General features: G+C 37.3%; 2 protein-coding genes and 1 long non-coding RNA gene across 4 annotated transcripts in view; 1 reads left to right on the top strand and 2 right to left on the bottom strand.

Moving 5' to 3' along the window:
- The window catches only part of LOC106878945 (uncharacterized), a 72,364-nt gene extending 63,294 nt beyond the window's left edge, over nucleotides 1-9,070 (bottom strand). Inside the window, exon 1 of one of the 2 annotated variants that reach the window (XM_052968708.2) lies at nucleotides 8,908-9,070. In XM_052968708.2, coding sequence (XP_052824668.1) covers nucleotides 8,908-8,976 — 69 coding nt within the window. In that variant the 5' untranslated portion in view covers nucleotides 8,977-9,070. The remainder of the gene's footprint in view (nucleotides 1-8,907) is intronic. The other variant, XM_052968707.2, reaches the window with a different exon arrangement.
- A 21,102-nt stretch (nucleotides 9,071-30,172) lies between these two features.
- On the bottom strand, nucleotides 30,173-58,985 carry LOC106879143 (myeloid differentiation primary response protein MyD88). The gene is made up of 6 exons (XM_014928579.3): nucleotides 58,506-58,985; nucleotides 42,814-42,876; nucleotides 38,995-39,063; nucleotides 37,057-37,243; nucleotides 34,120-34,211; nucleotides 30,173-32,442 (listed from the first exon to the last, which is right to left on the bottom strand). Exons 1-6 carry the CDS (start codon nucleotides 58,870-58,872, stop codon nucleotides 32,183-32,185), a joined length of 1,038 nt encoding a protein of 345 aa, XP_014784065.1. The 5' UTR covers nucleotides 58,873-58,985; the 3' UTR covers nucleotides 30,173-32,182.
- A 119-nt stretch (nucleotides 58,986-59,104) lies between these two features.
- On the top strand, nucleotides 59,105-69,382 carry LOC149135266 (uncharacterized). Its single transcript, XR_016242323.1, has 3 exons — nucleotides 59,105-60,584; nucleotides 66,538-66,695; nucleotides 67,833-69,382. It is a non-coding gene; the product is annotated as an uncharacterized LOC149135266 (long non-coding RNA).
- Nucleotides 69,383-72,089: the final 2,707 nt, after the last annotated feature.

The following is a 72,089-nucleotide window of genomic DNA, read 5'->3' as shown; positions in this document are numbered from 1 at the left end:
AATGTAGATAATTACTTATCTCTTAAATATAGAACTGAATAAATAAGTAGACCCATTTACTGGGTCTACTGTAGAATAAATATGTAAATATATTTTGGAACCCTGTAAATACATTTAAACAGAGTCAAAGAAAAAGAAGATATAGGAGTGGTATTAAGATAGAATTTGTTAGGAGAGGGAGATAGAAAATAGTGTTTTGGGTCAGTAGAGGAACATAATAGTTCTATGTATGTTGGTAGTTTATCACTTAATTTTAAAACTATACAGGCTCATATTAGCATGCACATGCGTGTGCCTGTAGTATCTAGTGGATGTGCATGTGTGTGTGGGCCCCTGTATATCCTCATGTGCAGAAGGAAGATGTTGGGAGATAAAAGTGTGAGGAAAACTTTAAGGTATAAAATAAAGAAATAAAATTTTTTAAATTTATATAAAAATTATAAAGGTAGTTAAAAAGTTTTTTTTTATAAATACATAGAAGAGCTGCAAGTGGGGGTAGAGGAATGGTTGGGGAATGACACAAGGGAGGGAGGCACTGTTATTTGTACTTTGAGAATGTGTTGCATAGTCTATGTCCGCAATTAAAAATTAGATCATTTTGTTTGTTCAAACAATTGGTGAGTTGCCTAATAGAAAATACTTCAGCAATGATAGATTGCATTTGTTGTTATAGCCGTTATACAGTTTTACGTGGGTAAGTATGGATCATTTAAAATTATATGTGAATCAGCTGAGATAATGTTTTAGGTTGTGAATTAGCTGAGATAAAGAAGTGCTGTTAGTTCTTGCTTGGGATTTGAAGCTAGAATAATGGTTGCCTACTCTGGCTTTGAAGGTGGTGCTGCACGAGCTAATGTAAACACAATTGGAATTCTCAAATAAATGTATCTATCTGAGTGGCTGTGTGGTAAGAAGTTTGCTTCCCAGCCACAAGGTTCCAGGTTCAATCACACTGCATGCACCTTTGGCAAGTGTCTTCTACTATAGCTTCAGGCCAACCAAAGCATTGTGAGTTGATTTGGTGGATGGAAACTGAAAGAAGCATATCGTATATGTGTGCATGTGTGTGTGTGTGTGTGTGTGTGTGTGTGTGTGTGTGTTTGTTGCCCCACCATTGCTTCACAACCGATGTCAGTGTGTTTACATCCCTGTAACTTAGCAGCTCAACAAAAGAGACCATTAGAATAAGTACTAGGCTTACAAAGAATAAGTCCTGCAGTTGAGAAATCATTCAAGGCAGTGCTCCAGCATGTCTGCAATTAAATGACTGAAACAAGCCAAAGAATAAAAGAATATGTGCACAAATAGGCTCCCTTGACCTTGACTTTCCATTCTTTGAAGGAGAATTCTTCCCAGCATATATATATATGGCACAGAAAAAGATGTAGAACCAAACCAATGCTCTCAGACCCATAATATCACAAATAAATACATCTGTACATTTAATCACCAAACAAATAAACAGAGAATACATACAAGAGAAATATAAAATAAGGAATATTTGCAGATTTTAGAAGAAAACAATACAGTAGTTAACATCTCTACCTTAGATGTAGAAAGTTTGTTCACTAATGTCTCACTGGCAGAAATGATAGAAATCATAATGGAGAATGTATATAAACACTCAAAAACAAAACCAGCTATTTATGATAGACACAGGTGTGACTCTATGATAAGAAGCTTACTTTCTAACCACTGCAGTCCCATTGTTGGCACCTTCTACTATAGCCTTGGGCTAACCAAAGCTTTGTGAGTAGATTTGGTAGACGGAAATTGAAAGAAGCCTGCTGTGTATATATGTGTGTCTGTGTTTGTCCCCCACCACTGCTCAACAACCAGTGTTGGTTTGTTTACATCCCCCATAACATAGCAGTTTGGCAAAAAAATAACTGATAGAATAAGTACCAGGCTAAAAATAAAAATAAGTATTGGGGTCAATTTATTTGACTAAAACCTATTCAAGACAATACCTCAGAATGGGCATCGTCTAATGACTGAAACAAGTAAGAGATAAAAGATAAAAGAAAATGATGTGTATAACTGAAATATTTCTTCACTGTCCATATTGTAATTTGTACAAACAGATGGAGTAGCCATGGGTTCCCCTTATGACCTGCATTTGCAGCATCTGCTGATTTACAAACAAGAACAGAATACTACCATAGCATAAACATGTAATATACTTCAGATACATAGATTATAAACTAATTGTAATGGATACACTTAAGGAAGTGGAGAGACTAAAAGAAGACTTAGAAAACAACTCCGAACTAAAGTTTAACATCCAAAATAATACAAATGAGATCTTGTTTGTAGACTTAAATATTGAGATTGGAAAAACAGATACATTATGTCAGTATACACCAAATAATGAAACAAATGCATATGGATACAGTGGATACCCACAAACTATAAGATATCTGAAGTAAAATCATTCCTTTGAAGAGAAACATATTCTCAGTCATAAACACTGCACTAAAGGAAGAAATCTACAAAATAACACAATGGATATTCCAACAAACTAGTAGACTCATCTATAGAAATATACAGAAACAAGTGCAACAAATACATCAAAGATATATACACAGATCACACATAAAATTTATTATTTGAATTAACTGCATAATAACTTTCGAACAGATGAAGCCATAATCAAAAACTTAATAAAATGGGACACAAAAGACATCACACCCAACCATAAAATTAGGCCAATGATATACTGCAAAAGTACCAAGATCAAAAATCTCCTTATCAATAACACACCATAAGTGTGTATGCCTCAGAACAAACTACTAATGACCAATGTAATCTACAATTTGATTGTGAAACTGAAATTGTGAACGTCAGGATTCCAGCTGACATACTGGACAGACTAGTACAACACTACCATGTTGGCTTTGAACACGAGAATATTGTACTAGTATTTCAGTGCATTTACAACATGTAGCAATCTTTGGTATACAAACATGCTACCAAAGTTAGAAAAATACTTGAGGATAATACTAGATGATAATACCCAATAAAATTCTTCACAAAAAACAGGACATTAATCATGGAAGTTATACACAATACCAAAATAAATGCACAAACAATACACATACATTAAATCAATACATGGCTACTGACATGAAAGCCTAATGGCCAAAAGATTTAGGTGGAAAATCTTACATAAATGCAACAAAACAAAAAAAAAAATCCTTTGGCGGAAAAGCTTAGAAAAATTTGACTAGGATATAAGAAGTTAAAGTAGATACCAAATGTATTTAAGGTCTTACACATTAGACTGTAAAGGTTTGCAAATGTTCAGAAACGTTATTGTTCCAGACTAGCTGTAGAAGACTAATATGAAGATATGAAAGCTCTTTAATAAAAATGATAAAACTGGAAAATAATCATAACTTTTATAAAACACAGGGTCAATGAAATAAGTACCAGTTGAGTACAGGATCAATATAATCAACTTGCCCCCCCCCCCCGCTGAAAGTTTCTAACTTTCTGCCAAAAATATATATATATACATATATATATATATATATATATAGAGAGAGAGAGAGAGGGGCTAACTCGGCTTATATATAATACATTATGACATTTAATGTCCATCTTCCATGCTGACATAAGTAAGAATATATATGTATGAATATATATGTTTGTATGTGTTAATATATGTGTATATGTATGTCAGCATGTCGTGGAGGCGCAATGGCTCAGTGCTTAGGGCAGTAGACTTGTGGTCATAGGATCGCGGTTTCAATTCCCAGACCGGGCGTTGTGAGTGTTTATTGAGCAAAAACACCTAAAGCTCCACGAGGCATCCGGCAGGGGATGGTGGCGAACCTTGCTGTACTCTTTCACCACAACTTTCTCTCACTCGCACTGAATATCCCCGAGAACTACGTTAAGGGTACACGTGTCTGTGGAGTGCTCATCCACTTGCACGTTAATTTCACGAGCAGGCTGTTCCACTGATTGGATCAAATGGAACCCTCGACGTCGTAAGCGACGGAGTGCCAACAACAACAACGCATGTGAGCATGTGCATTTCATTATGTATACCCTTGCCACAGCATTCCACAAAGATTTGACAGGACCCAGTGAGTTAGAGGGCTGTGGCAAACACTAATGTCTGCTTCCATATGGTTTTGGGTGCTCTTATTAGTACCATCCACTTTATAGAGTGTGTTGAGTGCTTTTTATGCAGTACCAGCACTAGTGAGATCACCAAGTAACTTGCAAGACAAGGCCCTCTCAACTGAGGGAGAGTGTTGTATTAAGGGAGGTGGTTTTATGCTGGATGATGAGAGATTAAAGTATGATGGAGAGTGGACAGTAACAGGTATCTTGCTGTAGAGGAGATACATGGCTACCTCAGCTGGAAAAGAGAGAAATTAATGGTAAAGGTATGTCAGGGCATTCCCTCAAGTTACAGGAGGGTATGCACTCCTGTATATAAGAGAAGTGGTACAGAGGATTGTGCAGAATAACAGGTAGGTAAGTAGGTTCACTAGAATGTGAAAGGAAAGTGGCGGATGGATGGAGATAGGTAAATGTAGGGAACAGTGAACATGTGTAGAAGCTTAATCAACTGTGATAATGAGTTGGGGTAAACAGGTGGAGGACTGAGCTAGGGAATTTATAGGTCATAGCACAGATGATGTAAAATGTGTGGAAGTTGGGAATAGCTGCATGAGATATCAGTTATATAAAATTGACAAGTTTGAAAAGATTGCAAAAATAATGCAAACTGTTATTTATATTTCCTTTAAAACTTTAGCATTCAGATTACTTCGTCAAATGTAATGCTTATTTATTCACATTCTTTTGAATTAATCTCAAAGAATTAGGGTTTCAATACTGTAACAGTTTATTTCTAGAATAACATTGTAGGCAAGGTATGAAAAGCTGGATCTAGCCAGTATAAGCATAAAACAGGTAAAATATATTGCACAGAATGTGGCCAGTTTAAATGCTAAAGGGTTAATATTGGTTTCAAATTTTAGCACAAGGCCAGCAATTTTGGGGAAGAGGCTAAGTCATTTGACCCCAATGCTCAACTGGTACCTATTTTATCGAATCTGAATGAAGAAAACCAGAGTCATCCTCTGCACAATTTGAAAATATTTCCTTTAATGTTGATATGAAACAATATATATACCTATGTGTGTGTATATGTAAGCATATGTCTTTGCATGCTTGTATATTTATGTATATGATACATGCATATGTATGCATGTATGTATGGTTCAAGAGGTCCATGATTTTGAGAAGTGTGGAACCACTTCTTAGACACTATTTTTCCCAGGTCGACTCTGACCCAGAATAATACCACCTATTAGGTCCCAGCTATGGGTTAACTATGAGCAATGGGATGTAGAAATACTTGGGTAGAAATATTTGGGTTGTGGAGGTGCAATGGCCCAGTGGTTAGGGCAGCAGACTCGCAGTCATAGGATCGCTGTTTTGACTCCCAGACCGGGCGTTGTGAGTGTTTATTGAGCGAAAACACCTAAAACTCCATGAGGCTCTGGCAGGGGATGGTGGCGAACCCTGCTGTACTTTTTCACCACAACTTTCTCTCACTCTTCCTTCCTGTTTCTGTTGTGCCTGTAATTCAAAGGGTCAGCCTTGTAACACTGTGTCACGCTGAATATCCCCAAGAACTACGTTAAGGGTACACGTGTCTGTGGAGTGCTCAGCCACTTGCACGTTAATTTCACGAGCAGGCTGTTCTGTTGATCGGATCAACTGGAACCTTCGACGTCGTAAGTGACGGAGTGCCAAAGGAAGGAAGGAATATTTGGGTAGAAATACTTGGGATGTAGAAATACTTGGCAGTGAGGGACCCCTGGTCTTCATTAAGGCATCTCTCTTGAAGAAGGCTTACACTTGTCTCAGGACTTCTAGGTATTGCTGGTGAGAGTTATGGTGTTGTACACGAGCATAGCTGATATTTAGCTGTCAGCAATGGTCATGCTTGCCATATATACATACACACACATGCATGTATACATGTATGTATGTATGTATGTATGTAAGTATGTAAAAACAAATAGTAAATGAGTATATGCATATATACGCACAGGTATGTGCATACCGACATCCACCTGTATGTATAGGTGCATATCTGGGTACAGGACATTGCAAACAAAACAGAGACGAGAAAACACACAAGCCACATAGAGAACATTCTACTTCATCAGCTACCTCCATTTTAACACCAGCGTTTCGAAGAGCTAGGCAGGACGCATCGTTAAAACAGCTCTTCCCATGGACTGCAAATTAAATTTGTATACACAAATTAAATCTTGCCATGGAGGAATGTCATGGCGGACAAAAAACAAGACAGGAAAACAAACAGAAAAGGCTTTACGGCCAGACGAGAAAAATTGTTTGTGTATGAACGCTGTGAGGCACGAACTTGAAAGTAGGGATGAAGTGGTTCGCTTGTTTGCTCGGCGACAGCCAAGGAAGAAAAGGATTATTGACCGGAAGCATGTGACCATGCCGGTGTAAGGGGAAGAGTGAGAGTGGCAGAGGGAGAAACAAAGGGAGGAAGTAGAAGAATAGGTGAGCAACGAGAGGAAAAGAGAAAGAGAGGAAGTACGAGGGGGAAAAAAGATACGTAGTAGTAACAGAGGAAGAACGAGAGGGGTAAAGCGAGATACGTAGTAGTAAAGAGGAAGAACGAGGGGAAGAGTGAGGGGAAGAGCGAGGGGAAGAGCGAGGGGAAGAGCGAGGGGAAGAGCGAGGGGAAGATGTATGAATGTATGTAAGTATGTATGTATGTACATGCCTGTGTATGTATGTATACATGTATATAAGTATGTATGTGTACATGTGTGCGTGTGTCATCTTAAAACACATGTCAAGGTGACACTAGAGTTTTAAGAGGGAAGAAAGTAGTACAATATGTTGTTATACTTGGCAGCAAGTCAACAGCCACCATATATGCATGTATATATGTTTATACGCATGTATGTACGAATGTTTCCATGTATGTAAGCCTGATCTCGAACCACTGAGCCATTCCTCCTTTACATATACATATACGTAATTATCATCATACATGTACATACATACATATATATATACGTGTGTGTGTGTGTATGTATATATATATATATATATATATATATATGTATATATATGTATACATACATATATATGTTTGTGTGTGTGTGTGTATGTGTGTGTGTATGTGTGTATATATAAAGAGCAGCCTGCTGGGAGAATCATTAGCACGCCGGGTGAAATGCCAAGTGGTATTTCATCTGCTGTTACATTCTGAGTTCAAATTCCACTGAGGTTGACTTTGCCTTTCATCCTTTCGGGGTCAATTCAATAAGTACTAGCTATGCACTGAGGTCAATATAATCAACTCAATCCCTTTGTCTGTCATTGTTTGTCCCCTCTATGTTTAGTCCCCTGGGGGCAATAAAGAAATGTATATATGTATAGAGTGTTAGGTGTGCATATATATATATGTATATATATATCATTTAGCATCCGCTTTCCATGCTGGCATGGGTTAGATGGTTTGACTAGAACTGGTAAGCCAGAGAGCTGTATCAGGTTCCCGTCTGATTTGGCTTGATTTCTACAGCTGGATGCCCTTCCTAATGTCAACCACTCCAAGAATGCAGTGGGTACCTTTTACCTCTAATGGCATGGGTGCCTTCTATGTGTTACCGACATGGGCGCCTTTTACGTGTCACCAGCATCGGTGCCTTTTACGTGTCACCAGTACCAGCTATGACTACGATTCCACTTGGCTTGACGGGTCTTCTCAAGTACAGCCACGTGTGTGTGTGTGTGTGTGCATGTGCATATGTGTGTGTTTTTACAATGAGCTTCTTTTAGTTTCCATCTATCCGATCAACTCACAAGACACTGGTTGGCCCAGCGCTATAGTAAAAGCACTTGCTCAAGGTGCCACTCAGTGGGACTGAAGTGGGAACATCTTATCATGTAGCCATGTCTATGTATATATGTATGTATGTATGTACATACAAATGCATGCATTTATGTATTTCTGTATGTATAACTCTGTATGTGCGTGTATATATATATATATATATATATATATATATATATACACATATATACATATATGTATATATACCTGTATGTATACATATATACATATGTATATATATATATACATATATACATATATGTATACATACGTATACATGTACATACATATACATGTACGTAAGCCCAGTACTCATTCTATCGGTCTCTTTTGCCGAACCACTAAGTTACGGGGACATTAACACACTACCATTGGTTGTCAAGCGATGGTGGGGGGACAAACACAGACACACACATACATATATATATATATATATATACATATATACGACAGACTTCCTTCAGTTTTCCGTCTACCAAATCCACTCACAAGGCATTGGTCGGCCTGAGACTATAGTAGAAGACGTTTGCCCAAGGTGCCACGCAGTGGGAATGAACTCAGATCCATGTGGTTGGTAAGCAAGCTACTTACCACACAGCTACTCCTACTTACACACATACATATGTATATACATGCATACATACATACATACATACATACATACATACATACATACATACATACATACATACATATATACATACATGCATATATATGATAATGGATTCTGTTGTCATGAACGACAAATGAGTGTTCGGTAAAATATTATTATTATTATTATTATCATTATTATTATTATTATTATTATTATTATTATTATTATTATTATTGTCATTATTATATATACATATACTAAATATCCATATGTTAATGTATGAAACTGTCTAATGTCACAAATATATTAGAATGAATTATTTGAAGTCAATGAAAGATAAATAAAAATCAATTGGATGCAACTAAGAATGATAGTGAAATAAAATAATTCTTCTAACCTTCGGTAATAAACAGACTAGAAGAGCCAAACAGGTTTGGTACATTAACCATGTTGCTTCTTTGGTCATGTTTTTTTTGTGGTGGCAATTTTTTCTTGCAACTGGCTAAAGAAATACTAGAAGCATTTGAAGTAATTGTAATAGTAATAAGGAGTTTTGCTGTAACCCACATTTTTAAGGAGATCTTATAATGATAATGATAATAATGAGAATAATAATAATAATAATAATAATAATAATAATAATAATAATAACAACAACAACAACAATAAAGTTAAATTAAATAATGATAGGAAGGAGAGAAGAGGATGAGGAGTGTAATAATAATAATAATGAAATGATGATAATAATAACAATAACAATAATAATAGCAAAAAGGCTACTTTTCTATTTATGCCACTCTGTATTTCTCTATGATGATAGTAAAAAGCAAAAACAGGAAGTTACGTTCAATTGCCCTCTTGTCTTTGGGATGTGAACTCGGTCATTTAATACATTTCTGCACCACCTACTTACGCATATATATATACATACATATATACATACATACATATATACATACATACATACATGCATACATATATATATATATATATATATATATATATATATATATATATATATATATATATATATACATACACACACACATACATATATATTTTTTAAATTACATACATGTATGTACACATCTGTACATGTTATACCGGTAAACATAGTTACACACTCACTCAACATATGCACAAATATATATATATATATAAAAATTCAATAATAGGATGAATTCTTTTACAAGAATTTATCAAGTAGCTAGCGTGAAAAAAACCTCATAAGGGAAAAACTCCATCATTTATTCCCGAAATATATATTTATATTTATATAAGGGCATTACTATATAATAACGCCTCACGCCATGAGGGACTCCAAGGTCAGACTACTATAAAAAACACATTTTTACCGAATGCAAGGTAAAAATGCGTTTTTTATAGTAGTCTGACCTTGGAGTCCCTCATGGTGTGAGGCGTTATTATATAGTAATGCCCTTATATATATATATATATATATATATATATATATATATATATATATATATATATATATATATATATATATATATATGTATGTATATATATATATAAATATATATATATATATATATATATATATATATATATGTATATATATATACATATATATATATATATATATATATATATATATATATATATATATATATATATATACATATACATATATGTATCTCTCTCTCTTTCTCTGTGTATATATATATATATATATATATATATATATATAAGAGAGAGAGAGAAAGAGAATTCATGTATAAACATCAAAAAATATATCTACAGTAATTAAGAGCTTAGTTAATAACAGGTCATTAAACCCTAACATGTAGTAAGTCTAAGTAGGACCAACTGGTATATGGGTAAGTCAGTGATTATTATAATCTTTAAGAGCAATATCATCATCATCATCATCATCGTTTAACGTCTGCCTTCCATGCTAGCATGGGTTGGACGATTTGACTGAGGACTGGTGAAACCGGATGGCAACACCAGGCTCCAATCTAATTTGGCAGAGTTTCTACAGCTGGATGCCCTTCCTAACGCCAACCACTCAGAGAGTGTAGTGGGTGCCTTTACGTGTCACCCGCACGAAAACGGCCACGCTCGAAATGGTGTCTTTTATGTGCCACCCGCACAAGAGCCAGTCCAGGGGCACTGGCAACGATCTCGCTCGAAAACCCTACAAAGGCCAGTCAGGTGGTATATGTATATATATATATATATATGTGTCTGTACGTATTGTCGTCGTCGTTTAACGTCCGCTTTCCATGCTAGCATGGGTTGGACGATTTGACTGAGGACTGGTGAAACCAGATGGCTACACCAGGCTCCAATCTGATTTGACAGTGTTTCTACAGCTGGATGCCCTTCCTAAAGCCAACCACTCAGAGAGTGTAGTGGGTGCTTTTACGTGTCACCCACACGAAGGCCAGTCAGGCAGTACTGGCAAAGGCCACGCTCATCTCGCTCGAGAAACCTCATGTGTCACCCGCACAAGAGCCAACCCAGGGGCACCAGCAACGATCCCGCTCGAAAAATCCCAGAACCCCACAAAAGAGCCAGTTCAGTGGCACCGGCAACGATCTCGCTCGAAGAAATTTCATGTGTCACCAGCACAAGAGCCAGTCCAGAGGCACTGGCAACGATCTCGCTCAAAAAACCTCATGTGTCACCCGCACAAGAGACAGCCCAGGGGCACCGGCAACGATCCCGCTCGGAAGATTTCATGTGTCGCCTGCACATGAGCCAATCCAGGGGCACTGGCAACGATCCTGCTCAAAAGACTTCATGTGTTGCCCGCACATGGGCCAGTCCAGGGGCACTGGCAACGATCCCGTCTCGCTCAAGGCATTTCATGTGTCGCCCGCACACGAGCCAGCCCAGGGGCACCGGCAACGATCTCGCTCGAAAAACCTCATGTGTCACCCGCACAAGAGCCGACCCAGGGGCACCGGCGACGATCTCGCTCGAAAGATTTCATGTGTCGCCCACACACGAGCCAGTCCAGGGGCACTGGCAACGATCCCGCTCAAAACATTTCATGTGTCACCCGCACAAGAGCCAGTCCAGGGTCACTGGCAACGATCTCGCTCGAAGGATTTCGTGTGTTGCTCGCACATGAGCCAGTCCAGGGGCACCGGCAACGATCCTGCTTGAAAAACCTCATGTGTCACCCGCACAAGAACCGGCCCAGGGGCGTCGCCCGCACATGAGCCAGTCCAGGGGCACTGGCAACGAACCCGCTCAAACATTTCATGTGTCACCCGCACAAGAGTCAGTCCAGGGGCACCAGCAATGATCTCGCTCGAAAGATTCATGTGTCACCCGCACATGAGCCAGTCCAGTGGCACCGGCAACGATCTCACTCGAAAAACCTCATGTGTCACTCGCACAAGAGCCAGTCCATGGGCACTGGCAACGATCTCACACGAAAGATATCATGTGTCGCCCGCACATGAGCCAGTCCAGGGGCACTGGCAATGATCCCGCTCGAAATATTTCATGTGTCGCCCACACATGAGCCAGTCCGGGGGCACTGGCAAACGATCCCGCTCAGAAAAGCCTCATGTGTCACCCGCACATGAGCCAGTCCGGGGGCACTGGCAAACGATCCCGCTCGGAAAAGCCTCATGTGTCACCCGCACAAGAGCCAGTCCAGGGGCACTGGCAACGATCCCGCTTGAAAGATTTCATGTGTCTCCCGCACATGAGCCAGTCCGGGGGCACCGGCAACGACCTCGCTCGAAAAACCTCATGTGTCACACGCAAGCCGGCCCAGGGGCACTGGCATCGATCCCGCTAGAAAGATTTCATGTGTCTCCCGCACATGAGCCAGTCTATGGGCACTGGCAACGATCCCGCTCGAAAGATTTCATGTGTCACCCGCACATGAGCCAGTCCAGGGGCACTGGCAACGATCCCGCTCGAAAGATTTCATGTGTTGCCCGCACATGAGCCAGTCCAGGGGCACTGGCAACGATGTCGCTCGAAAGATATCATGTGTCGCCCGCACATGAGCCAGTCCGGGGGCACTGCCAATGATCCCGCTCGAAAGATTTCATGTGTCGCCCACACATGAGCCAGTCCAGGGGCACTGGCAACGATCCCACTCGAAAGATTCATGTGTTGCCCGCACATGAGCCAGTCCAGGGGCACTAGCAATGATCCCGCTCGAAAGATTTCATGTGTCACCCGCACATGAGCCAGTCCAGGGGCACCGGCAACGATCTCGCTCGAAAAAGCCTCATGTGTCACCCACACAAGAGCCAGTCCAGGGGCACTGGCAATGATCCCGCTCGAAAGATTTCATGTGTCGCCCGCACATGAGCCAGTCCGGGGGCACCGGCAACGACCTCGCTCGAAAAACCTCATGTGTCACCCGCAAGCCGGCCCAGGGGCACCGGCAACGATCTCGCTGTCACCCGCAAGCTGGCCCAGGGGCACCGGCAACGATCTCACTCGAAAGATTTCATGTGTCGCCCGCACATGAGCCAGTCTAGGGGCACCGGCAACGATCTCGCTTGAAAAACCTCATGTGTCACTCGCACAAGAGCCAGTCCATGGGCATTGGCAACGATCTCGCATGAAAAGATATCATGTGTCGCCCGCACATGAGCCAGTCCAGGGGCACTGGCAACGATCCCGCTCGAAAGATTTCATGTGTCGCCCGCACATGTACCAGTCCGGGGGCACTGGCAAACGATTCCGCTCGAAACATTTCATGTGTCACCCGCACAAGAGCCAGTCCAGGGGCGCTGGCAACAATCTATTTCTATTTCACTTGCCTCAACAGGTCTTCGCAGTGGGGTTTAGTATCGAATTTTAATTTAACTCGATTTCGATTTCACTTGCCTCAACAGGTCTTCACAAGTGGAATTTAGTGTCCAATGAAGGAAGGAAGGTACGCATAAGTGGGCTGGCTGGGCCTTAGATTTAGGTCTCACTTGACTTGCCGGGTCTTCTCGCGCACAGTATATTTCCAAAGGTCTCGGTCAGAAGTCATCGCCTCGGTGAGGCCCAATGTTCGAAGATCGTGCCTTACCACCTCATCCCAGGTCTTCCTGGGCCTACCTCTTCCACAGGATCCCTCAACCGTTAAGGTGTGGCACTTTTTCACACAGCTATCCTCATCCATTCTCGCTACATGACCATACCAGCGCAGTCGTCTCTCTTGCACACTACAACTGATGCTTCGTAAGTTCAACTTTTCTCTCAAGGTACTGATACTCTGTCTAGTATGCACACTGACATTACACATCCATCGGATCATACTGGCTTCATTCCTTGCGAGCCTACGCATGTCCTCAGCAGTCACGGCCCATGTTTCACTGCCATGAAGCATGGCTGTTCGTACACATGCGTCATACAATCTGCCTTTTACTCTGAGAGAGAGACCCTTTGTCGCCAGCAGAGGTAAGAGCTCTCTGAACTTTGCCCAGGCTATTCTAATTCTAGCAGCTACGCTTTCAGCGCACCCACCTCCACTGCTAATTTGGTCCCCAAGATAGCGAAAGCTATCAACCACTTCTAGTTTTTCTCCCTGGAATGTGGCAGAAGTTGTTTTCTGCACATTTCCAGTATTTATAGCTCCAGAACATCTGCTGCAAACAAAAACTAACTTCCTAGTTAACCTTCCTTTGATATTGCTGCACCTCTTATGTGTCCATAGCTTGCACTGGGTGCATCTTATAGAGTTACTTCCCACTCCTTTTCTACAGATTGAGCAGGGCCATCTACCTGAAGGGGTTTGTGTTTTGTCTGCCTTCCTACTTATGAGGACTTTGGTTTTAGCTAGGTTGACTCTAAGGCCCTTTGATTCTAGTCCTTGCTTCCATACCTGAAACTTCTCCTCTAATTGTGATAGTGACTCAGCAATTAGTGCAAGGTCATCAGCATAGAGGAGCTCCCAGGGGCATCCTGTCTTGAATTCCTCTGTTATAGCCTGGAGAACTATGATAAATAATAGGGGGCTGAGGACGGAACCTTGGTGGACCCCTACCTCTACCCGGAATTCATTGCTGTACTCATTTCCCACCCTCACCTTACTGGCCGCATCTCTGTACATGGCTCGCACAGCTCTCACTAGCCATTCTTCTATCCCAAGTTTCCTCATTGACCACCAGATAAGGGATCGGGGGACCCTGTCAAAGGCTTTCTCCATGTCAACGAAAGCCAGGTACAGAGGTTTATCCTTGGCTAGGTATTTCTCCTGAAGCTGTCTTACCAGAAATATAGCATCAGTGGTGCTTTTCCCAGGCACAAAACCAAACTGCATCTCATCTAAGCTGACTCGCTCCCTAAGCAGTTGAGCTATGACCCTCTCCGTGACTTTCATTACCTGATCTAAAAGCTTGATACCTCTGTAATTATTTGTATCTAAAGCGTCACCTTTACCTTTGTAGCAGTTGATTATGGTGCTGCTACACCAGTCATTGGGTATGACTCCTTCGTGTATCACCTGGTTCGTAATACAGGTGACTAGGCTATAGCCGACACTGCCAGATATTTTGAGCATCTCTGCAGTGATTCCTGATGGGCCGGGGGCTTTCCCTGTATTCATACTCTTAATTGCTTTATCTACCATGGTACTGTCAACTCGAATAGCTGGTCCCTCTGTTGGGTCAACATATGGCAGACTCTCTTTCTCCCATTCATTCTCTTTATTAAGCAATCTATCGTAGTGGCTTAGTTAGCATAAAAGAAGAATAGCATTAAATTCATATACTTTATTGTGCTCAATGGCTGTTTCATTAAGATAAACATCATTAAATGTTTAGTTACATAATTGTGATACATAATATATTAATTTAAACTAATTAACTATGTATCCCAATTATGTAATTATACATTTAATGATGTTCATCTTAATGAAACAGCTGTTGAGCCCAATGAATTATAAACTATATGTAAAATTTATATTTCTCTCCTTTTATGCTAAATAATTATGTATATATACATGCATACATATATACATACCCACAAATCAATGATAAAATGGCTCCTTGTGCATCCGATTGGGCCAAATGCTCACCCATCAATTTCAGCCAAGTTTAAAGAATATATACTTAAACTGTTTAATACTACATATAATATTTGTAAAGTATGTTTATGACATATTTCAATTTCTAAAGCGAATATGTATGTACTATTATGATATATTATTATACAGTTATTATTATACTACAAGTCTTCCGTAGTAGCTTTCTCTCTGTAACTTAACAAAGCCTGTCTGGTTTCATGATGATGAAACCAGACAGGCTTTGTTAAGTTACAGAGAGAAAGGAAGACTTGTAGTATAATAATAACTGAAAAATAATATATCATAATAGTACATACATATTTGCTTTAGAAATTGAAATATGTCATAAACATACTTTAACTAACCTAAATTCACTTATGCCTAAACACTGCTTGACACTGAAACTGCGGTAATTTTTTCTGACCTGATGTTTTAATGGTACAGCTCAATCAATGTTATTAATAGTGCTTTAGTTAAAGCCATGGTTTTAATTAAGTCTGTCCAGAGTTGCCTCTCTTTGGTATTTCCCATTGATAATGGCTAAAGAGCAAGAAACACATCTGGGGTTCTGACAGGAGGCAGCACTGGACAGATGCAGAGATTTTCCACCTTCTTACCATTAGAGAGAATTTTTTTTGTCCACAGTAAATTCAGTGAATTTGACTGCAATAAAGTTGAAATAAGTCACAAATATATTTTAACTAACCTAAATTTTGATATATATATATGAGGGGTTCTGAAAAGTTCCTGGCTTTGGGTGCATAAAAAATACAGAGGGTCAGTTAATTATGATTTTATTCAACATATTCCCCTCTCAGATTCACACACTTATTGCAGCAGTCCTTCAATTTTTCTAAGCCGTGTAAAAGAACTTGGAAGTTTGGGCCTCCAACCAGGCCTTTCGCAATACTCTTAAAACCAGAGACTTTTCACAGAACAGTACACTGTATGTGTGTGTGTGTGTGTGTGTGTGTGTGTGTGTGTGTGTGTGTATACAGGGTGTGGTGAATGAATTGTCATCTAAATTACACAAAAATGAAAATAACACTGACGTTTCATTTTATTATGTTGTCAAGAAAGTTCTTGCGGTTTTTAACCTTTAAATTCAGATGCACATATCTTGGCTCAAACAAAACTTTATTAATCGAAATAATAACCATCAGAATCAACACACTTTTGCCAACGCAAAACAAGTTTATTTATACCAGTAGCGTAAAAATCCTGCGTTCTGGTGGTGATGAAGTCGTTGAAGGCGTGTTTGGCTTCGTCTTGGTTTTTGAAACATTTCTCACACAGGAAGTTGTCGAGATGCTTGAAAAAGTGGAAGTTGGTAGGTGAGAGGTCTGGTGAGTATGGCGGATGAGGCAGAGTTTCGTATCCCAATTCATTCAACTTCTGCAGGGTCAGTTGTGCAACGTGTGGCTGAGCGTTGTCATGGAGAAGAATTGGTCCTTTTCTATTGACAAATGCTGGCTGTTGTTGTCAGAGTTTCTTATGCATTTCATCCATTTGCTGACAGTACTTCTCCGCCATAATCGTTTCGCCTGGATGGATGTGACTGGCTGCAGACCACCAAACAGTCATCATGACCTTCTTTTGGTGCAACCTTGGCTTCGGGAAGTGTCGTGGAGCTTCGTCGGCGTCCAACTTCTGAGCTGAGCGTCGCCAGTTGTTGTAAAGATTCCACTTTTCATCGCAAGTCACAATCCGGTCGAGAAATGGATCGTTCTTGTTGCGTAGAAGGAAAGACGACACTTCAGATTGGGGGGGGGGGGGTGACATTCAATTCATGCGGCACCCATGTCTCAAGTATTTTTGTTTATCCAATCCCTTTCAAGTGGTTGGAAATTGTCGTATACGTTATGTTTAATTCAGATGCAAACTCTCAAACAGTTGTGCGTGGATTGGCTTCGATTAAGGCTCTTAGTTGATCGTTGTCAACATCCGATGGCCGACCACTACGCTTATCATCTTCAAGACTCTCGTCACCACTACGAAATTTCTTGAACCACCTTTGTGCTGTACATTCATTAGTGATTCCTGGGTCAAACACATCATTGATATCGTGAGCTGTTTCAGCAGCTTTTCGACCTAGCTTGAACTAGAATAAAAAGATTGTGCGAATTTGCTTTTTGTCCATGTTGTATTCAATGTTCCGGAAAAAATGGCCTAATGATTCAAAATGAAAAATAGTAACACGATTAGATAGAGTGAAAAACGAGCTTTAAAATGATATATAAAGTCAAAGTAATTTAATGGAACTTAATTTGAAAACACATCATTTAAAACCAAAATTTAAAATTCTACAAGAACTTTCTTGACAACCTAATAACAGATATGTTTACCAAAATTACATAAAAATATCTTGAAATACTAAAGAGTAAATTTATTCAATATAATCGCATTTGTCATCAACCACGGCCTCCAGACAACTCTGGAATCTCCTGCAACTCTTCTGGACAGTCTCCTTGTTTAAGTTGATGAATGCTGCCATAATCCTTGCTGTCAGTTCATCTTTGGTGTTACATGAAGTTTTCTTGGTCTTTCACTCAACTGCACCCCACACATAATACGCAGTCTGGTGAGTTAGGTGGCCAGATGTTATGGGTGATGTGGTTGCAGAAATTGTCTGACAGCCATGAGTGGGTTCTCCTGGTTGTGTGGCATGATGCAGAGTCCTGTTGCCAGACACAGGGTCTTCCAGCAGCCATCCCCTTGATTCAAGGCAGCACTACCTTCTTCAGACACTTGATGTAGGCCTCCATGTTGAGTCTGAGGCTGTGCGGGAAGATGAATGGTGGCAAAATGTCACCATCATTAGTGATCACTCCAAACATCATGATGTTGACTGGATGTTTGATTTTTATCACCCTCAGTACATGTCCTCAGATTGCACTGTCCTCAGATTGCACTGTCCTCAGATTGCACTGTCTTCAGATTGCACTGTCTTCAGATTGCACTGTCCTCAGATTGCACTGTCCTCAGATTGACACCTAAAACTTTGAAATATATGTTTTCTTTTCTGCTCTAGGCACAAGGCCTGAAATTTTGGGGGAGGGGGCCAGTCAATTAGATCAACCCCAGTACATAATTTATCGACCCTGAAAGTATGAAAGGCAAAATCGACCTTGGTGGAATTTGAACTCAGAACATAAAGACAGGCGAAATACCGCTAAGCATTTCGCCCGGTGTGCTAATATTTCTGCCAGCTCGCTGCCTCTGAAATGTATGTATTGGAGCTTCTGGTGCAAATACCAAGCAGTACAGCATATTATTTCCAAATTTCTGGCTGAGTGAATTGCATCATGGTGCTGTTTTTCTCACAGACGGTGTCCAACTGACTATACTGACTCTACTATGTAGTTGATAAAATCAAAAACAAACAATGCACATGCACAAAATTAAAAGTATAAAATGATGGAAATTTTCCCACTGCACCCTGCATATATATATATATATATATATATATATATATATATATATATATATATTTAAGAATTTAAGGAATGGAGAAAACGCATGTTATAATTGCATACTTTATTCCTACATATGTTTCAAAGGATTACAACCTGTGTGATCCATAGGGATCTTTGATATTAAAATTGTAACCTTCTCATCAGGGAAAGCATGGGAATCATCTTAAACGTAAGACATTATGACCGATTATGAAAACAATAGTTGGATAAGGTTATGACTTGATTCATTTGTAAGTATATATATATGTGTGAATATGTGTACATATCTACGTATATGTAAGCATATATAATTGTGTATGTATTTGTATAAACACATATGTATGCGTTATTAGGTTCTGTATGTAAGTACATATTTCTATATGTATGTGTGTATATATGTATGTATGCGTGTATGTGTGTTTATGTATGTATATGTATGTGTGTGTATGTGTATATATGTGTATGTGTGTGTGTGTGTACACATATATATCTATATATGTATACATGCACATATATATGGATATGAGGATGTATGTATATGGGTATGTGTATGTATGTATATATGAAAACACTTGAGTTCTTTTTCTTTTATCTTTTCACGGTGGTGCACCAGCATGACCGCAGCCACTTGGCTGAAACACATAAATAAATAAATATATATATATATGTATGTATATGTATATGTATTTGTATGTATACATGTATGTATATGTATATGCATATCTGTTTATTTTATTAGGTAATAGGCGTAGATGTATAGTTATGTGTATGTGTATGAGTCTATTTCTATTTATACATGTGTGTATATATAAATGGATACATATGTGTATGTGGGGACATGCACACACATATGTGTATATTTGTATATGCGTGGGTACGTATGTGCATATGTATAAATGTGGACGTATGAGTGTATATATATATGTGTGTGTGTATATATATATATATATATATATATATATATATATACAGGTGCACATATGTATGTATATGTATATATGTATATATATATATATATATGTGTGTGTGTATCAATATGCATGTATGTGTGTGTTTGTGTATATGTATTTATGTATGCATGTACGTTCTCACACGTTTATAGGTATGTGTTGTCCAAACCACTATCCGGCAGCGTCCCATTCTCTAACGGTTTTTTCAAATGAATCAAGTCATAACCTTATCCATCTATTGTTTTCACAATTATATATGCTTACATATACGTAGATATGTACACATATTCACACATATATATATACTTACAAATGAATCAAGTCATAACCTTATCCAACTATTGTTTTCATAATCGGTCATAATGTCTTACGTTTAAGATGATTCCCATGCTTTCCCTGATGAGAAGGTTACAATTTTAATATCAAAGATCCCTATGGATCACACAGGTTGTAATCCTTTGAAACATATGTAGGAATAAAGTATGCAATTATAACATGCGTTTTCTCCATTCCTTAAATTCTTAAATATACTCAAATACCCAAAATTTCAAGGAGTTCCTGCCTTAAAAACAGGAACTAAACCACAGTTATTTTGTGTTCTTTGCTACATTGGTTTCTATTAACCCATTTATTCTATCAGAAGAATTTTTATTCATTAAGATAGAAGAAATACACATAATTATATATATATTCAGAGAGAGAGAATAGGTGAAAGCAACATAAGCTTACTATAGACAACACAGAGTAGTGCTCAAATAGATGGGAACTTATACTCCAACCTCTTCATCCAGGGCCAGCACTCTGGCCTTGAAAGTTGGCCATAAGAAAAATGTTTATCGAGCTGTTATGTTGATAGTAAGGTAGATAAACACAGTTAGGCTTGAAACATGTATTTAAATGGAGCACAAAATACAAATTATGAAATAAAAAGAAAAGAAACCCAAATAGAAGAGAAGAATTAAGTAGAGTCTTAGCTTTTCTCTTCTCTTTTGTTTCCTGTTTTCTTTACTTGGTAATCTGTATTTTGTGTTCTGTGTAAGTGTGTCACAAGCCTGTGTTTAACTACCTTTCTCCTCTCTCTCTCTCTCTCTCTCTCTCTCTATACATATATATATATATACATACGACAGCTTTCGTCCTAATTTTGGGACTGCCATGTTGGCTTGGCGATAACTATTAATTTCCAGTACCGCTGCCGTAGTCTCCTTTAGAGAGACTTAGAAATATTAATAACTCTCTCTCTCTCTCTCTCTCTCTCTCTCTCTCTATATATATATATATATATATATATATATATATATATATATATATATATATATATATGTATGTATGTATGTATGTATGTATGCACGCACACACACACACACACACACACACACACACTAAAATGGTGGAAGTTATTTTCTTTCGATTCTTCACTATTGCACAATAGGAATCTTGAGAGCATATTGTCAAATGGAACAACCCTAAGAACATATTACCAAATGGAAAAAAATACTTCTTAGTCAACTATCTGATGTCGCTAAAGCACCAATCCAGCAAGTCGTTGATGAAGGTCTACTAATAAATACAAACAATTCCACACACAAAAATCTTGCAGGATGTGAAATACATATCACAAATACAAAAGCTGCTGGTTGGAACAATATTCTAATTGAGGTTTGGAAAACTGGTGCCCTCACAGAACATCTGCAATAGTTTGCTTAGTAACATTTGTAAGCTTAAGACATAGTAATTCCATCAGTGCTAACAATCCTATCAACTGGATGTGGCATATACATTTACTTGTTATTTAATTGGTAAATGTGCATGCACTTCAGTTGAAAAAGTTTAAGGGCTATGGTGAAGGCAAAGGTTGGCCATTTTGAATTGCAAATATATGTAAAATACAGTCAATAAATATAACAATCAGCCTGTAAATGTTCATTAAACTAAAACCTAATACTTGTTATTTTATGATAAAATGACTGATAATTGTGCTGCACCCAGTATTTCAGAGTCACTGTAAACTGAATACAATCTATTATAAACCTTTGTAGGATTTCCAGATGAAGCCCTACCTAATGTGTGTCTCTGCTATACTGTTCAAAAATGTATTATAAAATACAGACCTTGGAATAAGCTTGCGCATGTAAAAAGAACTTATGAACTTCTTGGTTAATTAATTAACCCACTGGATTTCTCATTCAGTTAACTTTACTCATTAACTAAAGAAGCTCATCATCATCATCACCATCATGATCAACAGAAAGAAATACATGAGAACATTGACAAAGCATCAACATCCTCCGATATCTAGGATCACGAAGATATTATTGAGGATGATTAAAAAGCATCAAGAAAATGTTGGAGAGGAGCGATCGTCAAGGAAGAGGGGCAGGTCAGGGGAAGTAAATTAACACTTAACATCGAAAGCTTTGACAGCACAAAAGCAAGCAAAGCAATCAAAAAGATGTGGTCAAACACACAAGTAGCCAACAAGCCAATAATAACAATGATGATAATGGTGACGATAACAACAACTGCTATAGTAAATAACAACAGCAGAGGAAAAAGAGACTGCCACAACCACACCGTAAGACATACTAACAATGACCACAACAAAAGCAGAAACAACATGGTACAGATGTATCACTCAACTACAGCATTATCTGAATGGAGAACTAGAATATGATGACTTTCAAACACACAAGGTTGAAATCTTTACAGGTGGTGAGAGCTTTGATGAACCTGCCATATTAAAGACACACATGCAAACAAACAGACTTCCTGAGGCAACTATTCAAAGAGTGAATAAATTCTTTACATAAGATTCCCCACATGATGCTGGAGATTTAAAAAATTGTCCTGAATAAGAGGATATTAGAGGACTCTTTGAAGGACTCCGAAAAAGAATTATCTCTTGACCAAGAAAGTACCCTTCTTCCACCTATATTTTTTTTTCACTTTATTCTTTATATGGCCATGTAAGGAGGATAAGAAGAAAGTGAACAAAAAAAAATAGGTGAAAGAAGGGTGCTTTTCTGGTCAAGAGATAATTCTTTTTAGGAGCCCTTCAAAGAGTCCTCCAATATCCTCATATTCAGGACAATTCTTTAAATTGTCCTTCTTATCCTTCTTACATGGCCATACTAAGAATAAACTGTAAAAATTCACAAGGCCTGGGGTTTGCATGGATGAAAGGGCACCTGCTCAATGGCCTCAGGTCATTAAATCTGGAAAAGGTAACCATCAGCAAGATCAGGTTTTCTAAAATGCATTCACTCATTCAGGGCTGGCCCTAGGGTTGCTGGTGTCCTGGGAAAGCTCAACTTCAGCGTGTACAAGCTGACGGTTGTGGAAATTTCCTTGTCTTTGTCATGCTCTCCTTGGTGCCCCTTAGAACATGCTACCGCAGGTGACTGCTTGAGTTGCCAGTACCTTGAGCTGGCCCTGCACTCATTTTTCTTCTGGTTGACAACACTGATTTATACTTTTCACAGTCAGCTTCAATAAATGGTATGAGCAGAGCTGTTTCAGAAAGTTCTGAATTTTGAAGAAAGCATGATCTTTCAAATCAGTGACATGGACATAAACAGCAGGGAAGGTAATGAGGAGGATTTTCAGACAAGTGGCTATGTACTCCCCAGTTGGAGCTAGTCTTTTTTTGTTATATACTGCTTTGACATGTGCAAGAACATCCCACTCATTAGTTTCATTAAATGTTTAATTTGACATTTTGGATGCCTACAGAAACTGCAAGGACATAGCCCTGCAAACCTGCTCAGGCAGTTCCAAAAGTCTGATAGATATTACCTGAATTTTTTCTGATGCGCAATATGGGTTTCAGTAAACTGCAGAGGGTCATTCAGGCCATACTTAGCATTTTTGTCCAGTAAACCAATAGGCTTAGTGAAAGTTGCTCACAGTTTCAAGCATCTGACTCCCGGATTCACAAATTCATAATCTGTTTGGCCAATTTACATGAGACCAATGTACAATGACCTGAATTCTGGAAGCTAAACATGTTTTTCCCTGGGATGAAGAGATTTCAAGGATTAGATCAACATATTACTCAAGTGGGAATTGATATTAGGTAGTGGATCAGTTAAACAATAAATAAATAAGGTTTAGACATCCATATGTATGCGCACAAGGAAGATACATATTGCTGGTTGATAGACTATGAAGATGCATGTTTAAAGCACAAAATTGAAGTAACTAATTGGTGGACTCTTCTGTCATAAATAGCTGATGAAGGTTTTACAATTTCTTGCTGAACAACCTGCACAGTTATTTGTTTATAGTAATCTAGTATTTGTTCAGTACATAAGCTCACTTCCTTCACAGCAAATTGCCTTTATATTGCTTGTCTAGGTATAGGATGTACCACTCGTCAGATGTCAAAGTGACCAGAGAACAATGTGAGATGAAGTGTTTTGCTCAAGAACACAGTGCACCACACTGTCTAGAAATCGAAACTAAGATCTTGTGATCATGGCCTTATACCTAATTACAGATTAAAGAAAAAAAAATATAGACAGTTCTATCTGCTGGGAAGAATTACCAGAATAAAAAAAATCATCCAAGACATCAACAATTACAGGAGCCTTACAGTAATTCTGCTTAATTGCTGCAGTAGAATTCTAAGTCAGCAGTAATTCTATAGATGCTCATTTTTCTTTTCTTGAATTCTTTAGGGAGATAGTAATTTCACATTTGTCACATTCTGTCCTTGAGGCATTTCCATGTAAAAAAAATTGTAGTAATACTGCATTGATATGAAAAACAAAAGAAAATAGTAATAATGATGAGCCGCTTATTGACAAAAGCATTAGTGATAAACTAAAGGGAATATACAGGAAGAGAAAAAGAACAATAAAAAATGCCTTATAAAACATGTTTGTCATATTTCAACATTTTTCTCTTCTTATATAAAGAAATTTGTTATGTACACCACGTCACTTATTACATCTTTTCAATGAAGATCTAAAGTTATATATGATTGGTGATTGTTGCATTTTTGTTCATTTCTGTTGTTTCTGGCTGAAGCAAAGTTGTACAGAGGCAAGAGTTGGCTTCGAATTATGAAAAATAGTGAACTGAGTTGACAGGCAAAAAGAAAACTGCTTTAAGTGATTGGTTGGCTAAAATAACTTGAGCAGTTAGTAGTATTATGTGCTAAACACAGAGAATTTTTTACAGTGATTATTGTAAAAAAAAATGTGCTTGACTGTCAAAATTTCATAAAACATATTTTGTTGTTCCAAACAACAAAAATGCCTGTGGTTTTGAGTCATCATTTGTATGCTGATTTGTAGCTGTTAAAACAGAAACAAGGCTGTTTTGTTTAAATTTCAAGGTTACCAATTTTAGGAAATTAAAAGGTTGTTTGTAGATCCATATAACAACAATAACTGTTTATGTATAATTTATCCTAAACACCAACAACAAATAAAAAAAAGAGATCTCTTCTAACCTGATTAGTAGTGGGGGCTAGAGGCTTCATTGAAAGAAAAATGACAACGCTATTCAAGAGAAGATTTGCGTTTTCAAACTCGGAACTTAGAAAACTGATAAGGAGGATACAGGAGGCGGTCGAAAAAGCCAGCTTCTATATATGGCTGAAGCGGGAAGATCGAATATGGCTTGAAAGTCATAACAAGTCTAGGTGAGACAGGCTGACACTGAAGTGGCTTCGCGCCCTCCATTGTCAGTTAAAGTTCAGACAGTGTCATGTGACAACTTGCTGGAGCCTAGCAGCGGGAAGTTTAGACAGTGTCATGTGACAACTTGCTGGTGCTGCCTACTGGACCCTAGCAGCGGGAAATTTAGACAGTGTCACGTGACAACTAGCTGGGGCTGCCTGCTGGAGCCTAGCAGCAGATATAAAAAGGGGAACTTGACACGACGATCAGTCGGACGCTGACACTCGTTGATGCTGCATCGAAGAGGCCAGGGAATAGAAGAAAGAAGACATGCACCCAACACCAGAGCTGAAGACACCTCCGAAAGGAGGGGCCCCGCCACGTCAAAACGGTAGAGGAGTAGGGGCCGAAACCGGACGTGGTTCCTCCTGATGATGTCTTCAGCTAACTGGATCCTAATCCACCAAGGGAAGGTATGTCAGAAGAAAGTAATTCAACAACGCGGGTTAATGAACCGTAAGACGTGTGGCCAGAACCTCCTGGAAAATAACCATAGCGAGGGACATTCCACAGTTGAATTAGAACAGTCACAAACAGTGAAAGAAGACATGCACCCAACACCAGAGCTGAAGACACCTCCGAAAGGGGGTGGCCCCGCCACGTCAAAACGGTAGAGGAGTAGGGGCCGAAACCGGACGTGGTTCCTCTTGATGATGTCTTCAGCTAACTGGATCCTATAAAGGAGCTGTTGTGGTAGCAGACCACGAAACATGGTTGAAATTCCTCGGTTTGTAAGTACAGATTAAAATAGGACAGAATTCAGTTGTACAAAATACTAAAGTGAAAATAACAGATATTATTTTCAATGTCAATTTAGATAAAGCTTACGTAAATGTGTTACATAGATGTGTTTCTGTAAATGTGGAGGGAACCTGTGGAAGGGGTAGACTCAGGAAGATGTGAGACAAGGTGATGAAATATGATCTCCAGTTGTTGAGTTTCACAGAGGTTATGACACGTGACTGAGATTTCTGGTGAGTTACTGTGCTTGAGAAGACACATCAAGCTAAGTGCCAGTGACATGTAAAAGGCAACTGTGCCCGTGACATGAAAACAAGCATCCAGTACATTCTATAAAGTATTGATGTTAGCAAGGGCATCCAGCTGTAGAAACCAAGCTAAAACAGACAACTGTTCCAGTCAAACCATCCAACCAATGCCAGCATGGAAACTGGACGGTAAATGATGATGAGGATGATGTGTTTGTGGGAATGTATATCAATAGGTTATTTAGATAATTTATTTTGTAGAAATGTGTTAAGAATAATGTACAACAATGTAATAACTTGTGTTGTAGAGCTCAATCAAAAGACTGCTTGCCAAATTAAAGTGAAAGACAGTACACTGGCTTAGCCATAACTACTAGCGTGAGAAAGAGATGCTGAGCAAATGAGCCAAAATGAATTTTTATTCTCTGGATATAGTAAAAAAAAATGGCTCAACAGGCTATTAGTTGCTGGTTGATTAAAACAACATGCATTACAATAGCGAATCTAATAAAATAGTCAAGTGTTTTGTTTATCTAGCAAAACGAAAGGAGAAAAATTGCTTACAGGCCTTTAGTTTCAGATTAGCTTAAATTACACATGTGACAATGGTAAAACTAAAGTGTCATCTGCACAAGACCACTACAGAAGGGATGGTAATATAATGAATTCATATAGACAAACTTTTATATGGTTTATGTATCTAACCAATTACAGCCATCCTTCATGAGTATGTAACATACTGCCACCAATTGCTCTAGGTGCCAATGTAGTGTGTGTTTATTTTCTGGAATTTATGTAAGCTTCATGTATTGGGTCATCCCATAAATAATGAGGTTTTTTCAATTACATGAACTAAAAGGTCAGAGGGGGATGGGATAAACTACCTGCATCAACTTGCTATAAAAGCAGGTAGTAATTTTACTTTGTACTTATTCTTAGTGCAAGTTTTGAAGAGTGCAGTTCGATTTTAACAGTTATTTTTTCAAAGATATAATGGAAGTGACAAAGGTGCATATTCGGCATATTTTACTTTATGAGTTCAAATGAAACAGAAAATGTGAAGAATATTAATGCAGTATATGAGGATCAGACAATAAGTGTAAGCTAGTGTTAGCAGTGGTTCCAGAAATTTCAAGCCAGAAACTACAGCATAGAAGATGAACCTCATCCTGAAAGATCTGTAGTGAGCTCAATGAGGACGTCCTGCAAACCCTGGTAGAACAAAATCCCATCGTAACTGTTAAGGAACTAGCAGAGAAGCATGCCATCAGAAAAGTCAGTAAATTGGGTCAATGGGTTCCTCACAAACTTTCCAATTCTAATCGCGCACAGAAAGTGAATGTGTGCTCTTTATTGTCACGTCTCATGAATGAACCTTTTTTGGACCGCATAGTGACTGGTGACAAGAAATGGAATCTCTATAAAAATGTCAAGTGCCGAAGACAGTGGGTAGGAGAAACACCAGCACTCCAGGCTAAACAAGGTCTTCACCCACATAAGGTGCTGGTATCTGTTTGGTGAGATATGAAAGGTTTAGTCCACTTTGAACTTTTAAACCCAAATCAAATTATAACAAAGATCTACTGTGGGCAGCTTGAGCAGCTTAAGTCAGCACTAGAAGAAAAACGACCATCTTTAGTTTCAAGATGAAAGGTGTTCTTCTATCAGGATAATGCCCAGCCACATACAGCAAGGATGACATTCCAAAGGCTGGAGCAGTTTGAATAGGAAACAATGCCCCACCTGCCATATTCACCAGACATTGCCCCATCTGATTATTATTTATTCTGCAGTCTTCAAAATCATTTGGACAGAAAAAATATGAATTCTGTAGACGAGGTCAGAACAGTACTGGAGGAGTATTTTTCATCACAGGAACCTTGTAAGTCTTCCAGATAGATGGAAGAGTATTGTAGAAAACAAAGGAAAATATATTTTAGATTAAAAAAGTATTTTGGAAAACAAAAGTACTAAAAAACTGCATTATTTATGGGATGACCCAATATATAAGTACATAGTTATTTTAATAAATTACTGCTTAAATCATGTTGAAGATTTCTAAAAAGAATGAAATAGTGCTGTACATGATTACACCCCCAACCGATATTGTAATAACTTATTAATAGATTAAAAAAAAATTCTGTGAAGTCTATGTATCTTCTTCATATTCTTTAATTTCAAATTTAAAATTCTAATCCCACCTAGTTTTGAGGGAATGGTTATCTCGCTTGTGTTAATGGCCATAAACAAAGGGTGCTGAATCAATGTCATGAAAGTATCAAAGAAAAGGCATTTCAGTATATGGTCCATCTCCTTGCACTCTGAGTTCAAGTCAACCACGGTCAACTTTGTATTCTATTTTTCAAGAGTTGATAAATAAAGTACTTGTTTGGTACTTAGTACTGGTATGACCTCACCCCCATCATATTCTTTCCTGCTAACTGTCACATCCTGGTTGATTTGTTAGGTCAAGAGTGGAAGGCTCAAAAGGCTGTGTTGCTGCTTATCACTGTATGAGTGATGAGCAAAACAATTAGTGAAAGCATGATATATGCTGCCCAGTCATCTTCTATTGATGACTGTAACATAAGTTTGATAAAGATGCATCAGTATTATACTTAGGTTGATTCAACCAAGTATTCTTCCTCATTCTCATTATCAAAATGTGTGATTTTCTTCTTTCAAGCTGACATCAATTAGATGAGTCTGTCATTCATTTTGATCTTTCATAATCCACATATATCAATTCTGTACCAACTCAAAAAAAATCCTCTTATAAGAAAAGCAAAACAAGCGTCGTAGTATAATTAGATATAAAGTCATATGCACAAACCAGCGTTTAAAATTCTACTGAATAAAAGAAATGATTTAAAATTTTGGCCCAAGGCCAGTAATTTCAGAAGGGCTCAGTGGTTAGAGTGTTGAGCTCAGAATCATGAGTTAGTGAGTTTGATTCCCAGACCGAGTTGTGTGTTCTGTTCTTGAACAATACACTTTATTTCACATTGCTCCAGTTCACTCAGCTGCAGAAATGAGTTGCGATGTCACTGGTGGCAAGCTGTAATCAGCGCTTTTGCCTTTCTCTTGGATGACATTGGTGGCATGGAGAAGGAACGTTGGTATGCATGAGCAACTGCTGGACTTACATAAACAATCTTACTTGGATTTGCACCTCGGAAGGTAACTTTCTAGGTGTAATCCCATGGTCACTGATGACCAAAGTGGGGCTTTACCAAAGTCAATTACATCGACCCCAGTACTCAACCGGCACTTATATATTATTAACCCTCAAATGATGAAAAGCAAAGTCAACCTTGGCATAATTTGGACTCAGAACATGAAGACAGATGAGAATAAGAGAAATAATACTAATAATAACAGTATTTTCTGAAATACATTTTATTTAGCCTTTTATATATATATATATATATATATATATTCCAAAACAGTTTATACATGTACATTTAAAACATTTTCAACTCCTTCACATTTTCACTGGCATCATTGCATACCCCAAACATGTCAAAGTAACATGAATGCAAATGAAAATATAAAAAGATAAAAAGACTTTCGATATTCTATTTCTTTTTTTTTTTTTTCTTGTTTTAGTCCCTGAATTGCAGTCATCATGCTGGGGCATTGCCTAGAAGAGTTTAGTCAGTACCTATTTTAAATCTGTATTTATTCCCTTGGCCTCTTAACAGACTACTAGACTATCAGGACAGAGATAAACGCAAACTCAATACACAGACACGCACACACATAATAAACTTTTGCACGGTTTCTGTCTAAGAAGCTCCCTTAAAAAAATTTGGATGGCTCAGAGCGACAGTAAAAGAAACTATTCAAAGGTGCAAAGCAGTGGGACTGAACCTGAAACCATGTGGTTGTAAAGCGAACTTCTTAACACACAGCTATGCCTAAGTTCTGTTGTGTCCTTTCCAATATATATATTTCAAAAGAACATGACAGAACCTCAGGGACAGATTTATCACCCACTGCAATCAGTAAAGTCTCCAATTGGTTCTTCAAGGCCCTAATCACTGAAGATCAAGTCTGAACAGGATTGGCTCTGTATGATGGCTCCAATAATTTGAAATCCCACCTGCATACTTAGTCTCATTAACAGCCTACTGAATTTTTATTTCTTCTAATGGCCTTCTAATAGTCTTTTTTCTTCTAATTACCTAATTTGCAGTATGAACTTCCATAATTTTGTTTTTGTTGAACTTTGAGAATGACTATATTACCCATGTTAGAGATTTAAAAAAAAAAAAGGTTTTATTATTATGCATATATAAGATAAAATCTGCATGCTAATTGTAAATGCCCAAAATCACAATCATACAAATAGGGTCCTTTGTTTGCATTCCTCTGCAATAACATGTCCTTCTATTGAGCTATTTATGTTCAAAGGACTTGTGGGGAAGATAACCTTACTTGGAAACCGGTGAGGGGATGGTGACAAGAAAAATATCTGGATGTAGAAAAAACCCCTGCTTAAACAACTTTAATCTAACCCATGCAAACATGAAAAAAATGGACATTAAAATGATGGTATTGGTGGTGATGTTGGTGATGGTGTTGGTGGTATAAAGATGATGATGCTACCAACTCCTACATCAAAATTTTGCCCTATCGTTCCTTCCTTGAACATTGATCCTCTAGAATTCACTACCTTCCCATGTTTTTTCTGTAGATGTCAGCTTGCAACCGTTTCAGACATATCTTAACAACAACAATCTCAAAAGTTTTGGAAGGTCTGCCATGGCTATAGGTACAGCTCCTTCCTTCAGACCCAAACCATTAAAAAGAATAAAAATTTTTAAAAAGGTACAGTAAATTGTTTCTGGTATTTTTACTGTATTATTTTATCAACTATAAGATACTCAGACAAACATGTAACACTGGCAGTATAGACCATTCTAGTAAATATGTGTCCCACCTTCATTCAATGTTTCCTATGATACTTACACATTTGTTGTGTTAACCCTTTAGCATTTAAACTGATTGTACCCTGCCAAAATAATCTACCTGTTTTATGTTCAAACTAGTCAGATCCAGCCTTTCACACCTACCCTACAAAGTCATTCTAAAAATAAACATCACATCATCAGAATCTCAAAGCTACAAGATAACCCCTGATTAATTCAAAACAATGTGATTAAATAAGTATTTCATTTGACAGAGTAATCTGAATGTTAAAGGGTCAAGTTTTTGTTTTTTGTCTTCAGTTATTAAAAAAAAATTGTTTCATTAAAAAGATGGCTCATGACCAAGAGATCACAGTTGGTAAAAATCCCCTGTGGTCCCTTGGTTAGGACCATCTGCTACAACAGTTGAATGATGGTGATATATAAAAATAAAATTTATAAAGTGATGTAGGTGTTTTTCAGTAATAAACTTCAAAAATAGATTTCATACAATTACATGTCTATATTTCTTAGATGGTTTATTACAGTTGAAACTCTTAAATTTCTAACCTATTATATATCTACAAGAGTAAACCACTGATGACAATCAGAGATTTAATGAATTAAAAAGGAGTACTTTTAAAAAATAAAAAACAGGAAATATTCCACATAGAGTCTTCAGGATGTTGATTCATTTTTACTTTGAATGGAAAGGGACCGACATAACGGTAGCTTGAGAGTCAGCTCATTCAATTCACTGTCATTAGAACTGTAATCAGAAAAGTCAAAAGGTGCTTTGATAGCAGAAGCCAGTCGTTTCCAAGCCCATTCGTGCATATCTCCCTTGGTGAAATCACATGGAGTAATTTGATGTAAAATCTTTGGATACTTAGTACAGTATTCAATGATGAGTGGGATGAGCTTCTTTTGACGAGAACCTAAACAAATACAAAGGAAAATAAATAGTAATGTTAGTATAACTTGTATGGCAAAGATTTTGACAGCATGTAGCAATACAAAATGGGGGCGTTAAAGATGTTTTTTCCTAATTAAAGATTCAGTATACCTACACCCCCACCCCCCATATATATACACACACATATATATGAGGGGGTGCTAAAAAGTTCCTGGTTTTGGGTAAAAGAAAATACAGGATGATCAGTTAATTATGATTTTATTCAACATATTCCCCTCTCAAATTCACACATTTACTGTCACGGTCCTTCAGTTTTTCTAAGCCCTGTAAAAGAACTTGGAAGGTTGGGCCTCCAACCAGGCCTTTTGCAATACCCTTAAAACCAGGAACTTTTCAGTACCCACTCATAATTATATAATCATTTTCATTTTATATAATCATCACCACTTCAGATCTATTTCTTTTCATGGTATGGATTGGATGGGTCTCACAGTATTTCACTGCATGTCCTTTACTATCAAGTACATAGAGTAGCAGAGATTAATCCATAGTCTTAGTTGATGTCATTTTTATCTGTTAAACATGGTCTCAATGGCTGGCCTTCCTACACCCTATCACTTAAACTCTTTAACATTTAAACCAGTCATATCCAACCCAAATATTATGCCAGTTTTATGTTCAAACCAGTCATACACACACACACACACACACACACACAATGAGCTTCTTTCAGTTTCTGTCTACCAAATCCATTTATGCTTTGATCAACCCAGGGTTATAAAAGGTGCTATGCAATGGGACTGAACCTGGAATTATGTCATTGGGAAGCAAACTTTTTGCCACAAGGTCATGTCCACTTTTCATGCTGACATGGGTGGGACAATTCAACAGGATTCAATGGATCAGTTACCATTTTTTCCCTCTAACTTTTCATTTTTGGCATGGTTTCCATGGCTGGATGTCCTTCCTAACACCTACTACTTTACAGAGTATACTGGATGTTTTTTTGTGGCACCAGTACTACAGAGGTTGCCATGTCATCAGAAAGACTAAAGAGCACTCTCGTTCAGCATTATTACTGACTGGATTGATTAGTAAATATTTACTGTGCACTGGGTATTTTTGTGAGCACCAGCACTGTTGGAGTTGCTTTGCAGCTTGCAGAACAAAAGAAAATATTCCATGATGGAAAGGAACAGATTTATTGTGAGAAGGTGGTAACGGAAAGAAGGCTGTGTTCCCTTTATTAAGACACTATAGTGTCATTTGAGGAAGATTTTTCGGCTTTTTTATCAAGCACAGAGTGGGTCTTTCATTAGCTTGTTTCACATGTATTCAGCTCAATGAGAAGGCCCCTGCCTAGTTACTAAACTAGAAATAGCAGCCAAATTGCCCTCAAATCACACTAAAGAATCTAAAATGAAGATATATATGTTGAACAATACAATCCATGTTACATAAACAAAATGATACAATGGTCAAGGCTGGAATGCCTTTGATCATGTGTCAGTTAATCTGGGTTACCCAGGGCTAAACAACAACTCTAGTATGGTAGTTTGTTTCAACAAAATTCAGTTTCCCTATGTTGTTCTTTCATCTATTTTCTTAGCTTTTTATTATTCATATTCCCTCTAACATTTCTGTAGAATTCCTAAATGAATAAGTTATGAACTGTTTAATATAAATAATAAAACCTTACCTGGGGATAAGCTGTGTGCAAACTTTATTTGAAAATCACATTCATTGCTTTTGAGGAAATTGGTTGAAAGAATGGCTACAATTCTTTTGCATCTATGGAAAAAGTGAAACAATCATAGTTTATCTAAGCTACATTGACAAGTTTTGTACGTTTGTTTGTTTGTATGTACATATACATTTATGTATGTATGTATGTATGTATGTATGTAGTCCTCATTAAAGGCCTGTGATATGCAGGACACTGACCGGGAGAACAATGCCTGTCATTGCCACAGATGGAGGAAGCAGGTTAAGGAGGGGATCGACACTTTTGAGAGAGCACGTATCCAGCGAAAGTGCACGGCTTGTATAGTGAATTGGGAAAGCTTGGTCTGCAATGTTTGCAGTCATGTATGCTTGTCAAGAGCAGGGCTCATTAGCCACCAGTGGAACCGCAAATGCAAAATATAAGTTAGTCCTAGAGCGCACAATGTTCCTGAAGGTCGGCAATGGTCTTCCTCGGTCACGAGTGGACAGCCATCATGTATGTATGAATATATTTATGTGTGTGTGTGGATATCATCATGAAGACCATCATTTAAAGTACTACTTTTCCATGCTTGCATGGGTCAGATGGATTTTGTTGAGATTTTCTATGGCCAGATGCGCTTCTTGACACCAACTCCTTCTTGCTTCGAAGTAGGGTAATATTTTCCACTTGGCCAGGCATGTTTTCAAAGAAGACTAGAAATGAATGACATCACTTGTATGACAGTGACATTAAGGCGACGAGCTGGCAGAAACGTTAACACGCCTGGCGAAATGCTTAGCGGTATTTCGTCTGCCACTGCGTTCTGAGTTCAAATTCCGCCGAGGTCGACTTTGCCTTTCATCCTTTCGGGGTCGATAAATTAAGTACCAGTTACGCACTGGGGTCGATATAATCGATTTAATCCGTTTGTCTGTCCTTGTTTGTCCCCTCTTTGTGTAGCCCCTTGTGGGCAGTAAAGAAATAGGTATGACAGTGACATTTGCGACCATCATGCAATGTTAAAACACACACACACACACACACACACACACACACACACACACACACACACACACACACACACACACACACACACACACACACGAACAACAGGCTTCTTTAGGCTTTTGTCGGTCACTGCTATGTAACAGAAGACACTTACCCAATGTGCCATGCAATAGGTCTGAACCTGAGACCATTTGGTTGGGAAGTGAACTTCTTAGTCACATAGCTATGCCTGCACTTATACATATGTGTGTGTGTGTGTGTGTGTTTAAATCACAATATATGGAATCAAGTAATCTGGTAGTACTCATAAGAAAGCTCCTTCATGCTATAAAACATATAGTATAAGTAATACAACACAAGAGAAAATGATAAGGAACATATAAAGTTATAAATGACAGAGAAATAGTTTGATGAAAACTTATTTAACAATAAGAAAATTCAGATATCATGACAAATAGTTTCTTAACTTAAAGCATGTAAAGATAAAGTATATAATTATATTTTATAATAAATTAATTACTTATATGTCTGTATTAATGCAAAATTCAAAAAACCTTTTAAACAATGCAGAAATTAAGCTACGTCCTCAGAGGAACGAAAGTGTTTGTTAAAATTGTTGAGAAAAACTGAATGGTTGAGAAAAACTGAATGGTTGAGAAAAACTGAATGGTTGAGAAAAACTGAATGACCTAAAAAGTTAATGCTACTTTCATCATCATGACACTGATGAAAGTAGCATTAACTTTTTAGGTTGTTCAAATTTTCTCAACTGATAAATGGACTGATTGAGTAAACCTATCAATAACAAACCTATAATAACTACTGGAAAGAGCTGTAAGTCAAATTTACTGCAATAACAAAAAATATGCAAATGACCATTATTTATACTTTGTTTAATATACATACATACATACCTATATATATATATATATATATATATATATATATATATATATATATATATATATATATGCATTGTCCTACCCATGCTAGCATGGAAGGCGGATGTTAAATGATGATGATATTACATAACTCTTAAATTAACTCTAGCTTGATTTGTTTCATCGTCTTTTTTACAGCAACCACAAACCGGATATGTCTATTCACCTTCAACAATACAGAGCAGTCACTATATTTCATTCCATAAATGCCATCTCTGAAGAGCACAGGGTTACATAATCAGGATGTTACCTAACACTCTGTTGAACCCCTAGCATGAAACCGATTGGTAAGATCAGCCATAATGGATATATAATACTATACACTTCAATTAATATATATATATATATATATACATATATATATATATATATATATATATATATGATGATGATGATGATGATGATGATGATATATATATATATATATATATATATATATATACACACACACACATATATATACATACACACATATATATACATGCTTGTGTAGTTAAGAAACTCATTTTACAACCACATGCTTTCAGGTTCAGTCTCACTGCATGGCACCTTGGGCAAGTGTCTTCTACTATAGACCCATGCCAACCAAAACCTTGGGAGTCAATTTGCTAGACAAAAACTGAAAGCCTGATTCACACACACACACATATATATGTATATGTATGCATCTGTGTCAGTGTATATATGCTTGTGCCTCCTTGTTTTGACACTGCATGATTGTTGAAGATGAATGGCCATTCCTTTCCAATATTCTGCAAAAATATGCCAGGCCATGAGGAAATATTACCTTGCCTGAAAACTGGTGAGGGTTGGTGACAGGAAGGGTATCTAGCTGTAGAAAATCTACCTCAATAACTTCATCCAACCCATGCAAGGATGAAAAAAGTGGATGTTAATACAACAACAGAGATGATGATGATATGTAAAACGGAAAAAAAGCAATCAAAAGAATGCAAAAGCTTTAATGTTTATTATTTACCTGTCTTCAATTAATTTGGCATTGATAGTATGTTTTGAAGAACCTGGTATAACATCACGATCAACAATACACAGTTTTAAACTATGTGGAGGAGATTCTAATTTGGTAATCATTTGCTGGACAAACCATAAGTCATTTTTAGCATAACAAACAAAGGCATCATAATATGTTGTAGTACCAGAAATAACTGAAATTTAAAAAAAAATTTCATTTAATAGTAAGATAATGATTTCAAATTTTGGTACAAGGCGAGCAATATTAGTTGGAACAGAGTTCAACTGGTACATATTTTATCAACCCAAAAAAAGATGAAAGGCAAAGTCAATCTTGGCAGAATTTGAATGCAGAACACGAAGACAGACAAAATGCTGCTAAGCATATCACCCAGCGAGCTAACAATTCTACCTGCTCATGGCCTTAATAGTAAGATAATAATGATTTCAAATTTTGGCAAAAAGCCAGTAATTGGAGGTGGAGTTTAAGTTGATTACATCAACCCCAGTACTTAACAGGTACTTATTTTATTGACCCAGAAAGAAATGAAACGCAAGTTAACCTTGGTGGAATTTGACTGCAGAATGTAAATACAGATGAAATTTCACCCAGTGTGCTAATGATTCTGCCAGCTCACGACCCTAAATAGTAAGATAATAATAAGCACTGATTAACGATGAACATTTTAACACTAACAAAACACTTAAATACAAACTAACAGCATATTCCTTTGTTATAGAGCACCTTAACCCTTTAGCATTTCAACTAGTCATATCCAGTTCAATTATTCTACCTGTTTTATGTTCAAACTGGTAAAATCAGTCTTCTCTCACCTACCCTACAGTGTCATTCTAAAAATAAACACCCACATTATGGAAAACTCAAAGCTACAAAATAATACATGATTAATTCAAAAAAGTGTGAATAAATAAACATTACATTTGACAGAGTTATCTGAATGCTAGAGTTAACCAATCAGACAAAGTTACTTAATCTTCACTTGTTAAATGCAAAGAGTACAAAGTTAAGTTGAAACGAATTTAAGGAAATTAAAATCATTGGTTAATGAACAATAATGTTTTTATTTTTCCAACAAGTAAAGTATATTTCTGCTTTATGTGAACTCATCAGTGATGCTTTCATCACAAATGCTGGAGTAGAAAAATAAAATTGTTTAGAAATTAAATATTTCAGAGATACCAACCACATAGAAATCAATAGCTTTGATATTCAAAGTCTAACTGTAGAAGATGTCCAACTAGAACAGAACAACATTTTAAAATAAATATACTATCTGTTCACACTGTAAAGTGGTTGGCATTTGGAATGACATCCAGCTGTAAAAACCATGCCAAAACTGATCTTGTTTGTACTGGTGCCACACAAAAAGCACTCAGTCCACACTAGAGGGTGGTTGGAAGGACATCCAGCTGTAAAAACCATGCCAAAACAGACACAAAAGTCTGGTGCAGTCTTCTGCTTGGCCAGCTCCTGTCAAACTCATGCCAGCATGGAAAGCAGATGTCAAACGATGATGATAATATGATAATGATGATGAAGATAATGTTCACAATTTGGAGATTTGAAGCGAATTAATAAAAGCTAGGTAGAGGTAATAGTGATCCACTGGATGTAGTGTTGGATTGATAGTCCATGTCAATTCAAGCACTCCACAGGTATTTCACTATGTCTTGATAGGGCACTTTTTCTTTTCCACCACCCCAGTTTACCTCACAGAAGTGAATAGTCACCAGAGTTTCTGTGAATCTTATCTGCAATAAACTGATATCCTAACCAGAGAATTTTAAAAAATTTTCTAAACATTATTTCAGTGACTCATGAACTAACAGATTATTCATAAAGTAAGAATCCTGTATTTCATTTCTTCTGATATTGGAACTCAATGTTTTTATTTTTTTTAAATGGCCAAGAAAATTGACTTACCATCATCTGTAGTTATGACATCAGTTTCTTTAACGCTCATATCATCAGCTTTTATCTTACTTTGAGACACTGCAGAGATAAATGACATTATTTATTTAGCATGGAAGGGCATTTTCAAATACTATCAAAAGACAAAAATTCAAATAAAAATCAACCGCAATAACAGAAAGAACTAATTTAAGCAAAGATCTCAAACTATCACTATCCACAAAGTTTTTGGATATGTTCAAACATTCAATGTACCACTTTTCAATGTCATCATCAATTATCAAATATTTTATCTAATTAATGATCAACCATTCAATCATGAAAAATAACTGTTAAAGAGAAAATGCATAGTGAATGTCCTGTATAAACAGACTACATACATACCAAATTCCTAACTACAGTATATGACAGGTACTTGTTTAATAACTTCTATGAAATTTCCTTCTTGTTTGCAAGATCCTTGATGTGAATTCATGCGTTGAAACAGATTTTGTTATATCTCAAGGGGGCTATTATACCAATAATAAACACACACACTGGTTAAATTTCATTTCTTTATTATTATTATTATTCGTCAATTTATTAGTTATTTAACCAACTAACTAAATCAATTTTTTGATTAATCATTCAATTAATCAATCAACCAGTTGTATTCACCAAAGATTTTTCATCACCATATGAGGCTTCTTCAATGACAAGCCCTCTCTACTCTAAGTCAGTTTCAGGTCTGGTTAAAATAATATCTTTTATCTTTTATTTGTTTCAGTCATTAGACTGTGGCCATGGTCGGGCACCACCTTGAAGAATTTTTAGTCAAATGAACTGACCCCAGTACTTTCTATTTTTTTAAAACCTGGTAACTTATTCTATCAATCTCTTTTGGCAAACTGCTCAGTTATGTGGACATAAACACACCAACACCAGTTGTCAAGTGATGGTGGAGGACAAACCGACATGAAGATACACACACACACACACACATACAACAAGCTTCTTTCAGTTTCCATCAAACAAATCCACTCACAAAGCAGAAGCTACAGTAGAAGATACTTGTCCAAGGTGCTACACAGTGGGACTGAACCCCGGAACCATTGTGGTTGGGAAGCAAGCTTCTTACCACACAGCTATGCCTGCACCTACATATATATATATATACAGGCATACCTCACCCTACGTCGTTAATTGGTTGCAGGACACATGACTTAAGTCAATTTACTTGTCTCAAGGTTAAACCGATAATAACCATTCCCAGTTCTGTACTTTATTTATGAATGCAATTTCAATAACACATGATCAATAAAAACCTATTTTAAGCTTACAAATAATTTTTATTTTTTATTCAGTACAGTAAAAAAAAAAAAGTAATCTAAATTTACAGATACAATTTGGTGGTGTTTACCGTACATTGCGGACGCTTTATTTATGAATGCAGTTTGCAATAGGACATGGTAAAATAAAAGCCTTTTTTAAGCTTAAAAAACAAATTCAGTAATTATTATTATTTTGCAATAGTAAAAAAAACTAAATTATTTAAAATTTACCAATATGTACATACAATTTGGTGGTTTATATCGCAGATGTAGATGGCTGTGGATTGTCAACATCAACAGCTGACTCTGGCTGTTCTTGTTATTCAATGTGCTTAAAAAACTGGTTGAGAGTTCCTTGAACTGTCTTCTTTTCTTTAAGGATTACATTATAAGGAGCAAAAGCTTCATAACAAGCCCCCATAATCTTGGAAAAGTGTTGAACATTTGGATCCCTATCCTCAAACATAGAAAGACCTTTTTCGATATATGCAAATGCTTGGTGCATTTTCTTAATAATAAGGTGATGTGGCTCAGGTTTGACTTCCTCTTCTTTATTTTGCTGCTCATGAAGCTCTATCAAATCCTCGTTTGTCAGGGGCTGCTTGTCTTTTTCAAATAAATCTGTGAAATCCTCCTCCTCCAAATCCATTTCCAGTTCTTTGCTCGTAGTCACCAACATTTTGTTGATGGCAACATTATCAAACCCCTTAAAATCATTCACGAATTGTGGGCGTAGCTTCTTCCATACTCCATTCATAGCTGTGTTCTGTACATCATTCCATGCCACTGCTATGTTCTGTACAGCCATGTAGATATCATATCTCTTCCAAAAGTCACAAAATGTGATGGACTCATCAAGATCAGTTGCAGCTATTGCTTGCTGTAGTGTACGCTTCATATAGTAACGCTTGAAGAGAGCAATTATTCCCTTATCCATTGGCTGTAGAAGAGATGTGGTGTTTGGAGAGAGGTATACGACAGTAACGTTGGGGTCAAAATCTATGATGTGTGGGTGACCAGGAGCATTATCTAAGATAAGTAAAACCTTAAAAGGAATCCCCTTCTCCTTACAGTACTTCTCTGCTGCTGCGATAAAATGATTGATGAACCAATCTTCAAAAACAACAACAGTGACCCATGCTTTTGAATTAGCCATCCATATAACAGGAAGAGATGTCTTGGATATGTTCTTCTGGGCATGGGGGTTGTGTGCATGATACACAAGCAATGGCTTTAACTTAAAATCTCCTGCACAATTACTTCCCAACATAATGGTCACACGTTCTTTCGAGACCTTCTAGCCTGGAATAGTTTTCTCCTCCTTGGAAATGAATGAATGGTCTGGCAATTTTTTCCAATACAATCCAGTTTCGTCTATGTTAAAAATCTGTTCAGGAAGAAACCCATTTTCTTCGATGATTTTCTTTAATGCATTAGGAAATTCCACTGCTGCTTGTTTGTCAGCTGATACACTTTCACCTTGCTTCTTAATGGAGTGATAACTTCTTTGCTCCTTAAATCTCATGAACCATCCTGGACTTGCCTTGAACTCTACATCTTTCTCATCTGGGTATTTTTTCTTCAGGTCCTCAAACAAAGACAACACTTTCTTTTGAATGACTTCTTGATTAATAGTAGCACACCGATGATTCAACCTAACAATTCAAAGAGAAAGAAGACTTTCCATTTCTTCAAAGATTTTGCCTCTTTTCTTATTGATGACAGTGTTCTTCATCCCTGAGGCTTCAGATTTGATATAAGTTGTCCAACTCATCCCAAAAGATTGTGCAACTGCTACAACATTTTTCACCTTTTTCATGGCATTTTATCATAGCCAGTTTATCTTCCAGCACTATAGCATGACACTTAGTGCTTTCACTATGAGTATTCTTAGGAGTCGGGGGGGGGGGGCAAAAATACAGTCACAAATGAATGAGAAAATAGCTGATAAACAGATGTAAACAAATCTGGATTCAAAACAATCACAGGAATCATAAGTGACAACGACGCCTAACAGTAGATATTGGAACTACAGTGCAATATGAGCTCCGAATGACCAATAAATGGGACAATACAGCTGTTTTCAGGATTTCGTTCACTAAGGTACACTTCTTTATGGTGTGTATCTTAACATTTACTGTACGTATGATTTTATATGCTTTTATTCTTATTTACTGTATAGTAATATGATTTTATGTGTTTTTAATGGTTTACTAGTGATTTTACGATTCCAATATTTGTGGTGGACAGATGCAAAGTCAAGTAAAATGACTTAACTTGATTTTTATTTTTCCATATATTATTTTTGAAAACTAATGTATAATTGACAACGACTTAAATCGAAATGACTTAAGCCAAGGTAAGCCTGTATACACACACACACACACACACATATATATATATATATATATATATATATATATATATATATATATATATATATATATATATATATATATATATATATATATACATATAGTTGTTATTTAAAATAAGCAAATGGTTTTCATTCTTTACACACCTGTACTCTCTTGCAAAGGTTCCTCCTTCAAATATCTGGATTCATATGCTTCCATGTCAAGTTCTGAAATGAAGAGAAACAAACTTTAAAGAAAAAATATTTAGCAACTTTTTATTAAAAACAGATCCTGAGAATTTAGAAGTATTGCTTTTATCAGCAAGAATTGTATGTCATCTGTGAATAAAAGTATGTATGTATGTATGTATGTATGTATGTATGTATGTATGTATGCATGCATGTATGTATGCATGTGTGTATGCATGTCTGTGTGTGTTACTGTGTCCTTGTTTTGAGTTCATATAATAGTTGTAAACGGATGTCATTGTTATTCAAGCAGTGTCCTTTATTTTGAATATTCTGTGAAAGCACGTCTTGTCATGGGGAAATATTACCTTACTTGGAAACAGGTAAGGGTTGGTGAGAGGAAGGGCATTCGGCTATAAGAAATCCACCTCGACAAATTCCACGTGATCCATGCAAGCATGGAAAAGTGGACGTCAAACAACAACAATGAGGATGATGATGATGATGATGTTACATACACACACATGTGAAATATGAAACAGCCAAGATCTTATTACAATGCATCTTTTAAAGAAGTAATGGTGTACATATCATTTGATACACAATATCTTATGGAACAATAGTGGTGGTGGTGGTGGTGGTGGTAGTGGTGGTGGTGGTGGTGGTAGTAGTAGTAGTAGTAGTAGCCGTCATTACTGTTGTTTTCACAATAAGAATAGTAGTCTAGCATTTTATGTATGTATATATCATTTTTCATATTTTCACTATTTGACAACTGATGTTGGTGTTTACATTCCTGTAACTTAGCTGTTTGGCAAAAGGGGCCGATAGAATAAGTACCAGGCTTAGAAAAAAAGAGGGGTCGATTCATTTGACTAAAACTTCAAGGTAGTGCCCCAGCATGGCCGCAGTCTAATGACTGCAACAAGTAGCATGAAAATATATGGGATATATATATATATATATATATATATAACCCCTTTGATAGGCTATATGGTTTATTGTGATGTAGCCTTAATCATCATCATCATCATCATCATTTAATGTCCATTGTCCATGCTGGCATGGGTTGGACGGTGTGACCAGAGCTGGCAAGCTGAGGAGCTGCACCAAACTCCAGTCTGATTTGACATGGTTTCTACAGCTGGAAGCTTTTCCTAATGCCAACCATTTTACAGAGTGTGCTGGGTGCTTTCATGACATGACAATTCAGCACATAGACAATTCAGTGCAGGGTATCTTATTGAACCTGGGTAAAAGTTATTTTGGGGTTGGAAAAAAAAAGAGGAAAAATTTCAATTATTCATTTAAAAACATGTAAAGATAAATACAAAAAAGAATTAAAAATGCTAAATTATATTCTTTGAACCAGTAATTAGCTAGTTAAATTTCCATAGGAGATTCAAAAGGTGTAGTTATTGTTTCATATGGGCACGTATATATATATGTGTTAATGTTTTTTGCTGGTGTTTGTATATGTATGCTTTTTGTTTATGTACAGTTAATCTATTCAATGACTGCTGTGTTTGTAGGTTGTAGGTGCATGTATCTTAGATATACAGCTAACACCAGTATAATGTAATAAACTACATATATTACATGTGCTGAATTGTCTATGTACTGAATTGTCAGGCACTGAATTGTTGGTACTCCAGGTGCTTTTATGTGGAGCTGCAGGGACGCTTTTACGTGATGCCGCATGGGCACATTTACATGGCACTACACAGGGGCTTTTACATTGCACTGTACAGATGCTTTTACATGATGCTGTGCAAGCACTTTTATGTGACACTACATAAGCGATTTTATGGAACTGCTCAGGCACTTTTACGTGGCACTGCATGGATGCTTATATGTGGAGCCACTCAGGCACCTTTACATGGCTTTGCACAGGCACTTTTATGTGGAACCACACGGGTGCTTTTACATAGAACCACACAGGTGCTTTTACATGGCACCACCATAAGTGCTTTCCACCAGAGGGACCGGTCTTAACACTTCTTATTTCTTTACTGCCCACAAGGGGCTACACACAGAGGGGACAAACAAGGACAGACAAACGGATTAAGTCAATTATATCGACCCCAGTGTGTAACTGGTACTTATTTAATCAACCCCGAAAGGATGAAAGGCAAAGTCGACCTCGGCGGAATTTGAACTCAGAACGTAGCGGCAGACAAAATACCACTAAGCATTTCACCCGGCGTGCTAACGTCTCTGCCAGCTCGCCGCCTTAAACACTTCTGCTGTGGAGTACTGGTCTTCTTGAGTACAGCAAGGCACTAGGCATCTTGATCCTTTGTCATCTTGCCTGAGAGGTTTAGTGTCCTGGCTGACCATTGCAAGAATCAACAATACCCTCAAAACATTCACTAGTAAATTCTGGACTGTTGTTTTCAGGTTTACACCAGTTCGTTATGACCATCCTGTGGTATCTACTCGGAGCTAAATGGCTTCAACTATTGTGTTGAAAGGAGCTAAATAATTTGGTTATGACAAAACAATGTAGTATCACAATGTTCATAATAAATATATGGACCACTGAAATCTCCTCCTGTCTTCAACCCTTTGGTAACTCATTTAATTTTGTCATCTGTGTACTCACTAATTCATACAAAGTTGGCATTTCATCCCAGGTTAAATCTGATTGTGTATAACTATCATCAAAGATACCTCAGTCATGGTTTTCCTTCCTATCTTTGTTTTTCAGCCATAGCATGTACTTAGGATTATACTATCTAATATATACATACATTTCTTTTGTTTGTTTTTTTAAACACAAGTATGTATTTTGGATGATATATATTTCCTGTAGGTTGAGTGATTGCATAAAGCCTCCTTTGTTAGTTTTCAGTAGTAATGTTGATGGTGTGATAGCTTAGGTTCAAATTAGCTCTGATGAAAAAGCTCTCTCTCTCTCTCTCACACACACACACACACACACACATATACAACAGGCTTCTTTCAATTTCTTATTTCTTTATTGCCCACAAGGGGCTAAACACAGAAGGGACAAACAAGGACAGACAAAGGGATTAAGTCGATTACATTAACCCCAGTGCGTAACTGGTATTTAATTTATCGACCCCGAAAGGATGAAAGGCAAAGTCGACCTCGGCGGAATTTGAACTCAGAACGTAATGGCAGACGAAATACCGCTAAGCATTTCGCCCAGCTTGACGCCTTTTTTCAATTTCTGTCTACCAAATTCACTTACAAAGCTTTGGTTGGCCTGAGGCTAAAGTTGAAGACACCTGCCCAAGGTACCACACAATGGGATTGAACCCGGAACATGTGGTTAGGAAGTAAGCTTCTAACCACAGAGACACATCTGCACTTTTATATATATATATATATATATATATATATATATATATACATACATACACACGTGTGTGTGTGTCTTTGTGTTTGATTTTGTCCACCACCGCCACCACCTGACAACCAATGTTGCTTCATTTACATCCCTGTAATTTAGCAGTTCAGCAAAAGAATGACAGGGGCAGCAATTTTGGGGGAGGAGATGAGTTGATCACATCGATCCCAGTGTTCAACTGGTACTTATTCTATCAACTCCGAAAGGATGAAAGGTAAAGTTGAACTTGGCAGAATTTGAACTCAGAACATAGCGACAGGCAGAATACCACTAAGCATTTTGCCTGGTGTTCTAATGATTTTGCCAGCTTTCTGCCATAATAATAATAATAATAATAATAATAATAATAATAATAAAAGCCTTTACTGCAATATCGCAGAGATTGAGTAAACACCTGGAAAATAACAACCTGTTTCCAGAAGAGCAGAAGGGATGCTGCAAGGGCTCATACGGCTGTAAAGATCAATTATTGATCAATAAAGCCATAACTGAAGACAGCCGCAGAAAGAAGAAAGGCCTCAGTATGGCCTGGGTGGACTACCAAAAGGCCTTCGACAGTGTTCCCCACACGTGGATTCTGGAAACGCTAGTCATAAACAAGGTGGCACCAATTATTATAAAATACATAGGGCACTCAATGAACAAATGGCAAACAGTGCTACAGCTCGAAACAAAAGAGGGACTTGTGAAAACGAAAGCCATCCCCATTAGAAGAGGAATATTCCAGGGAGACACGCTCTCTCCACTCCTGTTCTGCCTGGCACTCACACAGAATTGCTAAATAGAACTGGATGCGGTTACAAATGCTAAGGAAAAACAGTCAGCCACCTTCTATATATGGATGACCTAAAATTATATGCTAAAAACGACAAAGAGCTAGAAACACTACTACAGACAGTACACGGCTTTACCAAGGAAATAGATATGAAATTCAGATTAGAAAAATATGCCAAAGCAACCCTGAAAAGAGGAAAATTATTTAAAAGCAGCAATATAACACTAGATAAAGCCAATGGAATAAGAGAACTAGACGAAAGCCAACCATACAAGTATTTAGGAGCCAATGAACTAGATAGGATACAACATACACAAATGAAAGAAAAAATAAAGAAAGAGTACTATTGATGAGTTAGATCAATACTAAAAACAGAGCTCAATGCTAAAAACAAGATAATGGGTATCAACACTTTAGCTGTCCCAGTTATAAGCTACAGCTACAACATCCTTAACTGGACACTAAACGAACTGTGTAAAATAGACAGGAAAACAAGAAAAATAATGACAGGATATAGGATGCACCACCCAAAATCTGACATAGAAAGGCTATATATATACAATGCACAGAAGGTGGCAGGGGTCTTATACAGCTAGAAAACTATTATAAAATAACTACCATAGGACTTCAAAAATACCTACTCCAAAAGCAAGGGAAACTAATACAAATAGCCACAAAACACGAGCAAAACAAAAAGCTGTTTTCAGTATTTAAGGAAGCTGACAAATACAAACAAGAAATCAATCTACCTAACAAATACGAAGAAGAAGAAGAAGAAACAACAAAAGCTATAACACAAATGAAATCCAAACTAAAACTAGAACAGCAACGAACCATGATAAAACGATGGCAAGAAAAGCCCCTACATGGTAAATACTGGGCTAAACTAAATGCGAAAGAAATAGACAGAGAAAAATCCCAGCAATGGCTGAGAAGCTCAGGACTCAAAGCAGAGACTGAAGGATTTTTAATTGCTGCACAAGACCAAAGCCTCCCCACCAGAAATTACCAAAAACACATAATGAAAAGAAATATAACAAGTAACTGTAGAATATGTGGAGATGGACAAGAAACAATAAATCATATTATCTCTGGCTGCCCAGTCCTGGCTAAGAAGGAATATATTCACAGACACGACAGAGCTGGGACCTATATACACTGGAAGCTATGCCAACACTATGGAATAACAACAGAAAAAAGATGGTATAAACACACGCCAGAAAAGGTCACAGAAAACGAGAAAGCAACCATACTCTGGGATATGCCAATACACACAGATAGAGAAATTAAGGCAAATAGACCAGATATAGTTGTCAAAGATCATGAAGAAAAAAAATGCTTTCTAATTGATGTATCAATACCAGCAGATGACAACGTTTCTCTAAAAGAAATGGAAAAACTTTCAAAATACAAAGACCTGGAAATAGAGATAACTCGAATGTGGAATCTAAAAACAGAAACAATTCCTATCATAGTAGGTGCCTTAGGTATAATAAAAAAATACTCAGACAAATACATAACAAAAACACCAGGACTTACAAATATATATAACATACAGAAAATTCTACGCAAAACACTTTCAATACAGTAAACATAAGAGCACCACAGCAAACCACAGCACATACCCAAGGCACACAGAGCTGCGCTCGGTAGTGAAGTGAAAGCACGTTATAAAAATAAAACTACTGAACAATAATAATAATAATAATAAAAAGGCATATGAACTCAGTAGAGTCAATGGCCATCCAGTTGTATGTCAGGTTACTCTTAGTGCTTAATGAGGGGAGACAAGCCCCTCAGAAGTCTTAGGTGACAACCTGTCTAGTGATGGTAACATGATATGATTACTGGTTGGTGGTAACCTTAAAACACATATCTCAATTATGAGAGAAATGTTAATAATTAGAAATAATCCTAACAGCATCAACATGGCTTGAGCTTTTAGTGAAGGTGTCACATTTGGCATCTGTCCTGTGGGAAGCAGTGCAGGCTCAGTTGTAGTCAAGCTACTGCTGAGTCTCAACAGATTAAAATGAACAAAAGGGAACAACAAATTGTTATTTGAATATTATATTAGGAGTGAACCAGAGAAAAGAGGCTACAGGAAAAGATTATTGGTGCTCTGGGAAAAATATTAACCATATGAAGAGCCAAAGGAGGCAAGAAAAATGTTTGGCCGATCAGATTAGACAAATTATGACCAAAGTGTGATTAAAGAAGACAAAACAAGAGAAGATAATAATGGAAATGAGAAAGGAACTGCAAAAGACTACTGGTCTAGAAGAAATACACATAGAATAGGAGAATCTACAAAACAGTGACATGGAGGGAGGGCATCTACAATATATATGAGATATTAGTGTACCTTGAAATAGAAAGGCACTGGAAAAAATTAACCCAGAGCTACCCTGTGACAGAATTCTGGAAGTGATGTTACTTGAGGAAAGGAAAAGGTTCCCATCATTGAAATCACGTGATAGAGCAAAGTTAAGATCAGAATTCAGGGAAGTGAATGAAGGTTTCATGGAAATTCCAAATAAGGATATTACTGATCAAAATTTATTGATGAATGCCAGTGCTTATGTCATTATAGAGAAGATGGGAAGTGCTTATGTAATCACGGATGATTACAAACAAATTATGCCAGTTTATAAAGGGTGACACGTAAATGTTGAGACAAGAGGAAGACAAACAAACACATGCATACATACAAATATATATGAGGCTTCTTACAGTTTCTGTTCACCAAATTCCCTCACAAGGCATTGAATAACTTGATTATTCAAGGTGTCATTGCATGCTACCTTGAGTAAGCATCTTCTAGTATAACACAAGACCATGTGGTTGCAAATTGAACTTCTTAATAATACTGAGATATGGTTGCAACTTTGAGGAAAATTAACAGTCGAATAAATCAACATAAAGCAAGGTAGGCAAAGCTGACAAGTCTAACCCAGTACAATAACAATGTTAAATACGAAAAAAAAAAGCTTCTGTATGACAGCTCAATCAGCTAAAAATAGCAACCAAATCTTCAAACTACATTCTGCTGTCTTGCAAAAGAACACAATGAATATTATATTGTCCATAGTACATTATTCCAGACAAAAAAAAAAAAAAGACATAGGATGGAATTTAATTAAAGGATTTTAATTAAGGCGGACTTGGGTTAAGCAACACCAAGAAAGTATTGAATCTCATTTGAGATAGAGTACCACCAACTGGTAATCTAAAACTTAGTTGATTAAGCCATTTACAACATTTATCAACACTATAGATGTTGATAATAATAATGATTTCTAGCTTTGGTTCAAATTTAAGGAATAGGATACTTAAATACTTACATACATATCTATATCTATCACTTTCTACATAAATTAGAAAATTCCCAGCAGATGTAGGTGTGCCTTTGTGGTAAGAAGCTTGCTTCCAAACTACATGGTTTTCGGTTCAGTCCCACTGTGAGACACCTATGAGAAGTGTCTTCTACTATACCCTCAGGCCGACCAAAGCCTTGTGAGTGGATTTGGTAGATGGAAACTGAAAGAAGCCCATCATATGTGTGGGAGGGGAGGGATGTGGATGTCTTTGTGCTTGTTTTTGTGTCCCCACCACCACTTGACAACTGGTGTTTGTGTGTTTACATCCCTGTAACTCAGCAGTTCAGCAAACTAGACTGACAGAATAAGTAATAGGATCAAGAAATAAGTCCTGGGATCGATTTATTCAACTAAAACCCTTCAAAGCAGTGCTCCAGAATGGCCACATTCAAGTAATTGAAACAAAAGAAAAGTGTAAAAGATAAAAGACAGTGCGCATAACAAATGGGAAGTTTTTTTTCAACATGGCTGTGTGGGAAGAAGTTTGCTTCCCAGTAATATGGTTCAAGGTTCAGTCCCACTACATGATACCTTGGGGAAGTGTCTTTTACTATAGCCCTCGACCAACCAAAGCTTTGTGAGTGGATTTGGTAGACAGAAGCTGAAAGAAACACACACACATATATATCTATGTGTGCATGTATGTATATGTATATCCATGTGTGTATGTATATGTTTATCTGTGTGTGTGTGTGTGTGTGTGTGTGTGTGTGTGTGTGTGTGTGTATTCTTTTACTTGTTCCAGTCATTTGACTGCAGCCATGATGGAGTACAGTCTTTAGTTGAACAAACTGACACCAGGACTTATTCTTTGTAAACCTAGTACTTATTCTATCGGTCACTTTTGGTGAACTACTAAGTTATGGGGATGTAAACACACCAACATCGGTTGTCAAGTGGTGGTGGGGGGACAAACACAGACACACAAATACATATATATATATATATATATATATATATATATATATACGACGAGATTCTTTCAGTTTCCATGTACCAAATCTACATATATATATATATATATATATATATATATATATATATACAATTTAAAAATAGGATAAAATTTTATAAAGAATTTATCAAGTAGTCAGCGTGAAAAACCTCCTAAGGGAAATTTTTTTAATTATTCCCTTTATATATTTATTTATATTAAGGGCATTACTATACATAAATGCCTCACACTATGAGAGACTCTTAAAGTCAAAACTGCTATAATAAACACATTGTACCAAATGCGAGAGAATGCAACTCTCGAAACGAGCTCCTTAAAAATAGATTCAGCCACAGATCATATGATTTCATAATTAGTGCCCAAAATTCACTTTTTAATCATCAGTGCAGGCATAATCAAGACACATAACAATTCTTTTAAAGATTTTTTCCTATTTTTAAATTGTAAATTTAACTAGAATATATTCAGTGCTGAATTTATCCTGAATATACACGTGTACCGAGATGCAATTCAAAAAGCCCGCCTCTTACATAGACATATACAAGTGAACAACTCCATGTACTATGCTGAATACATTTGGTGTTCATCTAGTATGTTGATTTTTTTGTTCATTTTTATGTCTTGATTATGCCTGCACTAATGATTAAAAAGTGTATTTTGTGCACTAATTATGAAATCATATGATTTGCGACTAAATCTGTTTTTAAGGAGCTCGCTTCGGGAGTTGCATTTCCTCGCATTCAGTACAATGTGTTTATCATAGTAGTTTTGACTTTAAGAGTCTCGCATAGCATGAGGCATTTATGTATAGTAATGCCCTTAATATATATATATATATATATATATATATAACTATGTGTGTGTATCTTTGTGCTTGTCTCTCACTGCTTGACAACCAATGTTGGTTAGTGCATGTTTCTATAACTTAGTAGTTCAGTAAAAAGAGACTAACAGAATAAGTACCAGGCTTAAAAAGGAATAACTATTGGGGTCGATTTTTTTCAACTAAACCTTTCAATGGTGGTACCATAACATGGCTGCAGTTCAATGACAGAAATAAGTAAAAGATAACAGATAAATTTCATAGCATGGCTGCTGATCTGTCCTTCCGAGTTATAACATTTATCAATGACACCTTGATAAATTGACAACTCACTAATATCTAAAAGGTTATCAATTAGACACAAGCATGGCTGTGTGTTAAGAAGTTTGCTTTCCAACCCACATAGTTCCAGGTTCAATCCCAATGTGTGGCAACTTGAGAAACTGTCTTGTGAGTGGATATGGCAAAGAGAAACTGAAAGAAGTTTGTCATATATATATATATATATATATATATATATATATTTACGAAAAAAACAACAGACGAAGACAGGTGGTGTAAACAACAAATGGATGTATTAGTATAACGCTCGGGAATAGAGAAAGTCTTTAACGTTTCGAGCCTACACTCTTCAACAGAAAGGAACACAGAAAGAAACAAGGAGAGAAACAAGGAGAGAAAAAAATATAAATGTAGTGGTCAGCGATCTATCATGGTGATAGGTGTGTGTGTGTGTGTGTGTGTGTGCATCAATCTAGGTGTGTGTGCTTTTGTGCTTATGGTTATCTGCCATCACCACCTGACAACCAGTTCTGATTTGTTTACATTTCTTGTAACTTAACGGTTCAACAAAAAAGACCAATATAATAAATATCAGGTTTAAAAAATAAAACCAAGTATTGGGATTAAGTAATCTTTTCAAAGCAATGTCCCAGCATGGCTGCAGTCTAATGACTGAAACAAGTAAAAGATTAAAAAAATAAAGATAAAAGGCATAGGTGTGACTAGTTGTAAGAAGTTTGCTTCCCAGCCATATGGTTCCAGGTTCAGTCTCACCACATGGTACCTTGGGTAAGTGTCTTCTACTATAGCCTTGAGCTGACCAAAGCCTTGTGAGTAGATTTGGTACATGGAAACTGAAAGAAGCCTATTGTGTATGTATACATATACTAGACATAAGTTTCATAAACTACAAAATATAAATATCCACACTACCACACTTGAAACGTACGGGTTATAATTCTTTATCGCAATTTGAATGTACATGAAGGTATTTAGAATGCCTAAACTTATTTCTGAAAATGTGCTAAACACTGATGCTAATCATAGTTTAATCAATAAGCGTAGGAGCAAGGTAAATGCAGTAAAAATATGGGGGTGAGTAGGGCCCCATTTAAGCGGCCCTTCAGAAACTGAACCTCCTTACGATACTCCTGGAAGTTCATGGTATGAAATTCATTGTCATTGCTCCGATTTGGTCGCCATTGCTATGTATTTAGTTTAAAATGCAGTAAAAATAGGGGTGGGGGGTCACTGGGGCCCAAATTAGGTGGCCTTTAAAAAAATAGACTCCCTTAGGACATTCCCTAGGATTAGGGGAGTTGCTGGTTTGAGTTCCGTTGTCCTTACATCAAGAGTCTAGGAGGAGTTAACGGGCATAAAAACATAACGGACAGAGAAACAACACTCAAATTTATAATAGGATGCGTGTATATATATATATATATATATATATATATATATACACTCTGCAATGTTGAAATTGTTGCTTCAGTGAGGCCAATTAAGTATGTCATCAAATACATGTTAAAAGGAAATGACTGAGCTGCTATTCAAATAAACAATGATAATGAAATTAGTCAATATCTAATGGGTAGGAATATTGGACCATCAGAAGCCGTTGCATCCATTTTAGGGTTTTCAATTCGTGAAAGAGCACCTGCAGTAGTGAGTCTGCAAGTTCACCTACCAGCTGAATAAAGAATATGGCTCAGAAATATTGAGGATATATATGGCTATCAATGAACAACAATGATATATAAAAGGAAGGTAAAAGAATTATCCAAACATTTCAGTACCACTTAGTCTTAAGGACACTACAGTTGAAAACTACATGGGATGGTCAAAGTTGGAATGCCTTTAATCATAGGTCTGTTGCCATCAGCAATGATCTGCAACTAAACAGTAATATGGTATTAAATCAAACCATAACATTGCTTTCAGTGACAAACAATGGAGGAGAGAGGATCGGCAGAACTTGTTTGTTTCACTTTAACCAGGAGATTAAAAAAAAAAGTCCTGCCTTCAGTGAGTGTGAAAATATATTCCTTTTAAAATTGACCAAGAGACATAATTTGTGAAGAAAAAAACAAACCATTCTCACTGAAGAACTCATAAATACAACTTCCTAATTGGTATATATTGGTTTCAAATTTTGGCACAAGGTCAGCAATGTTGGGTAAAGGGCTAAGTCAATTATATCAACCCCAGTGTTCAATTGGTGCTCATTTTATCGACCCTGAAATGATGAAAGGCAGAGTCGACTTCTGCAGAATTTGAACTCAGAATGTAAAGATGAACAAAATGTTTAGTGACATTTTGCCCAGTTTGCTAAATGTGCTCACAGTTCTGCTAGCTCACTGCCTTTTTATTGGTATATATTAAAAAAATAAAGTTGAAGCAACATTTAACTTTTTTTTTTTTCATTTTCTACTTGTTTCAGTCATAGGACTGTGGCCATACTGGAGCACTGCTATGATGGATTTATTCAAACAAATCAACCACATTACATATTTTTTTCATCTGGTACTTATTCTTTCAGTCTCTTTTGCTGAACTACTATGCTATGGTGATGTAAACAAACCAACACCAGTTGTCAAGTGGTGGTAGGATACAAACACACACACACACACACACATGATGGGCTTTCATCAACCAAATTCAATTACAAGGCATTGGTCAGCTTGGAACAATAGTAGAAAACGTTTGTCCAAGGCGCTGTGCAGGACTGAACTCACAACCATGTTGGTTGCAAAGCAAGTTTCTTGAGAATCTACAACAGTTGAGTGACTAAAATGAAACCCAAAACACATTTTTCCATTCTACATATGAAACCAAAATGTCAAAAAATTTCTACCACTTAAGTCAAACATATTAGCATTGAAACATGTTTTACTATCTTTATGCACCAGAATCTTCTTGAAGTAATTCATAAATGGACAAATGTTGATGGTCAGGTTGCATACAAAGATAAATGGAAGGAAATTGATCACTCTGAACTAAAGAAATTTATCGGACTGATTATTTTTATAGGTGTTTATAACTCTAAACATGAAAATGTCACAGTTATGGAATCAAGAAGATGGTCACCCAATATTCAACAAAATTATGAGCTGTTGAAGATTTCAACAGATTTTACAAGCGTTGCATTTTGATGATGCTAGTGCAAGAAGGAAAAAAGGGAAGTGATGATAAATTGGAGCCCAGAAGAGAAGTATTTGAAATGTGGGATCAGAATTTGCAAGATGGATATGTTCCAAGTTCATGCATGACAGTTGATGAACAATTAGTTTCATTCTGAAGGCGCTGTCCATTCCGGGTATATATTTCTTCAAAACCAGGGAAATATGGAATTAAAATTTGGGTAATATGCGACAGTGAAACATCTTGTGCCTGGAAAATGCAAATCTACACTGGAAAAGACCTAGTAAAAAGGAGAGAGACAAATCGAGGTTCAAGAGTTGCTGAAGACCAAGTAAAAGAACTTGAAAATACTGGTCGCAATATAACTTGTGATAATTTTTTTATAAGTCCAGGACTGACTCGAAAGCTGCTTAGCAAGAAAACTACTTTAATTGGAACAATTAGAAAGAACAGAGTTGAACTTTCAAGTGCTTTCACAAATGGAAAAGAAAAAGAAAGCAACAACACAATATTTGGATTTCAAAAGGATTCTATGATCCTATCTTAGTATCCCAAGAAAAATTATGGAGTCACACTTATGAGTACAATGCACTCTCAGCCTTCAATTGATTCAAAAAGTGATGAAACGAAACCTGAACTTATTACATGTTACAACAAAACAAAAGGTGGAGTAGATACCCCAGATAAGATGGTAAGGACATACACTTGCAAAAGAATGACTCGAAGATGGCCTATGGTTATATTCTACAATATGATTGATATAAGTGCAGTGAATGCTTTCATTGTTGCTAAACAGCTTCACTTGCGAAGTTTCAAGGATAAAAGAAGACAGTGCCTAATCCAGTTAGGAAAGGAACTTGCTGGAGTTAATGCTGAACAAGAACATGACAAACAATTTTCTAGTTCTGCTAACATTTCTCAACCAAACAAGAAAAGAAGACAATCTCCAACCTCAGCCAAACAAAAAAGGAAGATGTTCATTGTGTGGCCCAAAAAAAGACAGGAAAACACATACTTCATGTAAAAATTGTAATATCCATGTTTGCCAAGAACATTCCAATGTTGTCTGCATTCCCTGCCATAAAGAGCTGTAATTCTGTATTTTTGTAATTTTTAAAATTTATAATATATTCTGTAAGCTGTATTTTTGTATTAAAATTTATGAGAAACAGTAATTCTTCATTCACCTGATAGCATATATAATGTAGCTAGGAAATAGTGGTAGCTTGAATAAAATTTAATTAAAAGAAAAATATTGGGTCCATTGGACCCAGTTGGTAATTAGTGACATACATTTTCTCTGATCGACCAAGGATTAACATGTGACAAGTACTACTGTTTTTTATGCAAATGGTATTGTTGAGTAATTTCTTAACAGTAATTTCTTTTTCAGATAGACTATACTGGCCAATGAAGTCAAATCTATGCTTTGCAGAGTAAAACTAATCAAAATTTCTCTAAAGTTGTGTCCCATTCTTGCTGGATTAATTTAAATAGTAGTCAGTGATTAAATATTGCCTTTTACTCAAAACATAATTGTCTCTTAGCCTTTAAATATTCACTGCATTAAATGTTAGCACTAATTTTATCATCTCACCCACCCCCACATACAAGCAATTTCAGAAATTCTTTCTCTAAACTGTTACTAACCCAATGGGATAAAATTACAATTTCCCAAACTCCTTTCATCCATCAAATTCAAGACATTTAATTCTACAGTCCTCACTTCACTCAGTTGTTGGTAGTATGTACTAATATAAGCCAACTCCCTAAGTAAAGAAAATATTTATTTCCCATATACTTTATGGGCAGTGGGGGGGGGGGAGAGGTGAGACCCCTTAAAATGCTTACAGGAGCTAGGAAGGTACTGGTATATTTTACATAAATGTTTTACATAAACGCAAGATTTTATGTCTAATAAGTAAAGGCATCATCACTATCATTAACCATTCTTTTCTACTCTAGACACAAAGCCCGAAATTTGGGGGGGGGGGGGCAGTCGATTAGTACGCAACTGGTACCTAATTTATCGACCACGAAATGATGAAAGGCAAAGTCGACCTCGGCGGAATTTGAACTTAGAACGTAAAGACAGACGAAATACCGCTAAGCATTGTTGCCCCGCGTGCTACCGTTTCTGCCAGCTCGCCGCCTTACTATCATTAACTATTAAACCTTTTGTTACCATATTTCTATTGAAAAATATCCTGCCTTTGTTTCAATTAATTTTGAAAATAATGAAGAATTTATTAAAATAACTTTGTCATTATTAAGCAGGTGTTTGGAACATGAATTAAAATGAAATTTTGACCACTTTAAAACTGTAAATTAAAGGCAGTTTTAGACGGGTTGATACCAAAAGCAGAGGAAGGGCGTAGAAAAAATACTTTGTGGAGTCCCAATAAGAACGACTTGATCATTTCACTGGCTAATATCTAATTACCGTTCTTCTCTTATAATTCCATTCGCATTTAACAATGCTTGATAGGAATATGTATCGACCCCAGCAATTCACAGATTTTTATTTTTATCGAATTCGAAATGATAAAAGTCTAAGTTCACTGCGGCGGTATTTGAACCCAGAAAAGTTTATGTGTATAACGATAAAATACCAGTCAAATATTAACATCAGATGTGAAAAGAATAACAAGAAATCTTGATAAATTTGATATATAAATTAATCAAACAGGGACTTCTTTTTGATTTAAGTTAAAAGAATAAATTTTTTGACAGATGTAATCTACCGTTCACCTCAACATTAGTTCTAATTTTGTCGAAGAGAGAAAAACAAAATCGACCACGTGAGATTTGAACGCAAAGATAAATAAGCAAAGCTTTTGAACTAGTATTCTGTTGTCTTAGCCCTCACAACAAGTGTCCTTGAGAGAGAGAGAGAGAGAGAGAGAGAGAGAGAGTAAATATGTTACTGAACTTACGAAAACATTTTTGACAGTCTTGAAGACAGTCCACACGTCCCAAGTATTCTAAATAAGAACACAACTTGCCCATCGTGGCAGATGTATGGAAAGTAGAATTCCACTCGTCCAGTAAGACCGAAGTTGGATCGGAAGCTGCCTCAAACTGCTTAACATCAAGATAATCAAATCCAATCAATTCCGCCAAACCACGAAAATCGGGACATTGTCCGTTATGACTGAGAATTTCACTTTTTATGTTTATATGTCTGGCAAGTTGTTTCCTGGAGGACACACGCAAAATGTTTTGCAATGGATAATCACATTGTGTTTCTGTCCAGTTAAACATCTTTTTCCACTTATCATAACTTTCTTCTTCATTAGTCATCACCGTATGATCGTGATTGAAAACCAAAACTATAGAACTGTACTTCTTAACTCCGATAGAATCCACTCTTTCTCCTTAACATCCGTGTTTGTCTCACTATATACGAGACGGGAGACGATAAAGAAATTAAATATACAATATCTACGATTGGCATAAAAGTTATAAAGTACTTCCTTATCCGGGCAAGTGTGATGTCACAGATTAAATTAGGTTAAAACAGTTTAAACAGCTGGGAAAACATTTTAGATTTTGGTGACGCAAGTGGTTGTTTTAAAATATATCGATATAAAAAGTTACGCACCCACACACACAAAATATAATATAATATAATCTGTAATCATTCATTTTCATGAAAGAAAATTACCGGAGAACTTTCGAAACGATTTATGAGGAATAATATAATTAGACGGGGTTTTAGAATAGCTATCCATACTAACGAGAAGTAAAAGGGTGGTTTTTCCTTAGATTTTTTTTATTATTCGTGTTTTTCATGGCCAGGTTTGGGATCTTATGATACGCCGTAAAACTTAGCGCTTTATGGACACTTTATGGGTAAACCCATAAATCGGCTTTATCTAACTTATCACACACACACACACACACATTGGCTGAGTATCCCGTCGTTGTCGGATAATTTTCACAATAGGATGTCTTGACAGACTATCGGAAAAACACACCCACATAAGTTGGATTTTCTCCGTTTTGACGAGGAAATTTCAAATGTTTTTTTACCACACCTTTTCAAATGAAGCTTTTTATGAAAACTTTTTTTGGAAATTTATGAATTTCCTCTCTTCACTTCCGAACGGATTTTGTCCGTTATTTTTATTTATTTATTATTTATTTATCTATTTTTGCACTATGCACTTAAAAACAGTGGGAAGCGCCTTTTCTGTCACAAAAGACATTTTGGAAAATTCATAATTTTTTTCAAACTCAACACCAATTTTGGCTCATGTTATCGAAAGAATACTTGGGTTTTGGAAATTGGTGATCATTATTATGATCCCCTCTTCTGCGATATACTTTTATAGAGAGTGAGAAAGTTTACCATGAGAGATTGAAACAGATAGACAAATAGAGAGAGAAAGAAAGATCTTTTTCTGATGCTGTTAGAGATTTTGAAATTTTATAATTCAGTGAAAATTTTCAAATTTGGTATATTTATGTAACTTTTCACGTTGAAGAATGTTACAGACATTTAAAGTTTGGTCATTTTTACCCAATCAGAAAACAGGCTTTGAAAGTTTAGCATTTTGTGCATGATAAACTGTGTATCATAAAACGAAAGTAAACATTAAAAGATGCAATTTTAAACATGCATGAGGGTTAATACATATACAAAGAGAGTGAGTGTCAAAGAGTATGGTAAATATATAAAGAGAGATAGATTGACAGGAGAGTCGTTGATCAAAATCTGCCTTCCACCCGGATAGACACCTCTCCCTCTGTGACCCCCTACAGAGATGGAGTGTTGCTCACACTCCCTCCTCCTTTGGTTTACAACAACTCAATGATCCTGTGGACATCCAAGACATGATGCAGCATTCCATCCACCAACACATTGTTTCAAAAATTCACAACTCTTTCTTCCTCAAGTCGCTGTGATACCATACACAAATGTTGTCTTTCATATCTGAATATCATGTGTGACACCAACTCCTCATCCTATCCTGACCAGGTTGACATATACCAAAATACTGCTTCAGTTGGTGAGATATATCCCCTCTCTGCCATAGCCTTGATCATGTGATGGCGTCTCTCTCCACAATCCCATTTCCACTTATATATCACTCTGAAAAAGCAGTTCACATTCTACTTATCAAGCATTTCTTTCAGCACCTCTGAGTAAAATGCAGTACTGTTGTCCATTAGCAATTCATCCACAGAGCCCCGCTCCAGGAATATCTCATTCAGAGTTCATACAACTTCATCTGCTCTTCTTGTTTTGATTTCCTTTCACATTGCCATCCACCTTGGTTCGCAGCTGACCATCAAGAGACACGTCCTCTGCCAGTAGTATGTCACATCCACTGCCAATTGATTCCAGTTATACTTCACTGGAAATGTTTCCTTCCTCATACATGCCTGCAGTGGGGTGGATGGATTGACACCTGTCACAACTCCTAACCACTTTCTGAATGCTCTAATGTTGGAGTCAACTTTCCTGGCTAGGTACAGAGTCCTGTCCACTCCCATATGATGCATGATATGCAGTTTCCTTAGCTCCAAGTCACTCAGCCAACACACTGCAGCTGTCCTCCATTCCATATCCCCTGGCACTTTCAACAAGGCTTTCTTCACTCTGGTTAGGACGTCTGCCTTAGTCCTATTCGAGGGCACAAAGACTTCACTCAACCAAATCCAGCAGCTCACCCTCCCAGAATCCCTAGCTGGCATTCTATTAATATAAAAAGTCTATTACATAGACTTTTTATGTAAAAGAGAAAAACTGACTTAATGTAACCATTCGACTTCGGGGGTCAAGTGGGCATTACGCCTCATTTTCATTCTTTCATATTATCATTTGTTTCTTTTCTTTTTTTCTTTTGATTTCATCTTCTTTTTGTAAATTTTAGTTCCCCAAGTTTATGTTTTTTGTGTCTGTTTTGTCTCTATGTTTTGTATTGGTCGAAGAGATTTTCTGTGTAGCCTTTTATAGGTAATAAAAAAATCGATTCTATTAATATCCCCACCACCCTTTTCATTCATACCCTCTTCTCATCAGTGATCCCTAATCCCATCCATCCAAGCAAATTGACCAAATTGATTCAAATCTCTTTAGTACACAGCCCTCATCTCAAGGCTAGATTTACTCCTTTCAGCATTATGTTCAATTCAGCCACATTGATGTGGTTGCAATCAGCCATTTTCCTAGGCCAGGCTGTATCCTCCACATCAATACCCCCTATTTCCAGAATGAGCCCTATTGTTATGCTGCTAGCATCACACCATATGGTCCTGTTCTCCAATTTGAGCACATACCAGCTTCCTCTGAGTCTTCTGCTCTTACTCCTTTCTAGGATCTCCTGCATGTCAGCCACCATGTTCTCCTTCCCACTTTTCCCCACCCCAGCTCACCCTGTCCAATTGTCTCTTGGTGTAGCTACATATCATTCAGAGCCAACCTGCATTAGGATAGTGACCCACCAGTTTCCCACACAGTGAGAACAGTGCTCATCTGTTTGTGCTGGTACCCAGTTCCAGAATCTCATTTCCTCTCCAAAATATCAATACATCTACCTGGTCTCTTTCCAGCCTGAGCCCTAGTGCAGCTCCTCATTCCATCACCTCTAGTGGTTTTACAGTTAGTCAAACTTCTTTAGATGACCTATGGCCTGTGTTGCCAACACCACACTCATGTCTACTAAGATGTATTCAGTATAGGAGCTGGTGGCTTTTTTCATCTTGTCCACCTTTCCTAGATTACACTTGAGAACCATCACCATGATCTTTGGTGCTCAATCAGCCTGAAACCCAGCCTGGTCAAACAGTATGTTTGGCCTTTATATCCTACCAGCTGATATTCCTATAGTTTCTCAGCAACTTATAGCTGCAGATATACTAACTTCAAGTCAAAAATTGTGGAAGCCCTCGTCATCTGTCTCCATTCTCACAATGTTTCGCAGCAGACTTTGGTAACCTTGCCACCCATGTAGCATGATACATAGTCGTTTAGCTCTTGGAAGTCCAGTACCAGCCTGACCTTGTTTTCCATTGGCTGCACCACTACCATTAATGGCAACACTCTGCTCTTTACCTCTTCCTTCCAAAAGATTAAAATATTCTCCATTTCTCCACCTCTCTCTTGAACTTACGCTTGGCAACACTCTTAAGAGTCTATTGATAATAGCTTATTCTTCAATGTTGAGGGCCCTCCTTTCCAGTGCCACTCAACTGTCCAATGCTGACTGTCAAACACAGTCTGAAAATCTTTGTCTACAATCGTGTGTGTAGCACATTTCTCTTCAGGGCTCTCTCAACTCCTCTACAGCAATCTCATAGTGCCCCAGACCACTAAACATAAACCCATCTTTATGAATAGTGACATCTCCTTGGTGGCTGACCATATCCATACCCATTACCACATCATCTCCATCCACTACATGGTCAATCACAATTACTCACAGCCTTATTCTTGTTCTCTTGCACCACCAACCCCACTTCACTGCTGCCTCTACATCTCATCTCTCTGCCATCAACTACCTTTATACTACTCGTCCCATTCAACTTTTTAGCCATTTTTAGGGTTACTAAGATTGTTGTGCTACCCATATTCATTGGGACTTGTAATACCTTCACCTCAACTAGGACTTTCACTATAAGCAGTGACTGTATGAGTGCCTCTACTTGCTTGCAGGGATAGGTTGTTGTTGGCACTCCGTCGCTTACGGCATCGATCAACGGAACAGCCAGCTCATGAAATTAAGGTGCAAGTGGCTGAGCAATCCACAGACACGTGTACCCTTAACGTAGTTCTCGGGGATATTCAGCATGACACAGTGTGACAAGGCTGGCCCCTTTGAAATACAGGTACAACAGAAACAGGAAGAAAGAGTGAGAGATAGCTTTGGGTGTTTTCACTCAATAAACACTCACAACGCCCGGTCTGGGAATCGAAACCGCAATCCTATGACTGCGAGTCCACTGCCCTAACCACTGGGCCATTGCGACTCCTCAGGGATAGGTAGTGTCACAGTAATCCCCATACACACTCCTTTATTCCTTTCCCTGACTGCAGTTGCTGGTGATATATCCTGTCTGTTTACACTGGTAGCAAACTGATTTGGGCTCCAGCTTTCTGCAATCCCTCACTATGAAGGTTCCCCAACACCTAAAGCACTGGCCTTTAAACGCTCATGGCTATTCCACAGAGGCTCTTCTCTGCTCATCCTTCATTGATCACCACCTGTTGTGTAGGCTTCTTTAGCTGCTAGCACCACACCATTTTACCTTGCATTTTGCATTGACACACAGGCTTGAGTAATGAGTTTGCTCATAGACATGTTGTTACCAGGCAGCTGTTGCAGCTGAACTAATATCTTGTCAAGAAGACCATTCATGAACACTAGCTGCACTACTTTTTCCAGGGCTTCCCCTGTAAATCCATTGAGTGTGGCCAACCTCTGAATTTCTGCTGCATACACATCTACCTACTCTCCCATCTACCACACCTTTCCTAGTTTGGCAAACGCACCATGTGATCCTTCCACAAACTCTTTTTAGGCACCATTCAATCTTCTTTGCTTCCAGTTGGTCTTTTTAGTTCATTTTGAAGTCCAACACCAATGTGTTTCCTGCCAAATACAGAACCATGAGACTTGCCACATCTTCAATGTCTTGCAGTCTAGCCACCACTTCGATCTTCTGAATCCAAGTGATAGCATTCCCTTCACTACAGAGTAGTCTAATGGCATCACTACCAATCCTTATTTTTGTTGACATATCATCCAGGAAAGGAAAACAGAGAAAAATGCATGAAGGCTGAAATAACTTGTGGTATGGAAGAAAGAAATGTAGCTCATCTACCTCATAGATCTTCTCATAATGTTGAAACTTCCTAGACAGGATATATCCATAAGTGCCTTACCCTCCTAATCTCTGACCAGAACCAAGCTGCAAATTCCCTGAGCCCACATTGCTACCATATCTGTCCTGAGTAACAGCTCTGAAGCGAAAAGGCTCGTACTAGTCATCCTCCGGTTCATGTGATCTCTCTTGCTCCTATCCTTCCAGCAAGGCTCCTCAGCCACTCATGTGACATCACTGGCCCTATACATCCAACAAGACACCTAGCCCCATACATACATACACACATACATGATGTATGTATGTATGTATTGTCCAGTAAAGTTTATATGAATCAGAAAATTAAGCATAATATATTTGTCTGTTGTTGATTAACTGCTGATCAGTCGATTTAACATACCTTTATGATAAAAGGTATATCAGTAACAATTTGGCTGTTATTTCTTACCAAATGTGTAACTCCATAAAGTAGTTTAACCCTGGTCAGTTCTGATCTAGTAGACCAATAATCAAAGTCATTCCACCCTTGACCATCACTCCATTTCATATTTTTCAGACAGCATAACCTGGACTACAGTATCCAATGCATCTTGTTTTTAAAATTTTTTTTTAAAATGGCAGAATGTACCGTGAGGTAATTTGGGGCACAGATAAAGATGAGATTGTCACATATGAAACATAGGATGGTCACAGAATACTTTTAAAAAAGACTGGATGAAGCAGATTTATCAACACATAATATATATTTATATAAAAATGAGATGGTCATACTTGAATGCTTTTAAGGGATGAGATACTTACATTTGAAATGTTTTTGTAAAATGGGATGGTCACATTTCACACACTTAAAAATATGGAATGGCCATATTTGGAAAAATCTTTAGAAAGAAGCTTGGCCTAACACATCAGAGCTCATGTGTATGTGTAAGCATGTGCTCTTGTGAATTTATACAGGTGCAAGAGTCAGATCAGTTCTTTCCAAATATAGACTTAGGTTCTTTTTTTTTTTTGCTTTTATCTTAATTTTTTTTTAACTTTCAACTTCCAATCAATTTATTTATTTGTAATGTATTTTTTCAAAAGAACGTCACCTTTTTATAACATGCAAATAAATCATTTTCCTCAATATGTGTATATATATAAATATATATCATCATCATCGTTTAACGTCCGCTTTGACTGAGGACTGGCAAATCAGATGGCTCCAATCTAATCTGGCAGAGTTTCTACAGCTGGATGCCCTTCCTAACGCCAACCACTCCAAGAGTGTAGTGGGTGCTTTTACGTGCCACCGGCACAAGGGCAAGTCAGGTGGTACTGGCAACGGCCACGCTCAAATGGTGCTTTTTATGTGCCACCTGCATAGGAGTCAATCCAACGGCACTGGCAACGACCTCGCTCGAATGTTTTGTTCACGTGCGACCGGCACAAGTGCCAGTAAGGCGACGCGGATAACGATCACACTCAAATGGTGCTTTTTACGTGCCACTGGCATGGAAGCCAGACAGCTTCTCTGGCAGTGATCCTGCTTGGATGGTGCTGTTAGCGCTCCACTGGCAAGGGTACCAGTCATCAAATTTGGTTCAATATATATGTGTGTATGTGTGTATATATATATATATATATATATACATCTGAGAGCACTAACCTGGAAGGAAGGTAGATAAGGATATATATATATATATATATATATATATATATATATATATAGAGAGAGAGAGAGAGAGAGAGAGAGAGAGAGAGATGGATATATATTACACAGGGCAACAAAAATAATTCATTGTCTGCTACTCAGACAAATGGTGCTGTACCATACTAAATCAAGTATGCTGATTCCGAATCTGAACTCAGAATTGCTGTAGCACGTCAAGATTTTGAGTCATGTGCATAATTATATATAAATACTATATTAGTATCAGGAATAGTTAAGTTCAAGGTAAATAACCATTATAATAGTATATTAGTATTGTATATAGTATATCTGTTCAAGGCAAATGGTAATGGTACATAGTATCAGGTTGTCAAGTATGAAATTTGTAGAAAAGAAAAAAGTTTGCTAATGTTTTATAAATACAAGGAATAGCTTTATTCATCAAAGTATACACCCATATTGTGAATACACTTTTGTCATTTCAGAGGTAGCTTGTTCAGCCTGGAACTGTAGAAGCTTGGCAATCTAGAGTCAATAAAATCTTGGAAGGCCTGTTTCACAGCATCGTCGGAATTAAATTTTTTTCCTATCAAAAAGTTATCCAAATTCTGGAAGAAGTGGTAGTCAGTGGCAGCAAGATCAGGTGAGTATTGTGGATGATGGAGAACTTGCAACTCCAACTCCTTTAGTTTCACCAATGTCATTTTTGTGATGCGTGGTCTGGTGTTGTCTTGCAATAAAATACGAGTAGATCTGTTGACTAATCTAGGCTGTTTTTTTTTGTAAATTTCTGTATTATTTGGTCCAGTTGGCTACAGTATACTTAGACCATGATTGATAAGCCAGGTTTAATGAAATCATAATGGATCACCACCAAACACACACTATCAGTTTCTTTTGATGAATTTTGCTTTTTGGACTGTTTTGTCGGCTCATCTCTGTCAAACCATTGTGCTGAACATTTACGGTTGTTGTATTGGATCCATTTCTCATCAAATGTTACAATTCCATTCAAAAATGATTCATTTTTGTGATGAGAAAGTAGCATAATGCAGGCTTCCAAACATTGGTGTTTCTGATCTTCATTGAGTTCATGTGGAACCCACTTATCCAACTTTTTCACTTTACCGATTTGAACTAGGTGAGTCAATATTGTTTGCTTGCTAACACCAAACAACGATAATTCACGGCCAATTTGAGATGGATCTGACTTGACAGTGGCTTTCAGTTCGTCATTATCCACCTTTGTTTCTGATCGACTGTCTTGCTCATTTGTGAGGTCAAAGTTACCAGAACGAAATTTTGCAAACCAATTTGATACTGTCTACTGTGTAATAATATTAGAATGAAATACTCCATTAATATTCCGAGCTGTCAGTGATGCTGTATTTCCAACAAAGAACTCATATTTCAAACCTGTACAAATTTCCAACTTATCCATCTCAAAACAAAAATAGCAAAAAACGATTTATAAATGCTTTTATAAAATGCAAAATGGGTTAGAATAAAGAAATAGATGTCTCAGCTTTCTAACAAAAAATAAAGATTGTCAAAATATGATAATGGCACAAAATGAGCAGCTGTCAAAGTTTACCATATACCCTACTACAAATTTCATACTTGACGACCTAATATATTTATGTTAAGAGAATACTCACTTTATTTTTGATATGCTCAGCTCAGGAATGTTTGAGACACTTGCTCTTGCAATTATGCATCATGCTGGAGTCACCCGTCATGTGTTGATTGAACCAGCCTTGATACTTCATTTCTATTTCAGATATGTCTGGTGGAACCTCTCACCATGTTCATCACCAATGGCACCAAGATTTGTTGAAAAAACATGGAGATGAGAATGCAAGAAGTGCATTTTAAAGGACATTCGGCATCCCATTCTTTCATACACTGTTAGCATGTTTATTAAATCAGCATAGTTTTCAGCTCTATGATTTCCAAGAAAGTTCTGTACAACTAACATGCTGTCAGCTCAACTAGATTCAGTTTACCTCTGAATTTGTTATCAGACATCAATTCTGTGATCTTGGGTCCAATGAAAATGCCTGCTTTCAGTTTTGCATCACTCTTCACTGCACCGAATTTTACTTTTAGGTACTGGAAGCCACAACCATCATGTGTCATTAATTTTACAAAGTTTTTCATGAGGCCGAGTTTGATGTGAAGGGGTGGAAGGAAGATCTTTTGCGGGTCTACCAGTGGTATATGCTGCACATTGTACCGACCAACTATGCACTCATCTCTTTTAGGACAGTCATCATGGCTGTTCCAAACACACAAGGAGCACATATTTTTAGTATATCCCAGCTGCAGTCCTAAGAGGACGGAAATCACCACAAATATTCCACTTATGAACTGAGTAATTAACTCCTTTCAGAATGATTTCCATCGATTCATAAGTTTCTTCCATACCGACAACATGACCCACAAGAATGGAAGGTTTTTCATTACCATTATGTAACAACACAGCTTTGAGGCTAACCTTACTTGAGTCTATAAACAATCTCCATTCATTAGCCACATGCATGTGTCAAGCATTATTTTCTTGCTTGAAAAAGACAGATGAGCCTTCTTGGTGAGAACGGAAAATGGAAATTTTTATACCTTGCTGTAGGAGATTCCGTTGCTGTAGTCTGAATCCCAAAACTCCTGCCTTCTTCTTTGACAATTTTAGGTCTCTTACTAAATCGTTCAAATCTTCTTGATTAAGCAAGCATGGCTCATTTTCTTAGAATCAACTACATATTCTTTGTCAATAGGAGAATCAGAGAGTTCATTGTGCAATGTGTCAAGGACTTCAAGTGAATCATGTAATAAGGGAACTGGGACAGGGTTCTTGAAGTCATGTGGGACCAGTTTTAGAGCCAACTTACAATCTGCATACACAATTTTTGCTTTGGTTTTCTTTGAGAAACCACTAATATTAGTCATGCAAAAGTAACAATCGAAGACATGATTGGTTGGTCAATGCCATATCATTGGTACAGCAAAAGGCATTATCTTCCATTTTCCAATCAACCACTGTGTAAGCCCTGAGTAACACATGGTGCAACATATATGAGGTGCCTACCTCTTGTCTTAGTCCCCAACTTTACACCCAAAATATTTATAGGGAGTTTTTATGATTCACACAACCTCTCCTATTCAATGAACACAGTTAAAACAGTAATCACACAGAGTGAGAGATACACATTCCACACATGACAGCAGCACAAACACTGAGAGTTACCAAGAACAAACTGACATATTTGGCACTTGAACACAGTACATCAGCACCATCTGTTGCTAAACTAAATAATGAATTTTCTCATCGTTTGTTTTATTGTTGTTATTTCTTTCATTTTGAATTAATACTGCTTTCATTTTAGCAAATTTTATAACACAGCTAATATCTAGCCGAAAGTATAGTTATAATCTTGTGCATGCACATAACTCAAAATCCTGATGTGCTAGAACAATTTTGAGTGCGGATTCAGAATCACTGTCCTCGCTCTAGTCTAAAACACATGCAAAATTTTTGCTGTCCAGTGAAGGCAATGCTCCAGCATGGCCAGTCACATGACTGAAACAAGTATAAGGATAAAATGATATGTACATAAAAATCCAAAATGAGGGAGTGGAACAGGTAAAATCCAGGCTACGTATGTTTCCTAGCTAGCAGGTTCTCTGATGCAATAATTACTCAACAAGGGGTACCCAGCCAGCTACTCATCAGACTGCCCAAAGCGTACAAATTTCCTACCCTTAGATCCTTGGAGCTTACAATTACGTATTGATATATATATCTATATATATATAGAGAGAGAGACAAACAGACAGAGTAACTCCTAGATTCAGCTGACTAATAAGGATGTGTGACTGTTAGCACCAAAAACTATGTTACACTGACGGTAACCTCAGAGTTATTTTGTACTGTTTTTTAAAGAAAAGCTTTTATATGATATGCACTACTGCACAATATATAATTTTAAAATTATCATAAAGAATATATAATTTTTATGTACCTTTTTGATTATGTAGCTAAAGAGTATTTTTGCTATAACCAATGCGAGTAGTTTCAATTCAGTTTCTGAACGTGTAGATGAAGTAGAATCCACCACCTGCAGACTCTTCTGAAAAGTAGACAAGTGGTGATACTGGTAACATCTGTTAACTTGTAAACAAATGTCATTTATAGAATGTTGGAGTTGAAATATGAGTGGGAGTCAGAGAAGTTAGTTCAAAGAAAACATCCAGTCTCAATTGTTTCTTGCTCTGACATCATTTCTTAATTACGACTGCTCTGAATGGTTGAAAATGTTCATAGTAAGGCTCAATCACAGAATCAAAAGATATTCCTATGTAGCGGATGGTAATGTCCATGAGATTCCACATTTTAAACGGTGTTGGCTGTTTTGGTGTAATTTCCTCTATCTCAGTGTCTTCCTGTTCTCCTGCCTAGCTATGTAGAGCCTCATTCACAAATTCTTCATCAGACGTCGAGCGTTCCAGTTGATCCGATCAACGGAACAGCCTGCTCGTGAAATTAACGTGCAAGTGGCTGAGCACTCCACAGACACGTGTACCCTTAACGTAGTTCTCAGGGGTATTCAGTGTGACACAGTGTGACAAGGCTGACCCTTTGAAATACAGGTACAACAGAAACAGGATGAAAGAGTGAGAGAAAGTTGTGGTGAAAGAGTACAGCAGGGTTCGCCACCATCCCCTGCCAGAGCCTCGTGGAGCTTTTAGGTGTTTTCACTCAATAAACACTCACAACGGCCGGTCTGGGAATCGAAACCGCGACCTTATGACCGCGAGTCCACTGCCCTTACCACTGGGACATTGCGCCTCCACTGTGAACAATAGCCATAGCACAATTTATATACACTGGCTTCCATCGTTTCCATCAGCCAAATTCACTCACAAGGTATGGGCTGGCCTGGGGCTATTAGTAGAAAACACTCATCCAAAGTGCTGCACAGTGGGAACCTGAAACCACATGGTTGCAAAGCAAGTTTCGTAACCACACAGCCAATAAAATGCTTATGATTACAAAAGTAATTATTAGAAACATTAAGTCATAGTTACTCTGTTCATTATTTTATCAAAAATGACAAAAAAAAAAAGAAGTTTTTTTTCATATTCACATGCCAATTTTTTTCTGAACCTCTTAAAAAAACAATAGGTGTAGGAGTGGCTGTGTGGTAAGAAGCTTGCTTACCAACCACATGGTTATGGGTTCAGTCCCACTGTGTGGCACCTTGGGCAAGTGTCTTCTACTATAGCCTCGGGCCGACCAAAGCCTTGTGAGTGGATTTGGTAGACGGAAACTGAAAGAAGCCTGTCGTATATATGTATATATATGTGTATGTCTGTGTATGTGTCTGTATTTGTCCCCCCAACATCGCTTGACAACCGATGGTGGTGTGTTTACGTCCCCATAACTTAGCGGTTTGGCAAAAAGAGACCGATAGAATAAGTACTAGGCATCCAAAGAATAAATCCTGGGGTCAATTTACTCGACTAAAGGCGGTGCTCCAGCATGGCCACAGTCAAATGACTGAAACAAGTATAAGAGTATAAGAGTATAAATAAATATGTAAAGAAATAAAAAAAATGTGGGTTCTCTAAGTTACACTGAGGGCAGTAACTGTGAATCAAAAATGATACAGGTAGGAGACTCTAGTCTTGGTCAAGAAAACCACTTTATCTTTTTAATTACAAAATTGAATTTCATGGTTATTCCAGTAAGGATGTTAAATATCTCCTGAAAAATAGAATCTGAAACAAGATCAACTCCTCCAATTCCCCCTCTCCTCTCAAAAATTCTTTGTCTTGCAAGTTACTTGGTGACCTTGTCAGTGCTGGTGCCACGTAAAAAGCATCCCGTCCACACTGTGAAATGATTGGCATTTGGAAGGGTATCCAGTTGTAAAAACCATGACAAAACTGACCTCGTCTGTGCTGGTATTATCCAGCCATAAAAACCAAGTCAAAACTGTCCAACCCATGCCAGCATGAAAAGCAGATGTTAAATGAT

The sequence above is a fragment of the Octopus bimaculoides genome, chromosome 6 (assembly GCF_046866305.1).
Source record: "Octopus bimaculoides isolate indiv1 chromosome 6, ASM4686630v1, whole genome shotgun sequence".
Classification (NCBI taxonomy): Eukaryota; Metazoa; Mollusca; class Cephalopoda; order Octopoda; family Octopodidae; genus Octopus; species Octopus bimaculoides.
This window is presented reverse-complemented; position numbering and strand designations above follow the sequence as displayed.

Excerpts from the sequence above, each read along its gene's own strand:
- LOC106879143 (XM_014928579.3), bottom strand. The coding sequence starts at position 58,872 with ATGACTAATGAAGAAGAAAGTTATGATAAGTGGAAAAAGATGTTTAAC. Across the intron at positions 42,877-58,505 it reads AGACTGTCAAAAATGTTTTC|AACTTGACATGGAAGCATAT; the intron begins GTAAGTTCAGTA and ends TCTTCATTTCAG. Across the intron at positions 34,212-37,056 it reads GCCAAATTAATTGAAGACAG|ATGCAAAAGAATTGTAGCCA; the intron begins GTAAATAATAAA and ends CTTTTTCCATAG.